The sequence below is a fragment of the Cibotium barometz genome, chromosome 29 (genome assembly GCF_041138505.1).
Source record: "Cibotium barometz isolate CiBa-2024 chromosome 29, ASM4113850v1, whole genome shotgun sequence".
Classification (NCBI taxonomy): domain Eukaryota; kingdom Viridiplantae; phylum Streptophyta; class Polypodiopsida; order Cyatheales; family Cibotiaceae; genus Cibotium; species Cibotium barometz.
In genome coordinates this window covers 52,793,159-52,865,247 of record NC_141074.1, presented here as the reverse complement: position 1 = coordinate 52,865,247, position 72,089 = coordinate 52,793,159, and the positions used below count along the sequence as shown (strand labels likewise).

The 72,089-nt window shown below is 42.4% G+C and overlaps 1 protein-coding gene across 3 annotated transcripts; it reads left to right on the top strand.

The window, feature by feature from the left end:
- Positions 1-43,396: 43,396 nt before the first annotated feature.
- Positions 43,397-66,182, top strand: SAL1 (SAL1 phosphatase-like protein). 3 transcript variants are annotated; one of them, XM_086823458.1, is made up of 8 exons: positions 43,397-43,624; positions 63,831-63,902; positions 63,994-64,067; positions 64,212-64,417; positions 64,517-64,724; positions 65,020-65,118; positions 65,214-65,367; positions 65,617-66,182. In XM_086823458.1, exons 1-8 carry the CDS (start codon positions 43,414-43,416, stop codon positions 65,769-65,771), a joined length of 1,179 nt encoding a protein of 392 aa, XP_086679584.1. In that variant the 5' UTR covers positions 43,397-43,413; the 3' UTR covers positions 65,772-66,182. The 3 variants fall into 3 exon arrangements, with proteins under 3 accessions (XP_086679584.1, XP_086679586.1, XP_086679585.1); XM_086823459.1 differs by having other exon boundaries at positions 43,492-43,624; positions 63,827-63,902; XM_086823460.1 differs by lacking the exon at positions 65,214-65,367 and having other exon boundaries at positions 65,617-65,841.
- The last annotated feature ends 5,907 nt before the right edge of the window (positions 66,183-72,089 follow it).

Here is a 72,089-nt window from a genome sequence, read left to right as displayed (position 1 = left end):
ACAGGCAGCCATACATGGAAGTACGCCAGAGATGCAGTTTACAGGTTTTAGGCCAGACATTGGACACCTCAAAGTGTTTGGATGCATATCTTATGTACATGTGCCTGACGATGAGAGAAGGAGGAAGTTGGATCCTAAGGTAGAAAAGTGTGTGTTTGTTGGATATGCACAGGATCGTAAGGCATACAAATGTTACAATCCACAAACTAGGCAAGTGGTTATCTCACGAGATGTGGTGTTTGATGAGCTTGCTAGTTGGTACAAAGCAAAGGATGAGGGTGTCATTGATTCTCTTGAAGCTGATGTGCATGTGAACTTGCCACAAGCAAGTTCTAGTTCTGCTTCTATGTCTGGTGGGCCAGCAGAGTCAGAGAGTAGAACTGTATGTCCATGGTCAGGACGCTTGAGGCATGAGAGTGTGAGCACTTGGAGTAGTGCTATGGATAAAGGGAAAAAGAAAGTCGAAGGAATTGGAATTACAAGTTATGAGTCGTCAAGTTCAGAGAGTTTGGATGAGGAGCTTGGCATACCTGTTTTACGCACACCTGGTGCAAGATAGGATAGATATGTGCCACCACATGCTAGAGTGACAGGTGTTCAGAGTGATCTGCATGCATTGCAGAGATCCCAAAGGGTCAGATATCCAGTTTTGACAGGTTGACATATCATGATTTTGCTATGCATTATGCATATATGACCTCTTTGGTGAAGCATGTGGAACCTACATACTATACAAAAGCTATTGGAAATCATGTATGGGAGAAAGCAATGGATGTTGATATGGATGCATTGGTTCATAATGACACATGGGATTTGGTTGCATTACCACAAGACAAAAATGTTATTGGTTGTAAATGGGTTTACAAAGTGAAATGCAAGTCAGATGGTTCCATTGAGCGACATAAAGCAAGATTGGTAGCGAAGGGTTATGCACAAACCCAAGGCTTGGACTATGATGAAACATTTAGTCCAGTGGCAAAGATGGGAACAGTGAGAGCAGTCATTGCTATGGCTGCAGCAAATGGTTGGGAAATGCATCAAATGGATGTGAAAAATGCATTTCTAAATGGTGATCTACAAGAAGAAGTGTATATGGCACAGCCAGAAGGATATGTACACCCAAAGTATCCCACTCATGTATGCAGATTGAAGAAAGCTTTATATGGTTTGAAGTAAGCACCTCATGCTTGGAGTGATAAGATGAGCAGATATCTTATCTCCCTTGGATTTCAGGTTTCTACAGAAGATTCTTCACTCTATGTGAAGAAAACAGATCATGGCATTGTTTTACTTGTCATCTATGTGGATGACTTGATTATCACAGGAGATCATAGTACAGATGTGATGCATGTCAAGAAAGCATTGAGTGGGCAGTTTGACATGAAAGACTTGGGTGAACTGAGATACTTTCTTGGAATTGAAGTGATCAAAGACCATGCAGGTACATGGTTAGTGCAACGCCAATATGCATTGGATATGTTAGCAAAATATGGGATGACAAGGTGTAAGCCAATGAGTACACCTTTGGAGCAGAATGTGAAGTTACGGGCTGATTTTGGTGAAGAGTTGGATGATCCATCTATGTACAGAAAGATGGTTGGCTCATTTACATGACTATCACACACCCGGATTTGAGTTATGTTGTGGGGCTAGTAAGTCAATTTATGCAAAGCCCCAGAAAACTTCATTTGGATGCAGTGAGACGCATTATGCGTGTAAAGACCACTGCACATTATGGTCTTCTTTATGAGCATGGTAAAGGCTTGGATATACATGGCTACACAGATGCGGATTGGGCAGGTAGCTCATATGACAGGAGGTCTACTAGTGGTTATGCCTTTACACTTGGAAGTGCCATGGTGAGTTGGAGTAGCAAGAAGCAACCTACTTTTGCTTTATCCAGTACAGAGGCTAAATATAGAGGTGCAGCCATTGCTACTTGTGAAAGAATATGGTTAAAGAATCTCTTGGCTAATCTGGGTGAGCCTATTTGATGGCAAAGTTGTCATTCATTGTGACAACATGAGCAGTATATAGTTGGGCTAAGAATCCAATGTTTCATGCGCGGACCAAACACATAGAGGTCCATTATCACTTTGTCAGAGAGAAGGTGCTAGATGGTACAGTGGATCTACAGTATGTGAAGACTGAAGAGCAAGTGGCTGATATCTTTACAAAGCCACTTAGCAGGGAGAAGTTTGAGTACTTTCGTACTATGTTGGGAGTACGTGGGATGAGCTTGAGGGGGAGTGTTGAGAGCTTTGATATCCCAAGCTCATCTACATCTTCATCTATGGCAATACATCATGAGCTTGAGAGGGACTGTTGAGATTCAAGCTCGATGTCAGTGTGTGCCAGCTGTGCTATGTGCTGGCATGTTAGGTAGCAGCATGTGTGAGAAATAAATGACCGCGTCCAGCTGGTCATAGTGTGTGGACATTAGCTAGGGTTAGATGTGTGTGGACACGGCTCATAGTGTGACTAGTGTATTATGGATTATGGCTTTATGCATTGTGTGAGAAGGGAGATGGCTTCCCTCTATGGTTAGGGTTTGCAATATACATTAGGGTTTGCTCCTGTGTATGTGTCTCCTCTCCCTCTACCTGTTTTTCAACAATCACTACGACCATCCCAATCCCCATTGTGCGTACAAGGCACCTATTTTTTGTACTGCATATATTGTAAATCCTTTGGTCATGATACTACAAAGTGTCCCAATTCATCAACAATTGACTCAAAACCACCATCTCTCGTGCATCTCCAAAGGGTAGAAACCACTCAAGAAGCAGTTAATCGAACACTTCAATGTTTCTATTGTCACATGGACCTCACAAACTGAACAGTTTGGAATAATTCCATGCCCATAGTTAATCATTGACACTTTGCAACCCAAGTGTCACATGTTCCAAGATTCCCAAGGCGAGTTGCTCCAATGCAACTTGTCTCACAAAATACAACTCTTAACATCTTTAGTGTACAAAATGAGCAATTGTCCATGGTACCCTTGAATGTGCTTACACACTTACAAGACAAGGCACGAGAGACAGTAAAAAAGAATGCAAAAGATAACACTTAAAAATGGGTAGAAGAACATGCCTTAAATCATAAACCAAAAGAGAAAACAAAACCTTCTAAACCCAAGAAAAACAAAAGCGTTGAAATGGTCATGTGCTTCCACTGCCCCAACATACTTCAACCACTGGGTTGAATCGTCTAGGAAGACGTATCGTTCTAGCCCGAGGAATCCCTCATGCCTATGAGTTCTATGGGAGCATGTACCCCTTAATGGCTTTACTCTAATAGTATGTTTAAGCTCTTGGGTGGCGACATTGTGGGCAGGTATGCTGAACTAAGCATGTATAGACATGTAATCTCCTGCCCGCGTCTACTATAGCAAACCTTGTACCAGTGTGTCTAGGCAAAATTTCTAGGGTAGCAAAGATATCCATCCAGCTCTCAAAGTCTTCCGACTTTGGAAGAGGCACACACTCCTCACTATCCTTCTCATCTTCAAGTGTCTTATGGCATGTCTGACATAGATGGACTATAGTGGATTGCATTGTTGTGACAGAGTCCTCTACAAAGGGGTGTACCTTCCACGTGCATAGATTGATCTTGAATGTTTGATCTTTTCTCCGAATTTATATGTGGTCAGTATCCCAATCATGAATCATTTTTTATTCTCTCATGAATGGTCTGCCAATGATGCAATCGTAAGAGACTGGCTGACGTCCAAAATTCATTACCATGAAGGTGTGACAATAAGTACTCCCCAAGATGTTAATTTTAAGATTCCTTTTAGTAGACCAATGGGTCTAGTTATGGGTCCATCAACAAGTTTTACCAACAATGTGGTGTCATCCAAGGCAGGTGCTGCCCATTTTTTCCAACATTGTTTTGTGACAATGCTCACTCCTGCTCCTCCATCCAAGATTGCTATAACTTGGAGGCCATCGAAGGTTATTGGTAAAGCCGCATTGAGTTCATTTCCTTCCAAGTACTGTCCAAGTTTGTTCACTCGAACCGTAGGGGTTCCAGTTACCTTATGGGGTATAAGAAAATCACCTTCCTTGGATTCATTAGAGCTGTTAGGATCCATAGTCTTGTGCATGTCTGCTGCCTCAAGGCCTCCTTCCACCCAATCCTTCAGATTATTCCATAACTTGGGCTACTTTGGAGTAAGGTGCCGATAGGGATTTGGAACTCAGAAGAGAGGAAGCAAGAGAGATATGCAATGTCTCTCTTAGAGCGGGGGTTATTCCACTAGGAAGGTTGGTTTGGCTTTGTCTTAAGCTCTTTTGAGTGTATGGGATTGGAACATGGATTTATGTGCTTGCTCCCCTAAGATGGTCATCCACCAGGTTCCTAAGATATTGGCCACCATGTTTCCGTGCTGGGGGTAGCTCTGCTACAGTCTACAGTGGAAGTTGCTGCTTCCATTAGCCTTTTTGGGGGTGGCTAGGGAGCTCTCCAGGATACACCTGAGCCTCTTCAGCAAGTCATAGGTTTGAGTCTGATGGGCACGGCTCAAGATAGGCAGTGGGAATCTCATCTTCCATCTCCGCTTGGCACTCCCTGACCAACTCTTGGGCTGCCAAGAGTCTCTCCTTTTCCTCCATAGGGTTATGATACTCAGTGAGACTTTTTGGTAGTTGGCATTTGTTGATAGGTTCTCTGACTTGGGCATCAGAGCGTAGCAAATACTTCTCTTCAAATGAAGAAGTTGATGCATAAGTTGTCGTGCCATCTTTTGAACTTATTTTAATAACCACCCGGCTTTCACCTTTGCCGATCTTTGTGGTTTTCTTTCTTGAGCACCTAGTTGCTTGTGCTTGTTCATGGGCTCTTACTTGACCTTGGTTTTGCCAAGTTGATGCCTCCATTGCAGCATGAGTAGCGGCCCTTTTCATATTTTACAATCTTGTTATACAACCTCGAGAGAGACTGCTTGGATGAAGCCATCTCTAACACTCAGCAGGTTAAGGCTGGTGCTAGGATTAATTTCGTGAGCCTTTCCCATCACGAAAGGCTCACAAAGTTAATCCTAGAACTAGCCTTAACCTTATACATGTGATCAATACCACACCCTACACACAATGGGGTCAAGACGGGAGAACCCGCAGAGGTACTCGCCAGCCCTTTTCCTATTGTGACACTCAACCACTCGGTGAGGTCCTATGCATTCATAGCATTGTATAGGCGGTCATTTAGACATCTGATTCATGTCTTTGGCCTGTGGCATTGGGGCTGCTAAGTACACAGGGTACATTTGATCTCCCTCCCATAATGTAGTGACTTAAGATTTGAGAGGGCGAGCTTGTGGGCTCTTGGGCTCCCATCTTCAAAGATTTCCGTCAAGGTTAGCTAACAAACTGTGCAACTCTTGGCAGTGGGGGTTAAGGTGGAAGAACCAAGGGTGGTAAGGGCATTTTGGGTACCCTCTTTGGGCCACAAGTTGAGGTGTGTTATGAAGCGCATGTGTTGGCAGAGCCAGCGATTGCCTGGGGTTGGCAGGCAACACCTGAGGTAGGGCTCGAGCCAAAGCATCTTTTTAATGATAGCAATTGGAAACTTCATAATTTCCCCATTTTACACAATATGTATAGTAGAGGCTAGGACGACGAGGTCTCAAATTTGGACACTCCATGTGCCGATATTGTTAGCTCGACAAACCGGGCACCATACAAGATCCCTCTTTGGATAAAGATGGGGTTGACCTCCCCGATCCTGACCTTGGCCGGTTCTCCATTATTAGGTCATTTGCTGCATTAATGCAGTGGGGCCAATTTCTCTACATGTTGTCTTGATGTGACTCCTTGCCTTTTCCATCAGGCTTTGTGCTGGTAGTCTTGAAGGAAGCTTCTAATATGCCTTCATGGAGTTCTCGGGAACATGTTCCCTTGAAATTGTCCTCGAAATCCATAGCACTCCTACAGCATTGGTCAAAGGAGGTATGGCCCAAGGGATACAATGAGTTGTGTAAGGGCACATCATCAAGACCCTCTAGAAATCTCCCTATTAATCTTTCGTCACACAGAGAACTTGTCTCTGGCACTGCAACTTGAGCGGAGATATCTAACTCTAATGATGTAGTCTCTGATGGTTTCTCCTTCCTTCTGTCTGACATTATGCAGCTGCTCCATTGGGCTCCATCAGGTGCCTTGGCGAGAATATCCTACCTTTTCGGCCTCTTTCAAGGCTTCAAAGTTGGCCTTGTCCTCAGCTTTTAAGGACCTGAACCATTGGCCTACTTTGCCACCGAAGGCAGCACTCACCATGACTTGATCCTCTACATGGCTGAAGGCTTCGCAAATTTAGTTAAACATCTCAAGGTGTGGGATGGGATCTCCAATCCCATCAAACTTAGTGAGATAAGTTTTGAGATGTTAGCGGGTTTGTTCCACTCTAATCTTGGTGTAGGTGCAGGTTGTACTGGCATTAGGGATGTGATACCTGCAGCCACCCCCCTCCCTATTTCCATGGCTAATCTCAACATTTTTGGTGTCAACCCTACCATGGATGGAGCAGGAGTAGTTTAAGGAAGGGTTGGTGGAGGAGCGGGGACAGGAGAATAATATGCCGTTGGAGGCCCCTCTCTCATAGGTGGGTTTAAATGTGCCCCTTGTGGTCCTATGTGGTATCAAGGGCAGACTCCTTGTGGTGCGTACTGCTAATATACATGTAGACTAGGTTGATGGGAAGGGCCTGGGTAGACCCTTTCCCTTTGGTGCGATGTTTCTGGTCCTTGAGATGATGGACCTAGCCCCCTAGGTTTTGTACCTGTCTTTGGGCCCTATACAGATCAGCTATACCTGAAACAAGCATGGCTCTCTAGACTGGTGGTTCAGTCTAGGTCTATTGGCTTTCACTTTGCCCTACTTCTGCTTTAGGATCTAGAGATGTAGTGGCCTCACATTCTTGTGGTTGGTCCATACCTCTCACCTTAGGTTATAGTTCTTCCGATTGTGTATTTCCTAGGATAAAATCATGGAGCCTTGAAGCAAGGCTTCTCTCCGAATGTGTGGGCGAGGTAGAAGCTTGTCCTTGGACACAAATGGTCTATCCATGCACTAAAGTCCAGGCTCTCTTGTCTTGAGGTCAGGAGTTCCTCGTCCCATGCTTGGGTGGTCTTCGCTTTCACTGGTACTGTCAAAGATAAGCACCATTTGACTCCACTCACTATTGACCGATGGGTCTAACCTTATATAAGCAAAGGATCTTCAGGAGAGTTCACTTCATCAAAAAGAGCGTTACTTTGTACCAATCTACCTGATCATAGGTGCATGGAAATATGCAACTACTATGTAGAACCCCTCTGTGAATAGACTGATCTTTTTGGGAGAAATGGTACGGTCGTACGCTTTCAAGGGAATAGGCATACGATTTCAAAATGAGAAGGGAACAGGCGTATGCTTCTCAGGGAAATATGGTACGGACATTTGCTTTCAGAAGGGCACAGGCTTGTGCTTTCAAAATGAAGGAACGGACGTTTGCTCAAGAATGGAAAGTAACGGGCACTCCAAGTTGGGTCAAGAATGGAATGGGCATGGCGAACATGCCACAGACATTCGCTTCAAAGGCTGAATGGAACAAGCATTCACTTCCAAAATCAAGAGACAAAAAGAAAGTCACGGGTGTGGCATGTTCAGAACAGCCGTGGCACTTTTGGAACGGCTGTGGCACTGTCAGATTTGGGAATTTTTAACACCCCCATAAGGCTACAGGTCTAACAGCCCCCATAATATTCATTGACAATTCAGTTACACCCACTTGATTGAATGCAATTAAATGCACTTTATGCACAATTTAATGCAAATATTCTAACTTTAATGCAACTGCCACATTCATGCAGGAAATCTTACTAGATTTGGTCAGCTGAGGAAGGGAGCGGGCATGGCAGATGTGCCATGACCGTGGCTTGTAAAGCAGACGGTCATTCGTTTCTCAAAGCAACCAATAGAGTGCAGTTTTTGCTTGTTTTTCCCTCAATTTCCTATTGATTCATGTGTTTTTTGACTATTTTTTGTGTTTTTGATTCAATAAAGAGCTATCGCTAGTCTCTAGCTATCTATTGGTGCCTGTAATGCATAATTAAAACTTACTAATTGAGATTAAATTATAGATTAAACTAAGATGCAAACTTGAAGAAGAAGAAAAAAGAATAGAAAATCAAGGTTTTGCATGAATGTTAAGGGCAATGTGAGAGCACCTACTTGCTTCTCCCACTCTTGGTGAAGATTTGAAAGCTCTAATGCTCGATTAACCTCCAATACTCCGAGTAATCACCATCAAAAAATAAAAACCACACAAAATCAAATAACCAACCGGTGGATTTGCACTCCAACTGAGCTAATATCAAAGACACTAGCAAATGAATAGAGTGGAGGAGCCTAAGCCAAATGCATTCCCCAACAGCAGCGCCAAAGATATTAAAGATAACATGCTACCTTGCACACATGAGGGAAAGAGAAGAAAAGAGAGATATATGAAAGGGTTGAGTTCGGAGAGTTACACTTAGCCAACCCTAAGAGGGATAACTCCTCGATGTGAAGCCGCTAGGGGCTCACTCCACCTCTTCTTGTGTCACTTAAGAAGAGATGCAATGGCTAGGTAGAGAGAAAGAAGGAGGGATCTATGGAGAGCTCAACCTCTACCTCATTCAACTAGCATGCAATTGGGACTTGGTAGATAGCAAAAAGAGCGTAGAGAAGAAGAGAGAAGTGAGCATTACCATCCCTACTTATATACACCAACAATCCAACATGCAAGCAAGTAAGAACACAAGCTAACATGCATGCACAAGCTCAAATGAGAGAGAGAGAGAGAGAGAGAGAGAAGAGGCAAGCTCAAATGAGACAAATGGGATTGTCCCTTTTCATATTCCATAAAATGACTTATATACAAGAGCTCATAGTTACAATGGCTAGCTTCCCATTTGCAATTGGGGTCCCAAATCTAGTCTTCCTAGTCTCTCTAGCTCTATGTACAACTTTTCCTCATGACATCATTACACAAGGCATAAGATCGGTCATCCCCCATGTCTCTCATACAATAACTGCATTGTGCGGTTACAAAAGATAGATTACAAAGAGTGTAGCCACACAAAAGGTAATGTTAACCACAGTGGTTAACACTTGTCAAGTACAAGGTAGAGTAAATGGGTGCTACGCATGTGAGGAAGCTTGGTTATACATGCTACTTGGAGATTTGGGGCTACATGTGAACAAGCAGGTTGTCATCTTAGTAAGAATATGGTTGTCCTTCATCTTGCCAACTCTAGTACTTATGTTGGGCTTTTACTTATTTTTTGTAGCCATATTTTGAGAGCAAGAAGAAGAAGAATATTTCAACCTTCCATCTTTGTGTGTGTGTTACCCATTGCTATAAGTGAGTGTGTGTGTGCTTGCAAGAGCTCAAGCTCTCTCTCCTCCCCCAATCGTTTTAAGACCTTGGGCTTATGCATTCTTGATTGGGGATAGATGTCTAGTAAGAGTCAAATAGAATCTTCATTACTTAGCAAAAGAATGCGAGAGAAATTTTGAAGGCATTGGCATGGGTGAGTGCAAATCTATGGCTACACCCATGGAGGTTAATGTGAAGCTATGTATGGAAGATGCTTCTCCACTTGTGGATATGAAGGTGTATAAGAAGTTGGTGGGGAGTTTCACCTTTTTTGTGCAATACACATGTTTATGGTTACACCCATGGAGGTTGATGCAAAGCTTTCTGTGGAAGATGCTTCTCCACTTGTGGATATGAAGGAGTATATAAGGTTGGTGGGGAGTTTGATCTTTTTATGCAATACATAGCCTGACATTAGCTTTGCAGTTGGTTTCCTTGGCAAGCTCTCAAATCAATGCCAGAGAATGACTAGGAAGGCTAGGATATGGGTGTTGAAATTAGGTATGGCATCACTTAAAAATCTTGACTTGGATTTTGTGACTCACATTGGGCAAGAGTTTCTAGTTATTCTTTCTCATTGGGTGTACAATTACTAGATCAATAAGAAATAGAATTACATCCTAGATGTGTCCTTTGGTGGACGACCTATGTGATAGGGTGTGACCCTTCACTACTGGCCCTTCAATGATTAAGAGTAATTAAGGATAATTAAGGGTAATTAAAAGAGATTAAGTCACAATCGTGACATTATCGCCTATTTGAAATAAGATCCAGGGTTATATAAGTGATTAGTGTTGACTAAATAACTCTTGAAGTAATTATGGTGGTGACTGTTGTAGATCTTCATCACTTTGCCAAGTTGAATCCAAATCATCCAAGTCTTTCCATTATACCAAGAATTCTGTAATAATTTTTTGTCGAGTTTCTTTTTGTACCAAGAATTCTGTAATAATTTTTATACCAAGAATTCTGTAATAATTTTTTGTCGAGTTTCTTTTTGTTAAACATCTAGAATCTTCTCTGGACTCAAAATTATGTGTTCATCTTCAATCTCTATAACATAATCTAAAATGTTTGGAATAGCAGAATCTCCTTGTACAAACTTCTTCATCCATGATATGTGAAAAGTCGGATGATTTTTTCCACATAAAGGTGGCAACTCTAACTTATAACTCAAAGGAGAGTTCTTCTTAATAATCCAAAAAGGACCATAGTAACATGGTCTTAACTTCAAAGAAACTAATTTCACTATTTTATATCGATCAGGAGTGACAATCAAAAGAATCATATCACCCTCTTGAAATTCATCATGTTGGTTAGATATTTGTTGATATTTTTCTGGCACTCGAATCATTTATCTCAAACTTGAATAAGAATTTCTTACATTTCTTGAACTAATTGATCTGCTAATGGCACCTTGGGTTAAAGAACAAAGTTGGATGGCATAATTGGTGTATGACCATAAGCGGCTTGAAAAAGACTCATACCTGTATGACCATAAGCGGCTTGAAAAAGACTCATACCTGTATGATGAAAATTATTGTAAGAAAATCCTGTCAATGGTAAATAATCTTCCTAAGATGCTAAATGATAATATCTGAGCATCTCTTCAAGAATTTCATTAACTCTGTCGGTTTGGTCATCTTTCTGTGGATGATATGCTGAATTGAATAATAAATTTGTGCCAAGTGACTTGAAAAGTAAAGCCTAGAAATGTCCTATAAACTTAGGATCTCAATCTGAAATAATTAACTTTGGAAATTCATGCATCTTGAAAATATAATGAAGAAATAAGGAAGCGATATCTAGAGCTTAAGCTATCTTCTTGCAAGGTATAAAATGTGCCATTTGGAAAATCTGTCAACCACCACCATTATCTGTTAATTACCTTTCGAAGAACAAGGTAAAGATATAGTGAAATCCATACTGATACTTTCCCATCATTCATTTGGTAAAGGAAGTGGTTGAAGAAGACCAGTTGGAGCTTGTCTACTAACTTTCATTTGTTGACAAGAGAAGCATGTTGTAACAAAATTTACAACATCTTGATTCATATAGTGAAATCCATACTGATACTTTCCCATCATTCATTTGGTAAAGGAAGTGGTTGAAGAAGACCAGTTGGAGCTTGTCTACTAACTTTCATTTGTTGACAAGAGAAGCATGTTGTAACAAAATTTACAACATCTTGATTCATTTAAGGCTAATAATAAGAAGCTATTAGTAATCGATAAGTGTTGTTGATACCAGGATGAGTTGCATAAGGAACCTCATGATGTTCCTTTACCAAGAGTTTACACACACTTGTGTTATGAGGGACACAAATGCGATCCTGATAATAAAGTAATCCTTCAATGAGAGAATATGTTTCATAAATCTTCAAATCAAAAGGACTAGAGTGTGGATCTATAATCACTCAAAAGGACTAGAGTGTGGATCTATAATCACTCAAAAAGCGATTGCAAAGTCTTGATCGTCTACATATTGATCTTTAAAAGTCGTAGGAATATGATTTAAACTATAGAAATAGCCATTAGTAAAGCCTAAGGCATTCTGCTAAGAGCATCGGCAACCACATTAGAAAGACCAAGAACATATTCAATAGCCATGTGAAAGTTTGCCAAATACTCCATCCATCTACCTTGTCATGCATTCATAAGTGGTTGAGTGAAAATATACTTCACGGAATGATGATTTGTCTTCACAACACAATGTGATCCCAAGAGATAATGTTTCCAAGCTCGATAAGAATGAACAATTGCCAATAGATCCTTATCATATACTAGATAACATGTTTGAATTGCTGGATGCTTATGACTATCAAAAGCAATGGCTCAGTCTTTTTGCATAAGAACTATGCCAGTTGTTTGCAATGTCATAAGCATCTGGCATGACTTCAAAAATAAGATTGGGGCCTGAAATTGCTATTATTAGGGTTATTGTCAAAGAAACCTTTAGCTTATCAAAGGTGTGAGATGCATCATCGAAAAGGAGGTGCTAACTTTAAAAACTCTGTTAATGGTGTGGTAATCTTGGAAAACTTATAAACCTTTGTATGATTAAAAAAATGGCAAGACCCAAGAATGATACGACATTATGAACACTCTGTGGTGTTGGCCAATCCTAAATAACTTGTATCTTCTTAGAATCAACAGAAACACCATCAACTGAAATAATGTGCCCAAGATACTCTAATGATATCAGTCTTGGAAAATTCACTTGGATTGATAAAAAGTGAATTTTCACATAATATCTAAAAACCTTGATGTAGATGCCTCTTATGCTCATCGATTGAAGCACTAAAAACCAAGATATCATCAAGATAAATTATCATGAACTTGTCTAGAAATGGGAAAAAAAGGATCATTTATGAGACTCATAAAAGTTACCGAGGCATTAGTTAACTCGAGAGGTATGACTAAATTCTCATAATGTCCATACTTCATGTAGAAGGAAATCTTTAGCCCATCAACTTCACGAATATGGAAGCAGAGCATATTTTGGAAGATGCGCTAGTTCTCTCCCCATGGTGGCAAAACATGCGAACCCAAATGGAGGCTATGCAAGCTCAACTTCAGTCGACATTGGCAACACTTACAACACAAATGAAATATCTTTAACGAGGATTCTCCCAACCAATCAGCTCACGTGCTTCAGTCAACACACCAGCTCTAGTTCTCGAGATGACATACCAATAGCTTATTTTAAAGTCCTTTATCATTTATCATCTACTTCAAGCAAATCATTTAAGAAATTGGACATAAAACCCCCTAAAGCATTCAAAGGCCAATGCAACAAACACATTTTAGATCAGTGGCTCTACCAGCTTCATCTGATTTTGAGAACTTCAACGTCTCCAACCAGAAGAAAGTGATTTTTGCCACCTCCTTACTCAAAGATACTACCTTTTTATGGTGGCACAATAGCAATTAACTGATGGTGGCACAATAGCAATTAACTGATGGTGGCAAGTCCATCATGACTTGGGATAAATTCAAGTGTGCCATCTATAAGAAATTTATAGCTACCCCACGAATGCGGATTTCCAAGCACAATCTTGTTTATGCCATTTGACCCAAACCAAATCTACATGCCTTTGTCAAGGGTCTTAATCCCAATGTTCATGTGGACATGCAAAAGTACAACTCTTCTGACCTTACCTTGGTAATTTCTTATGCAGAATGCATAGCAGACCTTACCAACACCTCTCAAGGACCTCCTCCTCAGGTAGGATGTCCACCCTTCTGAACTCCAAGTAAAAGTCCTCGCCCCTAAAAAAATACAATATAGTTTCCCTATAACTTTACTCCCGCGAAGAAAGCTCCTCAATCAGAGATCGTTTATCGATGCCTCCCGTAGAGCTCCCGACAAGGGTGTAGTCGCCAACACAAATAGGGAAGAGTAGATAAAGCTCTTACCCTCGTACCGCTTCATGTGCTTCTCTTGCTTGTAGCTCAGCCCTTAGAATGAACCAGGCTCTAATACCATGAAAAGATGCAAGGGAGAAGATATCTTGAGCTCTTATTAGCACACACACACTCACAAAACCCTAAAAGAGAACACACAAGGTGAGAGACTGAAAATCTTCTTCACTCAACACTCAACACACCATATACAAAGATAAGAGTACACACCATATGAAATGCTACTCAACCAAATACATAATACTAGGGTTCTCTATATGATCAATATTTGTATGAATGCACTTTTTAAATCTATCTTGCTGAAGGCTTTAGCTCCACGTGGATCATCTATCACATCATCAATCCTTAGCATTGGATAACGATGTTTTACAATAAGTTTATTTAAGGCTCTATAATCTATACACATTTGATAAGAGCCATATTTCTTCTTAAATAGCAAGCAAACGGTGAGAAACTAGGGCGAATGAGTCCTTTTTCTAGGTAGTCCTCAATCCCCTTTGACACCTCGTTCTCCTCGACCAAACTCATCTGGTATAGAGGTCTATTGGTCGTAGTTGCATCATGCACAAGCTCTATTCGATGCTCCACATTTTTGTGTGGAGGCAAAGAAGAGGGTAGGTTAGATTTGAAAACATCAAAAAAATCCATCAAAATTTTCTCTTGCAAAGATTTTGTGGTATTTTAAGTTGGAGTTCCACTTTCATGTGTGTCCTGAAACACTTAAAAATTTTTGAACCCAACCTAAAAAGAGAGAGTTACAAGATATTTTAAGCATTTTTGTAGTAGTAATTAATGCATTCTTAGGTAGATCTAGCTCTCCTTTGATGTGATGTTTCCTCCCCTCATACATTAATTGATAGACATGCTTTGCGAAGTCGATGAGAGGATTCTTCCATGCATGGCATTCTTTCCCTAGCACAACATCAAAATGTGCTAGTCAAGTAATATCAAAGTTGAGCTCCTCCAGGATCAAATGGTGATACCAAGGCCTACAAGCTATTGGTCCCAAACCTCTATTCCTTTGCCATCTACTAGCTCAACTATGTATTAATATGGTGATGGTTGAGTCTAACAAATAAAAAGTATTAAGGGCTATACTCTGCTCATCTGGTGTGACACAAAATTTTGAATAAACATATCCTTAAATTTCTCCCAAGTATTTGGGATTGCCTTGTCCTTTTGAATTTTCCTCCACCAAACAAATAAGCCATGTCCTGTAAACCATATGTAGCATGCTGGATTCTAATGCGCTCATCTATGAGATAACACATAAAGTAAAACATTGTTCCCACTTAGAAAGCCTCTGATCTACTACGTCAGCCATGTGAGAAGACGAAGTGCTAGTGTAGTTTGGTGGTTTCAAATCCTTTAGTGCAAGTTTTGTTTTAAATTCTTTTTTTGGTTTATCCTCACGAATACCCAAGTGATGGGTATCTAAAATCGGCTGAGGTACTACAGTGTTAACATAGTGTGGATATCACTCATAAATGATACCCATTCATAAAGGATACCCATTCATAAATTATGGGTATCTAAAGTCTAGTAAGGTGCTACAAGTGTTAACATAGTGTAGATATCATTCATAAATGAGTTTATTTGCTCCCGCAGATCATGCATTTGTTGGCAAAGAGGGGCATACTCTGATGATTGTGGGGTAGAGTGATCAAATTCCTTTTTTAAGCAATAATATGCAAGAAGCACCAAACAAACGACAAAAAAAAAAGAAAGAGAAGGGATAAGTGAGCCCCCTTATGAAAGGATGCAGGGGAGAAGAGAGAGGATGCAGGGGAGAAGAGAGCTTGAGCTCTTGCAAGCACACACACACAAAACCTTAAAAGAGAACACACACAGTGAGAGGCTGAAAATCTTCTTCTTCTTCACACACATTCAACACACCATATACAAAGATAAGAGTACACACAATATGAAAAGGTACTCAATCAAATACATACTAGGGTTCTCTATAGTGTGAACCCAACTAAATGAGCTGGCGCTATAACTATGCCAATGGCTGTCACACAGCTTGTCATCCCACTGGCCGCATATCACCCATGATCTCACCAACCATGCCAGTGGTGTAAGTGGGGTCATCAGTGTCCATCGCCTGAGAGCTCGATATCTCAACACTCCCCCTCGAGCTCAACTCCATCTCATGTACACCAAGCGAAGCCTTGAATCTGTGGAGCTTCTCTATACTACCCAATGCTTTGGTGAAGATGTTAGCGACCTGATCCTGTGTGCTGACATAAACAAGGTCAACGTCTCCTGTCAAAAACCTTCTCTCTGACAAAATGGTAGTTGACCTCTGTATGCTTCATGCGAGTATGAAAAACTGGGTTCCTAGCCAACTGTATACTGCTAATGTTGTCACAGAAAATGACAACTTGTCTATTCACTGATAGACCCAAATGTGAGAGTAGCTTTCTCAACCAAGCTACCTCACATGCTGCCATAGCAGCACCTCTATACTCGGCCTCTGCACTAGATGGAGAAACCGTAGGCTGCTTCTTGCTACTCCAAGTCACAGCAACACTCCCCAAAGAAAACATGAAGCCACTAGTAGATCTTCTATCCGAGATACTACCAGCCCAATCTGCATCTGTGTACCCATGTACACATATCTCTGTCCCAGTTTCATAAAATAGTCCACAATGCAAAGTAGACCTCACATACCTCAGTATGCGTCTCAATGCATCCAAATGTGGCTTCTGAGAAACCTGCATAAACTAACTCACCAACCCAATAACATAGCTCAAATCTAGCCTGGTGATCGTCATGTAGATCAAGCTTCCTACTATGCACCTATACATAGTAGGATCCTCCAAAATCTCTCCTAAATCTGCACTCAACTTGCCATTCTGATCCAATGGCACTGAGATAGGCTTACAACCTGTCATACCATACTTGGACAACATGTCCAAGCCATACTGTCTCTACAGTAATCTAATACCATGTGGTGACCTAATCACCTCAATGCCCAATAAATATCTAAGCTCCCCCAGATCCTTCATCTCAAACTTGTGTCTAAGCAAGATCTTTACATCAAAGATCTTTGCATCATGGTCCCCCCCGTAATGATCAGGTCATCTACATAGATGACATCAAGCACAACCCCTCTATCATTGTGCTTGTTGTCATCTACATAGATGACATCAAGCACAACCCCTCTATCATTGTGCTTGTTGTCATCTACATAGATGACAACAAGCACAACCCCTCTATCATTGTGTCTCACATACAGCGAGAAATCTGCATTGGCTACATGATGAAAGCCAATAGTGATAAGATATTCAAAAATCTTGTCAGACCATGCTCTTGGTGCTTGTTTTAAGCCATACAAGGCTTTCTTTAACGTGCAAACATGCTCAGCGAGGCTCACATCCTCATAAGCAGGTGGCTGTAACATATAGCCTCTTCCTGGAAATCCCCATACAAGAATGCATTCTTTATATCCATCTCATGTAAAGACCATTTCTTTGACGCAACCACTGCTATCACAACTCTCACTATTGCCATCTTGGAAACTGGGCTGAAAGTTTCCTCATAATCAATGCCATATGTCTGCGCATATGGCATTAATTAAAGAAAGCCAATACTAACAAGATATTCAGAAATCTTGTCAGACAATGCTCTTGGTGCTTGTTTTAAGCCATACAAGGCTTTCTTTAACGTGCAAACATGCTCGGCGTGGCTCACATCCTCATAACTAGGTGGCTGCAACATATACACCTCTTCCTGCAAATCCCCATGCAAGAATGCATTCTTTATATCCATCTGATGTAAAGACCATTTCTTTGACACAACCACTGCTATCACAACTCTCACTATTGCCATCTTGGAAACTAGACTGAAAGTTTTCTCATAATCAATGCCATATGTCTGCGCATATCCTTTGGCTACCAATCTAGCCTTGTACCTGCTTATGATTCCATCACTGTTATGTTTTACTTTGTACACCCACTTGCATCCAATGGCTTTCTTGCCTTCAGGCAATTTCACTAAATCCCAAGTCTCATTTCCATATAGTGCATCCATCTCCTCATCCATAGCTTTCTCAACATACATTTTTAATTACCTCATCAATGCATGTGGGCTCTACAACCTGCACAACTTTTGCCATGTATGCATAGTGATGTGCCACATAACCATCATAGGTAAACCTCTGCACAGGATTCTTCACTCTCCCAGATCTTCGCAGCTTTGCATTCATGGCTTCCATAGCCTTCTTTACACCAGGTGTTCTCATTAGCTGGTATCCCAAGATCCTCATCAAGGCTCATCTCTGAGCCACTAGACTCTCCATCAACATGAGAATGCCCTGCAGAAATGTCACGCATACTAAGGGGCTCAACCACTTTCTCTTTGCCTTTATGTGATGTACTAATCACATTTGCAGGACTGGTATTATGATGCAGTGTGCCACTCCATGGTCTATCAACTGAACCACTAGATAAGGACTCTCCCGGTCCACTCAAAGACTGTGATTGCTGACTTGCATTCTGTGCAACCACATTTCCACTCACATCAGCCCCAATAGCTTCTTTTTCAGTAGCATACCAGCTGCTCATCTCATAAAAAATAACGTCCCTGCTTACCCTCAACTCACATGTAGCAAGGTTATAACACATGTAGCAAGGTTATAACACATGTATCCCTTTTGCTCAAGGGAATACCCAATAAACACACATTTTTCAGCTTTTGGATCCAGCTTAGTTCTCAGCTCATCTGGCACATGCACATATGCAATGCATCCAAAGACTTTCAGATGAAACAAATCAGGTTTTCTGCTACTAGTAAACCTCTCCTCTGGAGTTACATCATGTATGGCTGCAGTTGGAGTCCTATTCATGATGTAAACTATTGTAGAAACAACCTTAGCCCAATAGCTATGCGGCATATTCTTCTCTCCCAAAGACTTTCAGATGAAACAAATCAGGTTTTCTGCTACTAGTAAACCTCTCCTCTGGAGTTACATCATGTATGGCTGCAGTTGGAGTCCTATTCATGATGTAAACTACTGTAGAAACAACCTTAGCCCAATAGCTATGCGGCATATTCTTCTCTCCCATCAATGCTTGCGCAATCTCAGCAATGTGCCTATTTTTCTGCTCAGAACCTCCATTTTGCTGTGGAGTGTATTTGTATGTAAACTGTCTCTGAATACCATTCTTCTGCAAAAATTCAGAGAACTCATTGGAGAAGTACTCTCCCCCTCCATTTGACCTTAGGCACTTTGCATGTTTCCCTATTTGCTTTTCAACCATAACTCTGAAATTTTGAAAATGAGTGAACACCTCACTCTTCTCCTTCATGAAGTATACCCACACTTTCCTTGTGTGGTCATCAATATATGTCACATAATACCTGTAGGACCAGCAGCAGCAGACATGGTCTTCGTAGGACCCCATACATCTGAATGCACAACATCTAGTGCATTTCTGCTCACATTTCTGTCACATGGAAATACATGCTTTGTTTGCTTTTGAAATTGGCATGCTTTACATATTTTTTGCATACCTTCAACTTTAAACTTTGGTAGCCCTGTCAGAATTCCTTTAGTCTGCATAGACTTCATTCTCTGCACATTCACATGTCCAATTCTTTTATGCCAAATGTCTGTGTGTGCAACAATTCCTGAACCATTTACAAACATCGCAGCACTCACTTCAGGCATGTTTACATTCAATGTAAACATTCTGCCCACTCTGTTGTCTTTTGCAACCAACCTGCACTTGTCTTTAAAGTCTTCAACATAACAACCATCAGGGTTAAATAGAACCTGCAAACCCTGCTCAATCATCTAGCCAACTGAAACCAGATTCTTTGTTATGTTCAGAACATGAAGTACATTTGCAAGGTACTTCACTTTGCCATCCTGCATAGACAATGGCACATCTCCAACATGGGCAATTGGATGAGCAGTGTCATCCCTTGTTTCCACAAAAACTGGTCTTTCAAGGTTTTTCATCTCCTTGAACCACTCCCCATGACTTGTCATGTGGTTCAAAGCACCTGAATCAACATACCATACATCTTCTTTATGTGCTGCTCTGCTCGAGGATGCATAGTTGTTTTGCTACAATTTTCCATTTTGCATGCGAGCTTGCTTCTTATAACAATCTGCCTGCACATGTCTAGGCTTACCACAATAAAAGCATCCACGTGTATCATTATACTGCCTTTGCCAATTTCCACGACCTCTTTGACTCCCGCTGCCTGCTGCTAGCCATAATTCTGAATACCTATTCGGCCACCTCCTTGGCCACGTCTGCGGCCTCCTCTACCTCGTCCTCTTCCTGAACTTGTGTAGAAGGCCTGTTACTCTGAACTGTTTTTGTTTTGTGAAGACTGTTGGTCTTCACCCAAGCTCTTCTCTTCTATAATCAACACAGACACCAAATCTGTGAAATTGGGAATGTTTTCTCGAGTCTGAATAGACGTCTTGAATGCCTTGTATTGTGGCCCGAGGCCATGTAGACAAACTTCCACCTTATCATCATCATCTACTGAAACACCAATAGATGCAAGGGATTCCACAATACCCTTGATCTTCAATGCAGTCATTCACAGACATACTCTTTTTCTCCACAGTATGAAGTTCATTCTTCAACTGTATCTTTCGTGCCTTGGTATTCATTTCATAGAGTTTTACCAAGGTGTCCCACACCTCCTTAGGGGACTTGGCATCCTGTATGTACCCAATCATGGTGTCTTGTATACTGATAGAGAGCCAATACGTAACTTTTCTAGCTCCTTGGTTCCAATCCTTGAACTCTTTCACATCTACAGCAGTCGGATTGATATCCGATATCTCCGATGCCTCTTCATGCTCACCTTTTATGTAGTCCCAGCAGTAATCCTTTCCTATCAAGAAATTTGTCAACCTGAACCTCCAAGCATGGAAGTTGTTCTTGTCAAGCTTCTCACAGCAACAATCTGGTTTATGCCATCATTTGACATCTTGCCAGACACACAAATTTACCAGAAACAGCACTCTTGTTTGTCCTGCACAAACTGCTGTATTTTCTGCACAGCGATACTGTACTACACTCAAATGTCAGAACCATTGACCTTAATGTCACAACCAGTGACCTCAATGTGCATACATACACCCAATGGTAACTGTTTGACCTCCTTGCAGCACACACAATGTCTGCACAACCAATATGTCTTCCTGCAGTTCTTAAACAGAGTTCTGTATAGAATCGATGACTTACCCACACTGCTCGAACTCGCCTGCTTTCTGAAAACGGAGGTCCTAACATGCCCGAAATGCGTCTTTGGCACAAAAAATACTGCCCTGTAGATTTACTCCCACGAAGAAAGCTCCTCAATCAGAGATCATTTGTCGGTGCCTCCCGTAGAGCTCCTGCGGACAATGGTGTAGTTGCCAACACAAATAGGGAAGAGTAGATGAAGCTCTTACCCTCGTACCGCTTCTTGTGCTTCTCTTGCTTGCAGTTCAACCCTTAGCATGAACCAGGCTCTGATACCATGAAAGGATGTAGGGGAGAAGAGAGCTTGAGCTCTTGCAAGCACACACACACTCACAAAACCCTAAAAGAGAACACACACGGTGAGAGGTTGAAAATCTTCTTCTTCTTCACACACATTCAACACACCATATACAAAGATAAGAGTACACACAATATGAAAAGGTACTCAACCAAATACGTACTAGGGTTCTCTATAGTGTGAACCCAACTAAATGAGCTAGCGTTATAACTATGCCAGTCTCTAGAATGGCTGATACACAGCCTGTCATCCCACTGGCCGCATATCACCCATGATCTCACCAACAATGCCAGTGGTGTAAGTGTGGGGCCTATCCCCCAGGTGGGTCATTAGTGTCCACCGCCTCAGAGCTCGATATCTCAACACCCTAGTCATAAAGATGTCAAAGCCAATGTAGGTTGATATCGTGGGGAGACATACCACATGATCGAAAACATCACCACAACGAGAGATCTTCCCGAAAGCTGACTATGACAAGAGTTTTAAAAAAATGTCGCTTCGCGGACCAAAAAAATATTTAGATCTACCACAGTTATCTTTGCTGCATGGAGCGGTGAAAAATTGGCAAGATTGACTCTCCATAAATTCTCAAAAACTTGGAGAAAGTTTTGCGTTTGTGAATAGCTCCTTGAGATCTTTAAAGGGATTAGGCTTGAATTTTTTTTTAAATAAGCTTTAGGAAAACAAACATGTGGCCTTCTTTCTTTCTTTGTTGAGATAGTGAATGACGAGACGGGAAAACGGTGGTGGCCTCCTACACAGTAGCAATGAGAAAAAACATCCAATTGGTTATAAGCACCCTAGTGCTTGTGGTGCTTAGGCATGTCCCACATCCACACATAGACAGCCGTCAATAGGTCACAGTGTGCCAAACAAAAAATCTCCAACAGAAACAATGTCAACGGATGTCAATGGGGAGATCTGAAGCGATGAAATCAATGAACGAATTTGTAGAAAAAAAAACTGCTAGTATTGATCTCTTATTAAATATGCCTTGCAAGTTTAATTGTGTAGCATGATTTTCCCCATAGTCGAGAACAAAACACTGTGCTCTGATACCAAATGTCAAGCTCGCCTGCTTAAAAACCCTAGCTCTTTGAAAATTCAGCTTCATGCAAAAATGTGATGGACTTGGAGAAGATGATCCTCAAATTAGCAAAAGAAAACTTAGCCTGACATACCATGTTTAACCACCTAACCATTATATATACTAGTGACCTCAGGTGTCTAGTGTGTACCTTACCAACCACACACTATACTCATGTGCCCCTTGTGTCCTCACTGGTACCCCCATGCTACACATCATTGTGTATTTGGTCCACAACCGTCACCCACGAATGTTACCCCGGGTGTCTAGTGTGTACCTTGTCAGCCACACACCATACTCACGTGCCCCTTATGTTCCTCACTCTAGTACCCTTGTGCTACACATCATTGTGTCTTTTGCCTACTACCATCATCCACAAATGTTGCCCATTTACACTTATTAATATAAGTCGTGATGTTGTGCAATAATATGCTACCATTGGTTTTCCCACATAATGTTTGTGTGTCCCACACATTACTAGCATGTAGATCCTATGTATCGGTGTGTACACAATGGATCAATTCAACATCTCTGATAGAGGTAGCTATGGCTTAACTTTTCTTGTACCCACACATTACTAGCATGTAGATCCTATGTATCGGTGTGTACACAATGGATCAATTCCTCATCTCTGATAGAGGTAGCTATGGCTTAACTTTTCTTGTACTCTATTTGGATTTCAACATCTCTAACCATGTCAATGAGGTTAATCATACCTCCATTAATTATGGCCATTTGAGTGTGTCTTTGAGTTCTTCAATATCTACAATTAGTAATTCCTTGGTGTCCCTCAGGGCACTTCACATCTTTAAAAACCTAAAGAGATTTTCAAACCACCTTGCACACTATTGAATTGTTTATCCTAAAAAACATGCATATTTCTACCAATCTAAACATTCCACAAAAATGTAGATATGATAATGTTCCATACTCTAGCTGTGCATCCATTGGCTTCTTCGACCAAGATTTCTTTCCAATGAAGAAGACCACGAGGATGGGTAAGATAACACACTAATTTAAAAGTCTCAAATTTTTTTTGATTATAGGACATGAAATGAAGAGGTGGGGAATAGATTCCAAGAAGTTGCTACACCTTGAGGAGATATGAGTTCCTATTCCAAGTTTTCTTGCACGAACATTGGTCAAGAGGGCCTGATACAATCCCCTTTCTACTTTTGTAGAATACCCTTCATCATCTCAATTCCCCTAATGCTCGTAGTCCTTCACTCCATTCTACCTACCATCTTTTCTTGTTGTCCGTCATTGTCTTCTGAACCCCCTTGATGGGTCCTCTCTTTAGTCTTATCAGGTCATGTCATAGTCGCATCTTGTTGGCAGCCTTTATGTTAGTGTTGATGCATTCTAGGTCCTTTTCTTCTCCGTCTCTGAAAGAACTAGTGTGAATGGCAGCCCTAACCGTCTGTCCATCTCGAGCACATAATAGCATTCCACCTTCCATGTCTCAATCAATGAATTCTTAATTATCATTGAGTCATAGCGTATTTTGTTTTAAGTTTTTTTAATATCATCACTTATTATTTTCTATGATGGTAACTTGTGATGTATCCATTTCTTCAAGTTACAATCTAATGGTTCAAAGTAAAGAGCATATCAATAATTCTTTCTACAAATTACTTTGTGTGGTACAACCTCAATGATGGTGCCAACAAGAAAGGCCACTCTCTTGAGGAGAAGGGGCCAGTCATAAACAACCACAAGAACCTTTCCCAAGAAGGGGCAATGCACATAGAGGGAGGGAAGGGTGATACACACGAGGGGCACCATTCAGGAAAAGACGGGTTCACTTTATCCTAGAGCATGCTCAACTTCTAGAAAATCTGCCTCGTCTTGAGAGGAGAAAGAAAAAATGTTCTCTACTTTTTCAAAAAAATAATAGCAATTGGATGAAAGTATGAAGAAAATTCTTGCTCAAATTTACTTTTTCCTCTTCAATCCATTGATTAGAAGGGTTCATGTCGGATTCACTCAAAAACAAATTCCTAAACACTGGCATGAGGGGATCTTAACCAAAAAAACACATTTTTTGTGATGGTAGCATCCATTTCATTAAGTTCCTTTGCATTATAAGCTAATGGGTCAAATTGAAGAGTATGGCAATAGATTTTTCTATAAATTCTTATGTGTGGTACAACATTCATGATGGTAGTGTTCATGCCACATCTTTAAAGTTGGTAATATTCACATCATGGGTCATAGTCATGCATGTATACATTCTCTTGTGTGGTACAAGGCCAATGATGGTAATGTTCACACCACATTTTCATTAATGGTAATAATATTTACATAATGGTTTAGAGGCAAGCATCCATGCACTCATTTACCTTCCTCATTGTGTTATTGGAGCACTTAAGATTTTGCTTTCTATTCATTATACAATTCTTTATTTTTGTCAAAATTTTGTTGAGGCTAATAATTCTAATTAGTAGTAAAAATTGGGTGTATATATGCTTGATTCATTCACTGAAACCTAATAAAGACTTAGAAACTCAAAAATTACATGTTAACCTTAGAAAATTAAAAACCATAAAAAGTACATGTAAAGAACTATAAAAGTACATGTAAAGAACTATAAAATTACACTTAGTTTTTGTAATTATATGTGTATGCATGTTACCTTACTATACATGATAAATACCAATAGCATTATCTACCACAAACAAATGAAAATTTGACGTCATAAATCAAATCCTTAATTCACTAATTAACCTTATCCATACAAGTCATTTGATACATTGTATACTTGATTGAAGTTTTTATATTCAAAACTATCTATATGGTTTTTATAATCAAGGAAATTTTCCTTTTCTAGCCTTACTTCTACGGCTTCAAATAAAACATTTGTTCCTTCTTTTAAAATTCATTCCAAAAGGTGACGTTTTAGCAGAAAGGGGATGGGATGTTAGTTCTACACATACACAACCCATTTTTCCTACTTGTCTTGGTAGAACTAATCTAAACTCATCTTTGCCCTTTTTTAATTACCTAGTACGATAGGAAAATCCCCACTTATAAAAAATTGAAACTCTATTATCATCATAGGGGGCAATCTTTACTTATTTTTACATGAAGAAATATTAGTACTGTTTGGTAAAATAAAACAAACTAATTTATTGATATTAATATTTTATACTTTGGTAAAATTAAATAGACTACTTGGTAAGGGTAATGCTACAACTTGGTGATGGCCCACCACCCCCTTAGTGTGGTGTTGTACCATACCCTGGAGTATGGGATAGGATACCCCCCACACACACACGCACACACACACACACACATGTACATACAACACACAACACATGCATGTGCACGTGTGCACATACACACACATAAAAACGCTCATAAAGCCAAGAATATCAAAAAAAAATTCATTCTTAAAATTTTAAATAGATATACCATAGGTTTCCCTTCAATCTCTATCACCCATCTTAGTAAAGAAGACTCAATAAAAAGGTCGTTCGTTATATTGTCTAGATATCCTTATAAGTATATATATGCATGTATGTATTTTAATTTAAACATGGTTCTTTTCTATTAAAGTCTGACACTAAGAAATAATGGTTGAAAACATCCTATACTAGGGTATAGTTCTACGATATCACTTGAGTGCATAAGCTATAGTTTTAAACTAGGTCTATTTATGATCTTCCATTTACATGAGGTGTGTTATATGCTACTAAGTAACATTCAATGTAGCTATAGTTTTTAAACTAGGTCTATTTATGATCTTCCATTTACATGAGGTGTGTTATTTAGTAGCATTCAATGTAATTAAGTTATAGTGGGTGTATTAAATATTCATCATACAAGTATAAGAGATTATTTATGCTCTATTTATATTCTCTCACATACGTGTGAAATCTTTCTATGAAACTCTGGAAGTTTTCTTTGAAATGATAGCCCTAGTTGTACTAGAAGGTCCTATTTTTATGCAAAAGGTATTTATTTCCAAAGGTTGATGGATTGAAGTCAATAATTTTCTTCACCATTTTAATCCTTTACTTGTACAACACGCACCAGTGCCTTTTAGTATTTTGAGAGACCCATGTAGCCTCCAACAGAATGATTTTTTTCCTATTGTTACTTTTTAAGAACGTCTCCAAACTGTCCCCCCACCACACACTATGCATGCATGTGCACACATTCCCACGCCCCCACACCAACCACCCTTCAAAAGAAAAAATCCTTCCCTCATCCCTTCCTTTGGTCACCTTGATATCATCATACAACATGTTTATACTCGCTCATCTTTACATTGTCATCATTGGCTAGATAGATTACATCAAAGGAAACATCATTATCATGACTCCTACTTCCATAAACTCTCTCTCTCTCTCTCTCTCTCTCTCTCTCTCTCTCTCTCTCACACACACACACACACACACACACACATTGTTGACTATGTTTGTTGTACCTACAAATGGTATCGAAGGGTTGGTATAAAGTCTTCAATCAAACATTTTCAATTGTTACCTTCCTAGAAGGTTCCCTTGATTGTGTCAACTTCACATTGTCATCTATGGTGTGAATCATCAAAGGTTAGGTATAGTTTGTTCCTAGGTTAAAGGGCCAAGTGACAAGAAGTAGTCTACTTAAATAACTAGTTAGTAGTAGATACAAGTAGTTTCTCTCTCTCTCTCTCTCTCTCTCTCTCTCTCTCTCTCTCTCTCTCTCTCTCCCCTAGATCTCTGCCCTTGCTTGTTTGGAGCATTACTCTCAAGTAGCCAAATTAGAGAATTATTCTCAAGAAGCTTTGGCTATAGCTGATCCAAGCTACGCTGTTCCTCTTTCTGCTTATTTTGTAAAACGCCCTTCATCATCTCAATTCCCATCTTGTCACAATAGAATAAAGCTCGCAGTCCTTCGCTCCATTTTACATACCATCTTTTCCTGTTGTCCACCGTCATCTTCTCAACCCCCTTGATGGGCCCTCTCATCAGTCTTATCAGGTTATGTGTCGCAATTGTGAGCCTTGATGTTAGCGTTGCTGCATTCTAGGTCCTTTTCTTTTTCGTTTCACAAAGAGCTAGTGTGGATGGTGACCCTACCCATCCATCTCAAGCACATAACTATAGTATTCCACCTGTCCATATCTCAAGCACATAACTATAGTATTCCACCTGTCCATATCTCAAGCACATAACTATAGTATCCCACCTTTCCATGTCACAATCAACGAATGCTCAACTATTATTATTGTATGGTGTTTTGAGTGTTTCTAATCCCATCATTCTATGATGGTACTGTGATGTATCCATTTCTTCAAGTTACAAGCTAATGGTTCAAAGTAAAGAGCATATCAATAATTCTTTCAGCAAATTACTTTGTGTGGTACAACCTCAATGAACGGTGTCAGGAAAGGCCACTCTCTGGAGGAGAAGGGGCAAGTGATAAACAACCACAAGCACATTTCCTCTCGAGAAAGGCCAATCCCAATCATCAAGAGGAGAAGGGAAAGAGGGAGGGAGGGGAGGCAAGAAAGGGCGATGCCTACGGAGGGAGCGAGGGAGGGGTGATGCCCAAGGGGGCTCTTGGGGGGGGTCCTCAACCATCATATGAATCCACCTCTTATGGAGTTGGTAATGTCAACTGGTGGTTGTGTCTGCTAGTCTACTTCTTTGTTGAAGGATAGTGTGGATGAAGCCTTCTCCTTCACCTAATGAGGTTGTTCCTTGAACACCCACGATAATTATCTTCTTTGCCTCTGGTTTGTATATTTAGTAACCCTTTGACTCTATAAGGTACCCTAAGAAGATACACTTTTTGCTGTTGGAATCCATTTTGGATGAGTCTAGAACATGCACAAGACAGTTACATCCAAGATAATTCACTTTTTGCTCTTGGAATCCCACTTGGTTTTGGATGAGTCTGGAACATGCACAAAAAACAGTCACATCCAAACATCCTAAAATATACAACTGAGGGTTTCTTTCCTAAATAAGCTTCTTGAGGTGTCATGCCCTTCACTGCCTCTGTGTATGCATTTCTACTACAAGCTGATTCTTAAGGTTTTGAATCCTTATCTAATTCCTCATCTCATACTCGCTCTTTAAGACTTGCAATGCATCAGAAGCTATGTAGTATGTTGAATCAGGGTCTCATCTCACTAAATCATTGATGCTAGTGACAATGGCACATAGCGTGTTTGCATTTCTTCACCTCCACGCTAAAGCGAGAGAAAGATCTGGCAATATGGTCTGTAGTGGATTTGCTGTAGGACCCAACTTTGCATCAACCCCTATTGCGCTTTCCCACAACTCATCTAAATCAAGAATATTCCTAAATCTTGAACTTCAAGAGATTATAATTTGTTCCATCTAACTTTCCATCACCAAAAGGTGGAGAGAGCGGGCATGAGCGGTTGTGTTACTTGTAGGTTGGGATTATAGGTTGGGCCATCTCTCCAAATATACCTTCAAATAGTAAACTGCCAAAAAACAAACTTTGCCTCTGATACCATGTAGGAATACACAATCGAAAGCTACATTAACACAATATAAAGCACTGAATTACAAAAAGAAATGGAGAGTAAACAATATTACTACTTACAAAAACTTGATTACAAATTGATGGCATCCACCCACCCGTGTATTTCACGCAAGGAGCTTTGATGACAATCTAGATAGATTATGGATGGAGGATGTCTTTCTTAGAAGAGTGCTTGAACATAATGAACTTGATGATGAACTATGGCTACCAAACTAGTCTGGACTTTATATATAGTACCCAAAGTAGGCATTAACGTAGGTCGGCCACATCAGTCAATGGTCCAAAATGACCAACTGACCATATTATATCCAATGCCCATAGCCTCTAAGATTGTCTAGACCCTTAAACATTTCCCACAACTTCAGAACAATGTGTCCTTGATTTGCTATATACTAGCACTCACTAATGCAGTCACATAGCCCACACAAGGATGCATCTTACTGAGCAGAGTGCCAAGTCTACATTAGCCATCTCCTAACCATATGGCCACATTTGGCCCCACCATCCATAGTGTCTGAAATGAGAACTATTAGGCACTTGAATGCTCCACCACAATGGCAACTCCTCATAAAGGGGGCCTTAAACAATAGAGCACATCCGTCGCACCCATAGAAACAACACGAGGGTGGAGTGTGTGAAAACCAGCCCAAAAAGGCTTTTTATTAGACATTTATTGTTTTGTGCTGCTAGGGCCGATGGCCTTTCTCAGCCCAAAGCCCAACCACATATATAAAGAGCGCTTCATAATTCAACAAAACAACGATATAATCAATAAAACCAACATCAACCAACGCTCTACCACTATAGCAACTACCTAAATCATCAACACATTGATCACCATCGTTTATCATTAGCAATAGTCGTCGGCTCCAACCCGTGCACATAGTAGCGGCTACATGTAGTCACATCATTGACACTCCTCTAGCAACGTTTCTGCCCAGTACTCTACCCTTCGGTAGCACACATCTGCTCCCAGTTTTGGTCCTGATCTTGCAGTAGCACTACATTCGCAGCCCTCTCTACATCTTCACGAAGTTCCACTGCTGTCCCCGATACGAACCTTCATCATCGATTGAGCCTCTTGCTTCAACTTTGTCTTTGCTTCTTTGTCGGTATACTACTCAGAGTCACCTCACATCAGAGGGCCTCTTGTACTGGATTACCTTCAGTAGTATACATACTTTCATTCATCATTTTCATGCTGTGTTGATTTGCTCTGATCACTCGCACATCTGGTCCTTTTGTCCTTTTGTTCTCACATGGTATCAAAGCTGTCGTGAGCAAAGGGATTGAAGACCTTGAGAGACCTCGAGAGCACACATCATGGATCGTCTACCCGTGATTCCGGAGGACCAGCCTTTCTCACCAGAAGTTGATTCTCCTTATTTAGATCTAGACCACACAGAGGATGGGACTTCCTACTCATTGGAGAGCCCCGTTCGAGATCTTACATTGGGAGACAGCCAACCTATCTACACCTACTCACCCTCTACACCACAACCTTCCTCTCCAAGCTTATCAAACTTTGATTCCAGAGGGGGATACATGCCTACAACCAGTGTGCTAGTACTGAACCCCGGTATCCAGCCTCATCTTGAGAGCCTTGCTTCTGCTGCGATTACTGAACAAGTTGCCTTACTTTTGTCACACAGACTATTAGTTTAAACCTATGCCTAACCTGTATGAGTGTGAGTGCCAACTCTTGCGCTTCACTCAGTTGCATGACCAATTTCACCCTAAGAAGCCATCTTCTTCCTCCTCTAACCAAGAGGGGGCCCTTGTTTCCAATACCGCCTCTACCCCCACAAAGGGCAGCAAGGGAAGGGGAATAGCAACCTAGGTAATCAAGGAAAACCCCAAGGCAACAACAACGATCTCAAAAACCCTACCTTGACACCCACTCCCTACTAGTAGAATATTCCAAAAAAGAATAGATACTACACTCATTGCCAAATGTCTAGACATGTTGATGTGAGTGTGGCTTCAAAGTCAAGGAAAATGGAGGTCCCAACCCTAATGCCAATAACTCGAATCGCCCAAAACAACCAAGGTGGTGGCAATGCCCCAAATTAATGGTCGAGAGGTTGTAATACTCCAGCACCTACTTTGCCCCACCAGGGAACCACAACAACAAGGTACTGGTATGAATTGGCCTAGATCTTCTCAATGGCAAACCAGTGGTTAGCTAGCTCTAGGTCCACCCCCCAAATTAGCATCTTTTGTTACCCCGAAAGGAATGTCTGATTGGTCATCACTTACACCACATCCCACCCCCTCGGCCAATGTTGCTTAGGCCACATTTGAGTTACACTCTGGCCACTCTTCTGAAAGGAAGAAGCAACATCGGGCTAGACAAGGCAGTAAGCGTATGGAAGCTTTTGCCCTCGTTTAGATCTATCAGTTACCTGATGATCAATCTATGCCAATCATCGAAGCTCACCTAACTCTTCCATGTGGCCATTCGGTCACTTGGATAGTTGACAATGGAGCTACACACCATATGGCACGCAATGCTGTCATTTTCATCTCTTAGTGCCCTACTAAGGGTGAATTTCGATGTGGCAACAATACCCTGATGCCCATCAAATATGGTAGAACCGTCTTATTTGACACAAACACAAGCCCCAACCAAGTAACTTTGGACAATGTCATTTTCATCTCTTAGTGCCCTACTAAGGGTGAATTTCGATGTGGCAACAATACCCTGATGCCCATCAAATATGGTAGAACCGTCTTATTTGACACAAACACAAGCCCCAACCAAGTAACTTTGGACAATGTCTATCTTGTTCCTAAATTGGGCCTCAACTTACTTTCTGTATACCAGTCGCTGACCCAACTCGATCATGGAGTGTACTTCAACAAGCAAGTTGTCAAGGTGTTTGATGAGACTATCGGTCTTGTTATTGCCCGAGGTCAAGCATAGAAGGATGGCTTATACCAGATGTATACTTTTTTATCTAAGCCATCTTTCGAGGGTTCTGAGTTTCATTGGGTTCACGTCTATTTGACCAGAGCTCCTTCGGACACTAAACGACTATGGCACTATCGCTATGGTCACCTGCCCTATGACACGCTCTATGAGTTGTCTAGCGACCAGTTGGTTGAAGGCATACCCTGCCTCTCAAACTGACCAAGGATGTCTACTAGCCATGTCAAATGGGTGAGCAACATCGTTCACCATTCCCACATCATGCTACTCATCATGCTCAATGTTATATGCACATTATGTGTGCATATACTAGGAGGCTAACCCACATTAGGCTTGTGAGCATGGGAGCATGGGAACAAGCTCTAGTGGATCATGGGTTAGGACTAACCTTAAGGGTTAAGGTTAGGGTCAGGCATCCAAGGGTCACACATGGGAAATGGAGAGTCAAGAGTCACTTGAGGACCCTCCTATATAATAGGGACATGGGGCACACTCAAAGGGGGCTTGAGGCTTGGGGGTTTGGGAGACCAAGGCTATGTTATCTTGAGGCTTAGGCTATGGTCTCTTGATGTTAGCTTGAGGCTAGGTTATGTTATGCTCTCTTGTGTAGAGGATCATAACTACTCACCTACCATTTCACACTATAGCTACATGCTATTGAATTGGAGTTATACCTCTTGATGGTATGGAACATCAAGGTAAAGGTATGATGTATTTCATTATAATTCATGTGTGCATCTCTTGGGCTCGGGGGTGGTTGGGTGGATGAGTTTATGCCTGATTTATGCATGTTTATGCATAACAATTATCTAGAGAGATCTTAGGGTTTTAACAGTGGTATCAGAGCAATCTCTAGTTAATTGTTGTTGATTCTTCTTTTTTGTTGTAATTTTTGGGTTTTTTTAAGTAACTTTTAATATTTACTAATAAAAATGTTATTTTGTTGATTTATGTTGATGATTTGCACGTGGATCGTCGATATGGCAATTGGAACGCATGTTACTACTATTCAATGGCCGAATCGACGTTATGGGGGAATTATGTGAGTTTAATGCTATTTTTCTTATTTTTTGTGGTTTAAAATAAGCATTAATAGAAACTTTTACAAAAATAACACATATTTTATTGTGGATATTTTTGGTAGAATGGATTCCCTAAATTTTTAAAATTTCTAAGAATTTTTTTCTAAAATTTTAATTTTTTTAAAGCATTTGTATGGTTAAAAATATATTTTTTATACATTTTTGCGGATTTTTCCACGGGTATGCTATTAAATTTCTGCCGATTTTCTGCTGAAATGCAAGTAGGGGTAGCATGTTGATGCATGGGAATGCTCTCTTGTGTGCGTGGGACCCTCATCATCTCTTAAATTTGAATTTTTCTTCTATTTTCCTCCCGCCCGTGTGAATACCTCTTATATGGCATAATTTGCTTAAAACTTTAATCATAATTAGTATTTGATTATGATTAAGTTTTTTTTAATTAAATGCTAATCCATCTGTCTCTTAAGAGAGAAGGAGTGCGTGAGAAAGAGAGATGGAATGGAGAAGTTGGAGAGGAGAGAGGGGAGAGGAGAGAGTATTCTCCCTCTCTCTCATTTCTGCGGCTGCGCGCACGCAGCTGCCAGGCGAAAATCGCCCCTCCCCCCCCCTTAGAAAATTTTTGTAAAAGCTTTGTATTAAAGCTTTTAAAATAAAAGCTTTATTTTTTTTTAAAAAGTTAAAAAGTCTAAAAAAAAGAGATTTCTTTTTTATAAAAAAAACTTTTGAAAGCCTTTCAAAAAAGCTTGAAAAAGGGATAAGAGATTTGGAAAAATTTTACTTCTCTAAGATATTTTATTTTCCCTTTGGAAATTTATTTTTTTCTTGGAATCTCTTGGCTTTCCGCATTCCCGGGAAACCTTTTGGCTTTCCGAATTCCGGAAAATCTTTTGACCTTTGGATTCCGGAAACTTTTGACCTTTCACATTCCGACTTTTTTGTCTTTTCATTTTCCCGAAACTGTTGGCTTTTCGTATTTCGGGAAAACCGTTGGGATTCTGAAATTTTTTGACCGTTTGTATTCTAAATGCGTTCGGAGTAAATTAAAAAAATTTTAAAAATTATTAAAAATTAGTGAAAAATTAGACAAATGTTATTTTAAATTTCTGAAAAATGTGGGATTGGTGTTTGGCATGTGGTGTGTTCATTCGGGCGCCCGCGACCATTCAAATTCCTTTAAAAATATATTTTTTGACACAAAAATTTAAAAAATCCATTAAAATTATAAATTTTCATTGGATTTGAGAATTGTCGAGCAGAATTGGAAATTTCGTGAACAATGAAATTCTCAGGAAAAATTAGGAACTTCCTAGAAATTATTTTTAGAAATCCTAAAATTTGATATTTTTAAAATATCAATGGTATTTTGGCAAATCTAAATTGCTAAAATTTTTCTAGAAAAATATAGGTTTGGAATGCCATAAGATAAGTTTGGTGGAATTCAAAATTATCGTATTTTGAGACCCTATAAAATTAGAGAAAATTTGGAAAAAATCATGATAATTCTTTTTCTCGAGAATTCAATATTTTCGAGGGTTATTTAATCTTGAAGTATGTTTTCTCGTGCTGACCTTAGATTGATACGGGTTATTTGCATATTATTATTACGATTGTACCTTGTATTAATAGTTATTTCTGTTTGGATTAATTCTAAACGATGTTTTCATGATTTTTTACCATTATTTAGCCATTCTTTTTGGACGTGTTCCTTAATTTCCTTTGATGGCTATCATCTGCGTTCAAAGTGTGTTTCACCTTTGACACTTTTCCATGATAATTTATTTTGCACTTGTTTAAGTGTGGTTTAAGTGCTTAATTTCTTAAGTGTGGTTTGTGCTTAATTTCTTAAGCCTAAGACAAATTCTATCATGAGTTAGTTGATCAGTTTGTTTTGGTGGATTTTATCGGATGTTTTCCAAGTTTTATATGGACTCATCAGGTTCTGCCTAGATCACTTGTGTCTAGGGGTTTTTTATTGAGTACTACACATGTGTTTCACTTGCTTACTTTGGAGTTTTGCTTGAACGACACCACGTTCATATACTCCGGATTGATGAGTTGGCCACCAATTTTAATGCTTCTTTTGGCATGATTAATGTCTATTAGATGGTATGCATTGATTTTTATGATCAACTATGGTTTTCATGGATTCGAGGAGCTTCTATGCTTTTTTCCATGGTTTTATAAGGATCTTTTGATCTTTTGGATAATTTCATGTGCTTTGAGGGTAGCATTTGCCTTCGTTTTTTGTACATAATTTTGGAGTATATTGCTTGTACTTCTGTACGTATTCCAACTTAGATACCTAGTTGCTTATATATCTAGGTGAATTGTTATTTTTTTACCCTAACTTTATTGAGTTTATTGGGTAGTTATCATTAGAAAGGCGCCAATAATTCAAAATTCTTTTCTAATGATGTACTAGAAAAGAGCTATTCCTTGATGTAGTCTCAGGAATATAGAGACAGGTTTTAGTATGTGAAAGTCTAGGATAAGGTGGTATCATGGTGGTATGGGACGCTAGTGATCCCTCACATATATTATCTTATGGGATAATTTGGGCTCAAGATTGTTGCTTTCCTTACATCACTTAGCATGTTAACCTCAACATTCAAAGACAATCTCATTTTCTAAATTCACTAGAAGTTATAGTGTGGGAATTCTGTAGATAAACTTCTTTTATCTATAGCCTGCATGTATTGATGAGTGTAATCTTGTCGACATTTTCACTTGTTGAAATCTCTTTCTTTAGAGTTCAACGAGTTTATCTTGTTGTGTTCAGATTAAGGAAATTTGGATTTTTTCTTTGTTGGTATTTCTTTCTCTAGTTCCGTACTTTAGGTGATTTATACAGTTAACCTGATGGTTTACGGATGAAAATATGTGACTCTCGAGACGCTGATAACTCTCTATGTTGATATGGGTAACTCGGGACATCAATTATTCCATGTGCAGATGTGGGTATGTTGGGGCGCCGATGAATCCCTGGTTCTTGTTGTTATAATGCCATGTTTTCCTACTTTATTCCGAATGGTTTACAACAAGGAAACTACTTTGAGTATGAATTCCTATGATTATCCGCGCTCTGATGGGGGGCAAACAGAGCACATGAATCAGATTGTAGAGGATATGCTTCGTGCATATGTCTCTGGAAAAGCATCAAATTGGAAAAATTTTATTCCAATGATGGAATTTGCCTATAATAGTTCTAAACATACGGCTATTGGTTTTAGTCCATTCATGCTTATGTATGGGTATTAATCCAGGGCACCTATTGATGTCGGTCTTAAGGACATCGAGCTTGAGGCATTGAGAGATTTCTTGCGTGATACGTAGGAAATGCTGACTGAAGCTCGGGATTCTATCAGCACGGTTCTATACTGATAGAGGACGCTCAATTTGGTCTTTTGAACCAGGAGCATTGGTTTATTTAAAAGTTCTTAAAGATTTTCAGACTTTGTCAAAAGGAAAATGCTCGAATTTATCTTTTAGATATTGTGGTCCATTTTGATTTATACATCGGATTGGCACAGTTGCGTATGAACTAAAACTACCTCCAATTGTTAGAGTTCATCCAGTCTTTCATATCAATAGATTGAAAGGAAAACTGGGAGGTGAGGATAACACAGTTACTTCTCAAGAACTCGTTGAAGTCAAATAATTATCCTATGTTCCACATGAACCTGATAAGGTACTTGAATTCAAGGAAAAAAAACTTTGTAGTTGACTAATCCCTGAGGTTAAAATTAGGTGAAAAGATAGAGAAATAGAGGATTCGACTTGGGAGTCGGTTGATATTGTTCAGTGTAGTTCTCCTTCTTTTCATTGCAAGAGTGCAATGTTTTGAGAGAGGGAAAGTATGTTATATGCACATTACTAGGAGGCTAGCCCACATTAGGCTTGTGAGCATGGGAGCATGGGAACAAGCTCTAGTGGAGCATGGGTTAGGACTAACCTTAAGGGTTAAGGTTAGGGTCAGGCATCCAAGGGACACACATGGGAAATGGAGAGTCAAGAGTCACTTGAGGGCCCTCCTATATAATAGGGGCATGGGGCACACTCAAAGGGGGCTTAAGGCTTGGGGGCTTGGGGGGCCAAGGCTATGTTATCTTGAGGCTTAGGCTATGGTCTCTTGATGTTAGCTTGAGACTAGGTTATGTTATGCTCTCTTCTGTAGAGGATCATAACTACTCACTTACCATTTCACACTATAGCTACATGCTATTGGATTAGAGTTATAGTTCTTGATGGTATGGGACATCAAGGTAAAGGTATGATGTATTTCATTATAATTAATGTGTGCATCCCTTAGGCTCGGGGTTGGTCGGGTGGATGAGTTTATGCCTGATTTATGCATATGTTTATGCATAACAATTATCTATAGAGATCTTAGGATTTTAACACTCAAGGTATCCTCAAGCTGATTCACTTCGACTTGAGCATGTAATCCCCAACCCCCTCCTTGAACAGGTCTCTCTACTACATGCTGATTGTAGATGACTATTCGAGGTACATGTGGGTGTATTTTCTAAAGCATAAATCAGATACTTTCTAATACTTTACCACTTGGGTTTGGTTAGTCACTAACCAAATGGGCATTTCGATTGGGATTGCTCGCAGTGACAATGGTTACCATTTGGTTAGTCACTAACCAAATGAGCATCTCGATTGGGATTGCTCGCAGTGACAATGGTGGTGAGTTAATCTCCCATCAATTTGTCGAGTTCTTGCAAGAGTAGGGCATTCAACGCTAGCTCACCTCCACCAACACTTCTTCACAAAATGGAGTGATCGAGTGCAAGAACTGAACCGTTATGGATATGGCATGCTCCATGCTCTTTACAGGTAGAGTTGCGTGAGTGCCTTTGGTCAAAATCGGTCAACATTATGGTGTGCCTTCTGAACCATTGCCCCATGGTCGTTGTCCCTCACAGGACCTATTGGAGGCATTTTATGGAGAGAAACCGATTGTTTCTCATTTATGTGTCTTTGGGTGTTGTGCTTACACCCACACTCCGAATGACACGAGGGGCAAGTTAGAGCCAAGGAGCGAGTTAGCGCATTTTTGTGGGCTACTCTTCTAAGTCAAAAGCTTACAAAGTTTTTGATCCAAGATCGAACAAAGTCTTCATTCATCGAATTCAAGCATGCTTTCCAGCGATACCCTCTTGGACAGTCCTTGTCGGTTTGCCAGGCTCACTCCTCATGCCTCTATGTTTTCAACAGACTATGTGTCACATAGGCTATGGAACAAGAACTTGAAAGCATTGACCATAATGGCATGCGATCCCTTGTGGATCACCCTTGTCATAAGAAGGTTATTGGAACCAAATGGATTTTTCGCACCAAATTTTAAGCCAATGGGACCTTGGACAAGTACAAAGCCCGACTTGTAGTGCAAGGATTTTGCCAAAAATAAGACATTGACTTCGACGAGACCTTTGTACCTATAGCTCAAATGACGACCATCCGTCTCTTACTCAATCTAGCCACACACCACAAATGGCCAGTCTACTAGATGGATGTCAAGAGTGCCTTCCTAAATGGCATTCTCGAGGAGGAAGTCTATGTTGACCAACCTCCGGGCTTCCCGCTCCCTGAGCATGAGGACAAAGCCTTCCACCTGCATAAAGCTCTTTACGGGCTTAAGCAAGCCCCTCAAGCATGATATCATCACATCAACAATTTTTTACACAACGAAGGTTTTCAACCATCCCATTGAGATCCCAATATCTATATCCACACAGATCAAGGGATGGTGTGCTACCTAGTGTTGTATGTCGATGATCTTACTATCTCTAGTTCAAATCAAGCCAAAGTGGCTGATATCATGGCACAACTGAGACAAACGTTTGAGATGATTGATCTCAATCTTCTCTCATATTTCCTTGGCATGGAGGTGGTCCAACATCCTGATGGTATCTTTGTGTCACAACAAAAGTTTTGTCTTTAACTAATCGCTTCCTATTGTCTTGATGGTGCTATTCTTATAGCCACCCCACTGGATCCAACCATCAAACTTACAAAGGAAGAGGACTCATTGCCACATGAAGAGCGAGCCTACTGACAAGTGGTGTGGAAACTTATATGGCTCAATAACTGTAGACCTGACATTTCCTATTGTACGTCCATCTTTAGTCAGTATTTCAATGTTCCTAAAGGAGCCACATTGGAGTTTAGCGATGAGGGTTGTTCGCTATCTAGCAGGTACCTATATGTTCAGGCTTACTTCAGTCGTGGGTTCACCTTGCGTGGTTACATGGACTCTAATTGGGCCGGTGATATTGATTCCTAGCGTTCCCATGGTGGTTATTTGTACTCACTTGGATCTGTCCCTTTCTCTTGGTCTAGCAAGAAGAAGGACACCCTTGCAGGTTCTTCAGCTAAGGCCGAGTACCGGGCCCTTTATGACGCTAATCCACTAGAGCCCAAACCCAAAAGACTCTACCAAAGATGAAGAGCACATGACCTTTACCCTCAACAACGAACCTTGCCTAATTACTTCATCATGTTCCTCTTCACCCAATTACCATCTTCCTCATCTTCTTTCATGGTCCCCTTTTTTGGCCTGAGAGGGGGTGTGTGAAAACCAGCCCAAAAAGGCATTTAACTAGCCCAAAAAGGCATTTTATTATGACATTTATTGTCTTGTGCTACTAGCCGACAACCCTTCTCTAGGCCTATAGCAGCACCACATATATAAATAGTGCTTCATAATTCAGCAAAACAACGATATAATAAACAAAACCAACATCAACACCGGTGCTCTACCACTACAGTAGTCGCCTGAATCATCAACACATTGATCACCATCATTTATCATCAGCAGTAGCCATCGGCTCCACCCCCTGCACACAACAGTAGCCCGGGTACATACAGCCACATCATCGACACTCCTGTAGATAGCAGCGTTTCTGCCCCTGTTGCTACAGCCACATCAACAGTATATACCCTTGGGCAACACACATCTGTGCCCAGTTCTGCTTAGCACCCTGATCTTGCAACATTGCATTCACAGCCCTCTACATCTTCACGGAGTGCCACCATTGTCCTAGATGCGATCTTTCGTCATCGACCGAGCCTCTTGCTTCGAATTCATCTTTGCTTTTGTCTACTACTCAGAGTCACCTCACATCGAGGGCCTCTTGTACCGGATTACATTCAGCAGTATACATACTTTCATTCATCATTTTCATGCTATGCTGATTTGCTCAGATCCCTCGCACATCTAGTCCTTTCGTCCTTTTGCCCTCACATGGAGTATTGAGAAAATGATTTTCCAATACACCTCACTGTGTCAAGGATAAATCTAGGCACATTAGCTCTAATTTCTCATGCTAGATATAGGTTCCTAAGGGCAGAGACAAATAAAGCATTAGTATACACACAAAATAAAACAACATAGAACTTGGAATAAAAAGCCCAATCATCCTCTCAAAAGTTGGCTTCTGTCTTGGAAAGCTCCTTTTCTTCAGTAACATTTGCATTGTTCTTTCCACAAATACCTCATCTACTTGTTCTATAAAAATCGTCTACTGTAGAGCAAGCTACTTATGAGTCCTCGGGCTCTAAGTTCCCTAGTGAGTGCCATTCGGCATGGGGGGACTTCTGCATGGCAAACAAAGAGATAGGGGGAGAAGATGCTCTACAACTTCCCATAACAAATTGTATCAAGTGGAGTATGAATAATCTTAGCATTTTTACCTTTGGTAGCCTAACATCCTTGCAAAAAAAAGCATGAAAATAGAAAAAACCACGTGGCATGTAAAATTATCAAAATAACTCTTTAAAATGAAATTATCAAAATAGCTCCCTAAAAATAGCTCAAAAAGCTCACACATATAGAGAGAGAGAGAGAAATAGACGTTCAGAGACCTCTGCTGCTAGCCTGCTCCCCCCATTGTCGCCTCCCACCATTATCCTAGGGTCTCAACTTGCCCGCCACCACCTCCTGGCACCGCTTCTGGAAGAGGAGCAAGCTTGTGGTGATCTACTATAGTCTTGCACTTGAGAATATGCTCTCCGGCTTCTACAATCGGCTATTTGAAGAGCTTGCATGGAGAGCTGGAGATCGTAGGTAGCCCGACTCTGGGCGTCGGACAAGGCAACGTAGGCTGTGTGGATTTTCAAGAAAAGCTTGGTGTTGGTCTCTTTGTTTTTCATGGCCACCACATCTGGGTGATAGAGGTGGGCCAGCCGTCTATAGAAGTGCCTCCCACTGTTGTCCCAAGGTCTTAGCTTGCCCGCGGAAAAGCTTAGTGTGTTGGTCTCTTTGTTTTCCATGGCCACCACATCTGGGTGATAGAGGCGGGCCAGCCGTTTGTAGGAGGCCTTGATTTCTACCTCGGTGGCCGTTTGGGGGATCTCCAGAACCTGGTAGAGTGTGGCCCTTGTAGAGACGATCTGGGTGTCCTTACTGCTCGTTTGGCAGATGGAAGTGAAGGGAGTTTAGGGGGATGTAGCAGACCTGCCGGTAGAGAGAGGATAGAGAGTCATTGGAAGTGTGCGACCAAGAGCTTGACAGAGAAGACGGAACATTGCACTCCTCTGTGCTTCTTTTATATGTACCATCATCATGTATGTGTGCCTTAGATAAGATTTCCAGGCCGCTGACCTGAACTTTCGGCTGTCTCATCGTGGATGAAAATATAGAAAATCGTAGTTTTGGGTTTTTCAATCGCAAGCAACAAACCAAGAGCCGAAAAAGACGGTACTCCAAGCCTCTAGCTCTCTAAAAATAGCTTAAAAAGCTCACACATATAGAGGGGGAGACAGGCGCCATCTGTACAGGCTTGTCGTGGGTTGTTTCGAAGGCTAGCTTTTTGAGCTGAGCTATCAAGGGGGATTGCGTCACACTTTGGTGCATCACGGCCCTTCTCTTATTTATCCGAGATAGTGGACTTCCGTGCTATTGTCTTTGTAATACACTCTGTAAGTCTCGTAGTAGACATAGTGGAGGTAACGTTCGTACAAACTTGTAATGCAAAATTTACTCTGCTTGCATGGAGTCGCCATCATGGACTGAGTACACATGGTGCATGCTAGGTGTGTCGTAGGTTGTGAGTAATGGCATTTATAAGAGCATTCAACACAGGGCTGTGTGGTGAACACCAGTAAGAGGTGTGTCTTCATCGTCGCTTTTTATGACTTTTGCACCGAGAGGCTATTGTGAAGCCGTCTCCACAGCTTGACATCTTGCGTTTATGCACAAGATGTCTTGGTGCATAAATGCAAGCATGTACTCTCTCTCTCTCTCTCTCTTTGTTCTCTCTCTCTCTCTCACACACACACACACACACATGCACACACACACCATCAAAACCAGGTACACTCCATGCTCCGAAGCTTATTGTTTTCTTTTTAATTCTTTTACTGTGTTTTGTGTGAGTGATTGGGTAGCATACTTCGTGTAGTGTAGAACATATTTGAAATGCTTGAATGAACATGAATTTGAAAGCATAATGCTAGACCGACATCCGCAATCGATGAGCTTGAAGCATGTTCTTATGTTTGATGGGGATTCAAAAGTACCTCGCAAATTAGAAAATTACAAATTCATTACCACATTTGAGTTTTGTATCATGAATCAATACGTAAGATTAATGGTCGCCTTCAACACTGAAGGTGTTTTGGTCCACTTTCGATATCGAAGGTGCTATTTGGGAAATGGGGGAAAGGCACATTCTTCTATGTTTATGAAATTTCGGGGAGGGCTGTGCCAACTCACCTCCATACTTTATGTATGTTTTTTTAAAAAACTTCACTCACATAAACGAGCATGAAAATCTTATGACTTGATGAATGACATGAAACTCAAATTTAAATGTGGTAATGAATTTGAAATTATCTACCTTGGGATATAATTTGAAATCTTTGTTGATGTCCATGGATTCCTCACTTCGAACATAATCATAAGCTTGATGTTTTTTTTTTCAATAAAAGGCATTTTCATTACTGAAAAAAGACAATACAGGTTACAAGAGTCGGAGAATTAGCTATGGCCAAGCTCCTGATACATGGAATCATGGGGGATTACAGATTACCAAAGTACTGAGTTACAAGATGACTTCCTATAGGTTACATACCGGGATTCATGGGGGATTACAGATTACCTAAGAACTGAGTTACAAGATGGCTTCCTATAGGTACTGGAGCTTTAGAACATAGGAGAGATCAATCTTGACGAGTTGCTCTCTCTTTTCTTGTAGCTGTAGTAGCTTCAACTTCGCCTGAATGTTCATGGCCGACCTTTCAATCTGGAATAAGCTTGATGTTCATGCTTGTACAAGTGCAAGCAATCAAGAGGATAAAGGTGCCCAAGCATTTGAGATTTTAAGTATACATATATATTTATAGATATAATATAATAGAATAATTTATATACATATATATTTATAGATATAATATATATGAGATTAAGCATTTGAGATTTTAAGTATATATATATATTTATAGATATAATATAATAGAATAATTTATATATACATAAATCTACGAATCCGTGCGATGCAAAATGCAGTTCACAGTAGTGCCCCATCGGATTGCGAGGATCTGTCTGCACGTTGCACCACCAACGCTTGGCCGCGCCTCGCTCTCTTCATCTTCTTCTTGGAGGGACGCTTCGCCGTCTTCAACTCTGACCATGTCCCTCCCACCTTACGAGAACGAGCTCCGCCTGGCCGTCGGAGCTGCTCGTCTTGCCGCTCGGCTTTGTCAGGTAGGTTAACAGATCCACCATAAATGTCTTTCCCTCCGCCCCTCCCGCCCCCTCCCCGCCCAAATAATGCATCTGCCACCACGATGTTGCCTAAGTGCATATTTCTCCCAATATCAATTTTTGTTTTCAATAATGCATCTGCTACCACAAAATACTCTCAACATACTCTTTCAACAAAAGAAGTGCGTTGCAATTTACCTTGTTTTATTATGCTGCTAAATTTGCTGATAAATTCAATTCCATCCAATTTGGCATTGTGGCCAAGGCCTGGATCTATCTCCATAACAACAATGCCTCCAAGTCTTTAGAGCATGGATCAGTTCTTAGAGCTCCTTGTCAAAGGTGTAGTTTTTTCCTTTGACTTTATCTTGGAGAGAGAGTGGCTGTTCCCACTGGGAATGTAAGGAGCAGCGAAGCCGTGACCCATATTTCAGGGAATGGCCACTGGTGAAGGTGACATACTGAAACAGCTGGAATTCTGCATATCGATTTGAAAGTCAGCTTGATGTGGCTCTGCCATGTCAGATATCTCAGAACACCTGCAGCACTGCTGACTTGTAATGATCTTACACATAATATGAGGAAGAAACTCCGCAGATTGTATGGCCGAGGTACTGTTCCCCATGACCCTGGATCATGACAATCACAACAAAGGGCTTGGAGAACCTTTCCATGTAATTTAGGATGCCAGTAATCATGCCATTGTGTTAGGATTGAAGCAAGGGGGAGGTCTTAGAGAGGGGCTGCTTGATCTGAAAGCTCAGCCACATGCTCCTAGAGCAAGACCAATAATTGTTGGAGCTCTTAAGCGTCCTTGCATCTCGGCCACTTGAATATATCCTACATCTTGGCTAGCTCTAAGGCAACCCTTTCTGGATGGACCGAAGTTGTACCCTAAGTAAGGCACTTCCTCCAAGAAAATTAAGGATTTCTTCTTGTTGATACACATCAATTTTTCCTTAAAAGCTCTAATATCTACTCAGGATGCTGCCCATGATCTTCTCTAGTACTAAAAAACTAGATTATCATCTTATCGAAGAATGCTAAAGGCATCACTCAAAGCTCATAATACCCTTTCTCAATGGGGAATGCAGTTCTTTGAATACCTTTCGAACTTGCAATATCCAACCTTGAGGTTGATTTGGAAAAGATGAATTTGTAAGCTTGGATGTGCACCAGCCATAGTTATCAAAATATCCTTAGTAATGAAAATGGCAACTCCTTAAAACGCTTTAAAAATAAGAGAAAATGTATGTAGGAGTTAGGCTTTATTAGTGCTATGCACACTAGGCATTAGTTTGATGGTTTTTAAACCTTATAGCCACTTGTAGCCATATTTATAGGGACACATGGCACACATTACTTGGACCCCTTTTGGGCCTTCGTTTTAGGGGTAAAACCTTTTGTTAATGGGTATTCTGACACAACCTCAGTTACGTGTGAGCTTCATCACCACCTCTCTCTCTCTCTCTCTCTCTCTCTCCTGTGTTGTGTTGGGGTAAAGGCATTATGCCCACCCTTATAGTGTGTACTAGCCTATAAGTTTTATAGTACATAGTACACTTAGTACTTTTAATGTACTAAGTGCACTATGTGTACTAGAGCAAATATACATGTGTGATAGGGGAGTCACACACTGATATACTTTGAGTTGACTTATCCCCACATGTCTCTCTCTCTCTCTCCCTTCTTCTCTGTGTATGTCTCCCACATGAAACCCTAACTCTCTCCCTACAAACAACTGGTATCAGAGCACGAAGGAAATTAGTTTGGCCGTTGTGCAGACAGGGTTTTATCCCACATCTTCACCCTGCTGCTGTTGCGTTCCCATGTTGCTACACCTTTAGCCTTCGAATCTCTCTGTGATCGCTTTGCTTACAGGTAGTAGCTTTCGCTTCATACACCATAACCTCCAGTGCAGGGCAGCGCGCAGCATTGAAGAGCCACAGGCAGGGCCGCAGCGTTCTTCCCCTTCTCTATCAACGAGCAGCAGCGCAAACGCCATAACGGGCAGCAGCAGCAAACTCGATGTCGTCTTCTCCTGTGCGCAAAGGCGGCTTGAGCTGCGATCTTGGTTGGGGAAGACACTGCAGACGGCTATAAGGAAGGCGGCTTGAGCTACGTTTGGTTGTGGAAAACACAGCAGTCGGGCCAGCATCAGCAGGTTCACTTCAGGACAGAGCGACGCTTTGGCTGCGATCCACGGTGGTTTGTGTAGGCGGCTGCAGCGAATCTGTGTGCATCAATTGTAAGGGTAAAGTCGCGAGGTACCGCCCACCTGCACGTATATACCATCCGTACCTGCACAGCAGCAGCAAATACGACGCCCCCTCCCTTTTTGCAACAGAAATCAAAATTTTTAGAGGTATTTGCTTCAATTTTGGGATTTGCATGTCCATTATCATCAATTGAGCAGGTACAGGTCCAAATGGCTCAGATTTTGAGCAAAATTGGCAACATTGGGTGACATTGGTCACATTCCGGGTCAATTTGCAAGAAATTGGGTGTTAACATTTGGGGCTTTTGATGTAATTGTGCCATTGGGCATTCATACATGCTGTATGATGTGAGCAATCTCACATTCTGGCCAAAATTGCAGGAAATTGGAGTGCAAATCAAAGGGCTTTTGTGCCAATTGGGTTGATTTGCATGCAGGCACTGGCATTTGATGCTTTGGGCAATGTGTTGATGCTTGCCAAGCACTCAATGTGCCATTAAATCAAGGGGCTTTTATGTATTGGATGTATGTGTGGCCAGGGGGAAGCATTGTGAAGACTCTGGATGCCTTCATGTGCATTAATGTACCATTCATGATCAGAAATTGATCTTGAATCAAGGGGCTTTTCAAGATTTTGTGCTTGTTGAGCTTGGCAAAGCAGCAGGGAAGACTTTTATGCCTTGAACCCTCAGTAATCCACTTGCAGTCAAGGGGCTTTTGCCCAATTTCTGTCCGGGACTGTTGCCATAGTTACCACGGAACATCGTTCCGCCTTCCTGGAACGCCGGAACGCCGTTCCGGGCGAAGGCACGTTCCCGGAACGTCTCGAAATTTATTTAAAAAAAAAAAAGTTTTGCTTGCAGAAATGTATGTTCATGTCTTGGGGGAGCAAATATTATGAAGCATATTTGGCTATCCGTATACAAAAAGTTACATTTTTTTGTGTCATATGCTGACATGTTATATGACGTGGCGTTCCGCGACGTTCCCGATCCGCTCCCGTTCCCGCTCCCGCTCCCATTCTAGCATCCGACGTTCTCGGAACGTTCCTGTTCCGCGGTAACTATGACTGTTGTATGCAGTGGTGGGGACTGTCAAGGTCTGATTTTCACTCATTTGGACAACCAGGAGAGCATTTATTGCTACTGTACTTGTTGGTACAGATTTGGTACAACTTTGTACAAGTTTTGGCATGACTCAAGATTGAAGAAGTCAATGTGTCACATGCAGGTGACAGTGAGGATGAAGTCCTATTCATGTCTTCACTTGATGCCCATTCAGGAGATGGTCATGGTATGCACTCATGGATCATTGATTCAGGTGCCTCCTTTCATGTCACAGGTTGCAGAGACTTGTTTGTCAGGTATACTGCTGGCAATGAAGGAGTAGTTTATTTGGGTGACAACCATTCATGCCAGATTCTTGGCAGAGGTGATGTGAGGCTTGTGTTTTCAGATGGCTCACAGCTTATGCTCCATGATGTCAGGCATGTGCCTGAGATCAAGAAGAACCTGATTTCTACTGGACAGCTTGATGATGCTGATTATGTTACCACATTTGGTAGAGGAAAGTGGAAGATTAGTAAGGGCTCACTGGTTGTTGCCAGAGGCTCTAAGGTGGACACTCTTTACTTCATGCATGCTGGTGTTTGTCACCATGCTAATGTAAATGCAACCAAGCTGCCGGAAATCTCTATGTGGCATAGCCGGTTGGGACACATGAGTGTCAAAGGAATGGAGCAATTGTCTCGTTTTGGTTACTTGCCTTCTCTAAAGTTCTCAAGTTTTCAGTTTTGTGAGCATTGTATATATGGCAGGCAACTCCAGTGCCCCCACAAGAAAGCTCTTGGACAGAAAGATGCTCGGTTAGAGCTTGTGCATACATATGTATGTGATATGCCTCAGCTTTCTTTGGGAGGGGCAAAATATTTTGTGTCCTTTATTGATGATGCCACACGCAAGGTGTGGGTTTATCCTCTTCGTTTGAAGAGTGATACATTCTCAGTGTTTGAGAAGTTTGTTGCTCATGTTGAGAATCAAATTGGCAAAACACTGAAGGCTATGCATTCCAACAATGGTGGAGAGTATATGTCCAAACAGTTTCAAGACTTTTGTGATGCTAAAGGCATCAAGAGGGAGCTCTCTACTTCTTATGATCCTCCACAAAACGGGACAGCAGAGAGGATGAACAGGACCATTCAGGAGAAGGTCCGTTCTGTGTTGTCACATGCTGCGTTACCTCATGGTTTTTGGGCTGAAGCTGTTATGACAGCCGTTCATCTTATAAACAGGTCACCTAACACGAGGCTTGGTGGGAAAGTGCCAGAGGAAGTATGGACAGGGAAGCCTCCGTCCTACAAGCACTTGAGAGTGTTTGGTTGCGTTGCGTACGTGCACATACGCAGGGAAATACGCACCAAACTTGATCCTAAGTCTCACAAATGCATATTCCTAGGATATGGTGACAGAGGTGAAATGGGGTATAGACTTTGGGATCCAGTGAATAGAAAGATTATACGCAGCAATGATGTCATTTTTTATGAAACATGCATGTATAAGGAGCCTGCAAGGCAACAGGAGCCTGGCAGAGTCATCTTTGATGATGATGGACATCATGGACAACAACCAAGGGCTGTAAATCAACCATTACAGCAACAAAACCAGCCCTTAAATGATGCTGAAAATGGCCCAAATGGATAGTCAGAGATGGCAGAAGATATCCCTATGGATATCCCACAGTTAGAGGAGATACCGGGCATGATCTTTCAACCTTATGGCATGGAACAGGAGCCACCAATAGGTGATATGCAGGCTGGACAGCAACCTGCAAATGATGGTCATTGGGTACGGAGGTCCACAAGACCCTCCAGACCCCCTGACAGGTTTGTTCCAGGGGTTGACTACTTGATGCTCACTGACTGTGGGGAGCCCTCTTGTTATAAGGAGGCTTTATAGAGGGCAGACAAGGCTCTTTGGGAGCCTGCTATGAAGTCAGATGGATTCTCTGCACAAAAATGGAACATGGAAGTTGGTGCATTTGCCTACAGGCAAGAAGGTTTTGCCATGCAAGTGGGTTTACAGGCTCAAAGTTGCACCTGATGCAAAGCCGAGATACAAAGCCAGGTTAGTGGCTAAGGGCTTCAAGCAGGAATATGTTGTGGACTTTGATGAGATCTTCTCTCCAGTGGTAAAAATGACCACACTTAGAGCTGTATTAGCTTTGGTTGCTCATGATGATCTGGATTTGATTCAGATGGATGTGAAGACTGCTTTTCTTCACGGTGATCTCCATGAGGAGATATATATGCAACAGCCAGAGGGTTATGCAGTGAATGGAAAGGAGAAGCTTGTATGCAAGCTGAAAAAGAGTCTTTATGGGCTCAAACAGGCACCAAGGGAATGGTATCATAAATTTGATACATTCATGAAATCCTAAGATTTCAGGAGAAGTAACATAGATCACTGCTTATACACCAAGAAAGCTTTGGATGGCAGTCTATTGATCCTCATCTTGTATGTTGATGATATGTTGATTGCCGGGAAATCTCGTAAAGAGATGGATGCCTTGAAGAAGAGGCTGCATCAGACCTTTGATATGAAGGATTTGGGTGATGCAAATCACATTTTGGGTATGCGGATACTTCGGGACAGAAATCAGTATGTGTTGTATTTGTCTCAGAAGGAATACATTGGCAAAGTTTTGCAGAGGTTCAATATGGAAGGGGGGAAGAAGACTAGTACTCCTTTGCCTCCATATGTGAAACTTAGTGCTATGGACAGCTCACAATCGGATAGTGACAGGGCTGATATGGCCAAGATTCCGTATGCTTCAGCTTGTGGCAGTCTCATGTATGCCATGGTTGCTACCAAGCCGGACATTGCATTTGCAGTGGGAGTGGTAACTAGATACATGGCCAAACCTGGCAAGAAGCATTGGGAAGCAGTGAAAGGTGTCATGAGATACCTGAAGGGCACACAGGATATGTGCATCTGCTTTGGCAAACATGATGCATTAGTGCATGGTTACACGGATTCGGATTATGCCGGTCATCCAAATAACCGGAAGTCTACTACCGGTTATGTGTTTACATTCACAAGAGGTGCTGTGTCATGGATATCCAGGATGTAGAAGTGCACTGCCTTATCTACTACAGAGGCCGAGTATATTGCAGCCACAGAGGCTTGCAAGGAGGCATTATGGCTATCTCGGTTAGTGGTTGATTTGGGTTATACAGGGGATATTCCATTGTTGCATTGTGACAGTCAAAGTGCCATCCAGTTGGCAAAGAACCCTGTCTTTCATGCAAAGACGAAGCATGTGGATGTGAAGTATCACTTCATCAGAGAGGTGATAGAGAACAAGCTGATTCAGCTTGTCAAGATTCATACGGATGACAACCCGGCTGATCTGTTGACAAAGAGTGTCACGTAGGCTGTAACGCCTGTGACCGACGGCAGACCGGATGGCCATGTCCGGGGTTCAGTGGGAGAGGACGCCCATGCGGAGTCGTGGGCGGCCATGCTAGTGTGGATGGCAGGCCACACACTATATAGCCTGGGGTATGAGGGGCAATCCTCATTCTTCCTCTATGGCTGGGTGGTGAGCCAAAGGCCGTCCCCTCCTGTGGTAACGCCCGTAGCGGCGTTACGGATATCTAACAAAGAGTTTGCCTCCAGAGCGGTTTGCTCATTGCAGACAGTTGATGGGCATTGGATGAGGCCAGTTTCAGCCTTGATATGGCCTTGTATATTATCATGTACATGCTGATTTTTTCTTTTCCTTCACTTAAGGGCATATTGCCTTTAAGTGGGAGGTTGTTGGGGTAAAGGCATTATGCCCACCCTTATAGTGTGTACTAGCCCATAAGTTTTATAGTACATAGTACACTTCATACTTTTAATGTACTAAGTGCACTATGTGTACTAGAGCAAATATACATGTGTGATAGGGGAGTCACACACTGATATACTTTGAGTTGACTTATCCCCACATGTCTCTCTCTCTCTCCCTTCTTCTCTGTGTATGTCTCCCACATGAAACCCTAACTCTCTCCCTACATGTTGCACTCCCGTTGTACTCAAGCTCTCCATTGGTCTAGACTCTAGAGCTGGTTGACAACCTGTACCTGTGGAGCTTTCTCCCATGCCTGGTCGACCCTACGATTGAAGTGTTTCTGAACCAAGCACGACTGTCAAGGCGGTGCTGTGGCTATCAAGCGTTGCACCTGGCACACGATTAATGCAGCTGCTGAGGTGGTGCAAAGCACACAAGACGATAATGCAATAAGCGGCGACGAGCTAGTGTCAGGGCTGCACAGTCAGTCAGAGGCGGTGCTGTAGCAGGTAGCGTGAAGCACAGCAGTGCACAGCACCTTCAGCAAGTTAGCAGGCGGTGTGACATGCAGCAGCTGGCAGCAGGCAGGCAGCGGCGGTGCTGCACAGGCAGCAGCGGGTGGAGCAGGCACTGCACTAGGCGGAACAGTGGCGTTGTACGACTGAGGTTGGTCCTGCTGGGGCTGTGGGTGGTGCAACCTATGGCAGTGGCGGAACAGAGCGCTGCTGGGTTGGCTGTGGCAGCATAGGGTGCTGCACTGGCCGGAGGTGGCAGACGCAGCAGTAAGTGGTGCTACAGTAACTGGTGGTGAAGGGAGGCTGCAGACAGGCTCCGACATCGACGGGATTTCCTGTGCATGAAAAGACAAATATCTAAGGTATACCATTTTGATACAATGCAGTTCTACATTCTTGCTATAGGTGTACATAGTTGCAGGCACAATACAGTGTTGGGATACATGCTCTAGTACTTGTGTTTGTATAGTGGAGCGTGGTTTTGCATGGTTGAGCAAGGATGGCTCAGGAATAGGATGTATTTGGGGGTGCTCACCTAGGAGGACAAGTTGGATGGAACCAACTACTTGTTATGGAGTTTTATGTTTCGGAACGTGTTGGTAGCCAAAGGGCCATGAGATATCATGTCTGGTGAAGACACATGCCCACCAACACTTCAACCTAGGAGGACAAGTTGGATGGAACCAACTACTCATTATGGAGTTTTATGTTTCGGAACGTGTTGGTAGCCAAAGGGCCATGAGATATCATGTCTGGTGAAGACACATGCCCACCAACACTTCAACCAGCTACACCTTGAAATGTTGCACAAAGGGTTGCAGTTGTTGATGACAGATGTACATGTTGTTGTCCCTTCTCCTTCTACGGAGGAACAAAGGAGATGGGATTCCCATGATGCATAGATGTTCTTGATAGCATTGTCTGTCAAGAGATCTATCATACCACATATACAGTCACATAGATCGGCAAAACAAGCATGGGACACACTACATAACATGTATCAAACAAGGAATGAGGCATGGGTTGCATATCTCAAGAGGCAGCTTGATATTCTTGAGATGCGTGAAGGAGATTCTATGATAGACCATCGTACCAAGGTCAAAGATTTGAGGGATTAACTGCTGAACATTTAACTGCTGAACATTGATGAAGTTAGACACAACCACTACAGAAATGCTTCTGCAAAGCAATGAAGGCTTCATCAAATTACTCTTGGAACAAAAAAGATTTCTAAGGCAACATATAGAGGCTAAAGAAGAAGAAGCGGCCAAAGAAAAAAAAGCTGAGGAGGAAGCTGAAAAAGCCAAGGAAGCAACTGAAAAGCCAAAAGAGCTCTCTGAATTGGAGAGATTGTTCCTCATCATGGAGCAACAAAGGCAAAAAGAAGACGCCAAAAAGGTGGAAGAACGATGGGCCAAAGAAGCTCGACATGAGAATGAATGAAGGGTTGAACGCAGGGCTGAAGAAGACCAAAGGCAGGCTGACCAAGCAACGTGAGAAAGGCTTGAACGTGACGCTATGCAACTCCAAAACCAACAGTTGATAGTCGCTATGCAAGCAAATACCTATCCTGGCACGCCAAGGAGCGAGTTCCTTCACCACCCCAACCACCACCGTCATATGAGCTCAACCAAATAAGTTTGGGCATATGCAATCAGAATGTATGTTGCTTTTATTGCAGCTACTTGTTGTGGCCATGCCCCCTCCACAAGCTGCTCTTGTGGCTTCAATGCAAACTCAAAAGGGGAAGAATGTTACTCTGTTATAGCTTGCAGGCTTGGATAAGGGGAAAACAAAAGTTGCCACAACAAGCTTTCATGTGGTAAATGTAAAAGTCTAAAGATAAAGGCAGACTTGATTCTGATGCATGGCATGCTAGCATATAGCATCTCGTGTTGGTGGCTTTTCTGGTGTCTATGGGGGCCATTTCCATGCTCTGGCACTCCATATGTTTTCCCATATTTTTCCCCTATTTTATGGGCCTTTGATGTGGGTTGCCCACCCTTTTTTTATGGTATTTTACCTATTTTCAGGTCGTGTAGGAGCCTAGGAGGCAGTCGGCCAACTCATATAGGAGTGTATATATATGCTGCCCTCTTCCTCACTTTTCATCGTTCTTGATCATTCTTTCTAGATCACTTTGGTGAGCACCTTCAGCCCTATGCCTATGGGCTAGTTGTATCCACTCTTTTCTTGAGGATTAGTGCAACAACATTTTGCTGTTTTCTCTCATCTCTCTCTTGGAGCTTCAACGGTTTTGTCATTCGTCTACATCTTTCCGCTGCCCTCTGACTTGGTATCAAAGCCCATAGATGTCTAGACTTGGAATTGCTGATTGGAGGCTGATTGGTGCTGATTTTCTGCATTTTCACGCAAACTCGGTGGTTGTCTAGTGGTTCAGGCCTGCATTTTCTTCTTCGGAGGGGCAGATCTGCATTTTCAGCGTTTTTTTCTCCTTTACTCTCTTTCTATCCCGCCCAACCTCCCTACAAGTGCAAAGAGCAGCTCTTGGGCTGTTTTGGTGGCTGCGTTTTTCAGAGTAGGTACAACATGGCACTCATTCAACCTCGGGCGGTTCAGATACCCACTCTTCCACTTTTCCTTCAAACGCCAAGTTTGATGACACAAACTATGACATCTGGAAAGTCATGGTGGAAGCAGTCTTGAAGACTTATGATCTTCTGGACTTCGTCACTCGACCAGTGCTCCGGCCCAACCTGGACACCGCAGAGGATGAAGATACAAGGGATGTTCTTACCCACAAAGTTGCTTTACGGGATTGGCTTAATGCCGGTGCTCAGTCATTCATTCTTTTGAACTCTCAACCATCAGTCATCGCTCACATCAAATGGGATACCCATGCACATGTTGCTTGGAAGAGATTCTCCGACATCTACGATCGGTGGTCCTTGATCAGGAGAGTAGATTTAGGGATTCTTCTTCAAAGAAAGGTAACTAGGCTTCCATTGGACAAAGATGGGGGGAGCCTAACAAAGGCAAAGGTGGGGCACCTCCTTCCAAGGACTCCAAGGATGCAAAGTCGAAGGGGACTTCAACTTCTAATTCTTCTGGCAACTAGAAGGTTTGTGATTATTGCTCAAAACAGGGGCATTTATGGTGACAATGCCGAAGTCACATATGCGGGATTTGGAAGGAAGTCAAATGACAAAGGGGCAAGCTCATCTGCCAAAGTTGTGGAGCAGTCAACTTTCGTCACCTTGTTTGATCTCTAGTCCAAGACTCCCCCTCCAATGGTTGAGCAAGCTTTTCCTTCTTGTTCCCACTCTTCTCAGTAGATTTTGGATAGCGGTGCCACACAACACATGATTAATCGACACAAGGATTGGCTTGATGAACTGCAGTAACACCACCGCAAAGTTGCCATTGGAGATAACTCTACTGTCCCTATCCTTGGCAAAGGGACAATGCCCCTCATTCCGGATGGCACGGAGGGAAGTACACCTCGAGATTTCATTTCCTTTCTGTACATGAGATTTGCAAATTGGGCACTAAGGTGGAATTTATGGAGGACTCTGTGATCATTCAAGACCCTCTCACTAACAAGATCATTTGGCAAGGCATCGAGGACCATGGCTCATGGCTGTTTATTCTCAAATAGGTATCCACACAGGCAATCTTTGGCATGCTAGATTTGGATATCTTCATTTGGAGGCCTTGCGGAAGGCTTTTCGGGAGCAGCTAGTGGATGGATTGCCAGATGTTGGCACACGTGAGGGCACTTGTCACTCTTGCCTCAAAGGGAAACGAACATTGGGCACCTTTCCAAAAGAAGGCTACATGGCGAGCTACGGCACCTTTGGAGGTAGTTCATGCAGATTTGTGCGGACCGATGCGCACTCCAGCTCTTCGTTCTGCCAGTTATGTTTTTCTTTTGGTTGATGATTTTAGCATGTATACTTGGGCCTATTTTCTCAAATCCAAAGATGAAACTTTCAATAGATTCCAAACATGGAGAACCTTGGTGGAGAAACAGTCAAGACACTTTATCTTGACATTACGAGTTGACAAAGGAGGCGAGTTTACTTCTAGTCATTTTAACCAGTATTGTGAGCTACACGGCATTCAATGGGAGTTTGCCAACATAGGTACTCCTTCAGAGAACGACGTGGTGGAGTGGAAGATTGAGATAGCTCGGACAATGTTGGAACATCGGAGTCTTCCTCAAAAGGTTTGGGTGGAGGCAGTTGCTACTGCTATTTTGCTATTTATATTCTCAATTGATCCCCTGCTATTGCTGTTCTAGGGCAGACTCCCTTTCAAGCCTACCTCAGAAGAAAACCCACGGTTTCTCACTTTTGGGTTTTTGGGTCAGATGCATTTTATTCATGTGTAACATCTAGTGGAAGTATTCGTGATTAAGGATCCTGTCACAGAAGTCTCACACCGCCTTTTGTGTCTTGAGTTTCGCGAGTTTAGCAATCCACTTTTATGACTTCAAACTCTAAGAGATTTAGAGAGAGAGATAGAAACTGTACACCAGATTGGGTCGCGAATTACCCACTGAAGAGCCCCCTATCCTGTTACCGGAATAGTATTTGCTTTTATTACTTTGAAGAGAATGACTTTGGACTGATGATAAGCCAAATTCAAGATCTCGGAGGACCAAGAGTCGGGCTGAACTGTACATGGCTGTAGAAGCACCAATAATGACCGATCTCGAGCCTATGCACTCTTTCCCAATGGAATGAGGGAAGGCTGCAAATCTGAGGCTGAGGTATGGACTGTTTGGGGACTGTTCTAGGCTATGTATGAATGCTGAAAATGAATGAATGTATGTGGGTTACCTTCACCGGAGTGCGGGAGCAAAACGATGATGATATGAATGCTGAAAATTGGTTCTATGCAGAAAACACAGGTCTTCTGATGGGCTGAATGCTGGGAACTGATGTGTTTTGTTGATGGAGGTTGAGTGCACATGCGTAGATGCTCCTAGCTGCTGAAGGATGAAACACTGGCTGAAAACGCTGATGGCTGAATTGCTCTATATGCTGAATGGTCAATTATTGATGCTACTTAAGCTGAAGGCTCCAACGCTTGATGCTTGATTGCTGAATTATGAGATGATGGAATGGTGCAAAAGCAAAGCTATTTATACTATCTATGGGTTGGTCGGCTGGCATTTAATGCTGGCCGACTATAGCATAAAGTGCTACACGACTTGTTTATCATGGATAATGGTATTAAATGCTGAAAAATATGGAAAAAATGTTAGATAAATGCTAATAAATATCCTAAAAATACCAAATACTATTTCAAGACTTCTACAATGGTCTATGTGCAATGGATGAATGATATGCAATATGTAGAGTGCTTTCTAATGCAAACCCTAAGGTTTCTACTGACTCTACATGCATGAATGATTCTCTCCAAGTGGGTTAAGGGACGTGACTGACTGACTGACTCACTATGGCTGAGGAATGACCTACGTAGCTCGTGCCTGACATATCCTAGACTGAGGATTATAATGGGGTCATGGCGTACGACAAATATTATCTTAAAGGGTACTAATATTGTACAATGCTGCATTGATGATGATGAGCCATCTTGTCACCATGCACTATAGTGCAGAGTGCATGTGACATTCCCTCTTGCTTAGCTTGGCGGCAGGTTCATGGCTTCCAAGTAGTCTGCCAATAACTGGGGATACTCTTGAAAGAACTCCTCGTCTAGCTAAAGGGCTTCATGGGTACCTTGGTCGGTCTCGGAACTTCGTGTAGAATTGACGTATTCTTCGACCGAAACCATGCTTCCAACGATGAAGAAGGATCTGTTCAGGCTCAATGACTTTTGCTTCGCCTACCACGTCTGGCTATTGTTCATATGAAACATCAATTACTTCTGGACCAACATATGGTTTTAGCCAAGAAACATGGAAAACATCATGCATCGTCCAACTGTTAGGCAACTTTAACTTCATGGAGACGTCACTTATCTTTTTAACTATTGGAAAAGGTCCAAAACTACGGAAAGAAAGCTTGGGATAACGTTTGTCCACTTGTTTCAATCTCTGTTTCTCATGATGCGCAGATAGACTCAATCCCCTTCCTTGAAGTGGACATCTTGTCTAGACTTATTTGCCTGTCTACTATAAGTTTCATGTGCTTTGGTCAAGTGGTCTTTAATTGACTCAATGACTTTGGAAAATACTTTCGTCGTTTTGTTAGTCTCAAGAGATAGAGACATCATTCTCGTTAAAAGAGAAGAGAAACGACGACCAAAGGTTGCCTCATACGGAGTCCGTCCGACACTGGATGAATGAGTATCGTTCAAGATGGCTTGGACCAAAGGAAGATAATGTTCCTATTTGGACTACTGGTCATGACAATATAACTTGAGAACATCAAAGGCCAATTGGTTATAGATTTCTGTCTGGCCGTTTGTCTGTGGATGGAATGCACTAGACAACTGTAACTTGGTTCCAAAGTTCTCGAATAATGCCCTCCAAAAATGTGAGGTGAACTTGGAATCCCTGTACAGTATCACATGAGTGGCATCAATCCCCGGCATAAACAACTGCCATGGACACCAATCCAATGTACATACATGATAAGAAAGCACGGGTGGACCAATTGGGTGGCCAAATGGTGACACCCGCCTTTCGCTTGCTTCTCCTCTTCCCGTACAGCCCAAAACAATCCTCCAATCAACACTACAAACAGCCCCCCTCTTGCTCACACAGTTTCCAAGATCTTCCAAGAGCCTAGAGCTTTGATACCATGTTAGAATATGCAGCGGAGATGAAGACAAGATCTGAAAACACCTAGAGCAAGTGCACAGCAGAAAAACGCAGAAATGAGAGAGAGAGAGAGAGAGAGAAGCGTGTAACTTTGCTATATACATCCCGGAATACAATGTATACTGTGTGGGGGGCAAGGGGCCATTTTATATGGCCCCAGGCAGCCAGTCGCCGTGCTGAAAAACAGCCGACAGCAAGCAGTGTTGCCCACGACCTGCTCTGGTGCAGTCGGCCAGCACATAAGCAGTCGGCCAGGCGCTGGACAGCAATCGGGAGAAAATCCACCAGTCGGCCAGGTACACAGAGGTAGCCGACAACCCTCCCACACTCAGAATGAAATGGAAAAAATAGGAAAAATATGGGAAGTGGGGAAAAATGGGAAAACACCTAAATCAGGCGCGCACACCCACAACAGAGGCCCTGGTGTAAATATACAGACATGAGATGACTGCTAACACTTTAGCCTTTTCCTCCGGGGTTTTCTTAGGCTTGGATTCCTTATCCTTCTTACCTCCTGAACTAGAGCTATTATTGCTGTCCTTCTTAGCATCTTTAGAAGATGCATTTCCTTTCCCTGTCTGTGCAGCAGATTGTTGCTGCTGGGGTTTGGTACTAGACTACGACGACTGCTTAGGCTTGCCTCTGTTCATCTTCATTTCTTCATTTTGAGCCAGAGTCAAAGCCCGGTCATATGTACTGGGTTCAAAGTTACAAACTGTGAATCGGAAATCAGGATCTAATCCACGAATGAATTGATCCATCTTGGCTTGCTGAGATAACCATAACTGTTGTGCTAAAGTTATAACCTTTCCGGAAAATTGAAGCACAGAAGACCTGTTCTGTTTGAGTCCATAGAACTCATCTGCCATGCTGGTCATATACTGGGGAGGGAGAAATCTGGTCTTTAGGTCATGGACAAATGTATCCCAGCTGAAAGCTGCGACACGTGTGGTCTGGTCTGTATGAAGACTAGACCAATGCTGCCCAAGTGACTGCCTCACCCGTAAGGTGGGGAGCCACTACGTGGACTCTTATCATGAGGGTCTATGATTCTAGCTAAAGGAAAATGAGCATTAAATTGATGAATGAATTGATTAACTGCTAAATGATCACGCTTACCATCATAGTTACTAAAATTTGGTTGAGTTCGAATGACAGTAGTTGATGTCGCGGGTTGCTGGGTTGCTGGCTGGTGGCACCTATGGCTGGGGAAACTGAAGAGAGGTACTGATACCTCAGATGTATGGCCTTCTTTTCCCTTTGGTGTTCGAGTAACATGCGTTCTCGATCGAGCTCTCATTGGTGCTCCCGAGCGGTGAGTTCAGCCTGACGTTAGTCTTCTTCGATCTTGCGTTGGGCAGCGGGCTTTCTCATTGTCTCGTCTATCTACTTTTTCTTGTTGCTTTCTTGCTTCAGCTTTAGCTTTTTCTTCTTTTCTTCTTGCTTCAGCTTCAGCTTTTTCTTCTCTCCATCGAAGCTCGTCTTCTCTTCTTTGTCGTTCCATCTGAAAGAAGAGGGCGATGTAGTCGGGGGTTGCTGGAGGAGGAGGAGGTCGTGCTGCTGTTGTCTCCAAGTGTTGTAGACGCTCCATAGGAAGCTAGTTCTGAGCTCTGAGTACAGCTATGGTATCTGCGGTAGGCGGAAGAGCAAGGTCTCCTTCGGGGGAGACGTCTTCCTGCTGATGTGTACTCTCCTTTGTAGACATGATGTTGGAGTCGGTGGTCGTGCCGGAATGCAATCTGACCATCCAAGGATGCCCTCACGCTAGGATGCGGTGTGTGTGGACAAGCTGAATCTGATACCAATGTAACATGCAGCGGAAGTATTCGTAATTAAGGATCCTGTCACACAAGTCTCACACCGCCTTCTGTATCCTGAATTTCGCGAGTTTAGCAATCCACTTTAATGACTTCAAACTTAAAGAGATTTAGAGAGAGAGAGAGAGAGAGAGAGAGAGAGAGAGAGATAGAAACTGTACACCAGATTGAGTCCCGAATTACCCACTGAAGGGCCCCCTATCCCTTTACTAGAATAGTATTTGCTTTTATTACTTTGAAGAGAATGACTTCGGACTGACGATAAGCCAAACATAAGATCTTGGAGGACCAAGAGTCGGGCTGAATTGTACACGGCTGTAGAAGCACCAATAATGACCGATCTCGAGCCTATGCACTGTTCCCAATGGAATGAGGGAAGGCTGCAAATCTGAGGTTGAGGTATGGACTGTTTGGGGACTGTTCTAGGCTATGTATGAATGCTGAAAATGAATGAATGTATGCGGGTTACCTTCACTAGAGTGCGGGAGCAAAACGATGATGATATGAATGCTGAAAACTGGTTCTATGCAGAAAACGCAGGTCTTCTGATGAGCTGAATGCTGGGAACTGATGTGTTTTGTTGATGGAGGCTGAGTGCACATGCGTAGATGCTCCTAGCTGCAGAAGGATGAAACGCTGGCTGAAAATGCTGATGGCTGAATTGCTCTATATGCTGAATGGTCAATCGTTGATGCTCCTTAGGCTGAAGGCTCCAATGCTATTTGCTGAATTATGAGATGATGGAATGGTGCAAAAGCAAAGCTATTTATACTATCTATGGGTTGGTCGGTTGGCATTTAATGCTGGCCGACCATAGCATAAAGTGCTACACGACTTGTTTATCATGGATAATGGTATTAAATGCTGAAAAATATGGGAAAAATGTTAGATAAATGCTAATAAATATCCTAAAAATACCAGATGCTATTTCAAGGCTTCTGCAATGGTCTATGTGCAATGGATGAATGATATGCAATATGCAGAGTGCTTTCTAATGCAAACCCTAAGGTTTCTACTGACTCTACATGCATGAATGATTCTCTCCAAGTGGGTTAAGGGACTTGACTGACTGACTGACTCACTATGGCTGAGCAATGACCTACTTAGCTCGTGCTTGACATATCTTGGACTGAGGATTACAATGGGGTCACGGTGTACGACAAATATCATCCTAAAGGATACTAATACTGTACAATGTTGCATTGTCACCATGCACTACAGTGCAGAGTGCATGTGACATCATATACCGGATGGTGACAGAGGGAAGTCGGAGGGAAGTCGGACGCTAAGTCCAAGCATCATATTTTTGTTGGTTACATCTCAGAATCTAAAGGCAATCGGCTCTACAATCTTGCAATCTCGAAGATCATTGTTAGCAGAGATGTGGTGGTTGATGAGACTTTATCTTCCATTGCAGAGGGAGCTTCTTCATCTTCAGGGGCTGATTCGACTCAGCCTGTTCTTGGTTTCTTGTTGGATCCTCCTATTCCCCTTCCTCGACTTGACCCGCCACGTCCTCGAGCACCTCGGGCGGAGGAATCATTCGACATTGATTAGGAGGAGGAGAGTTCTGTGGATGCTCCAGTGCAGGCTATATCTCAGGAGCAGGGTTCGACTAAATCGCCAATCTTATGGTAAATCACTGTTGGAATGTTGGACAGCTACCATGCTTGTGAAAAGAAGGTTTGTTGAAATTGCTGCCCAAAAAATAGCTCAGTGAAACTATATCGAATTGGCATCCCATCTCGTTAATGCTTGTCATATACAAATTGGTCACCATAAAGAGTGTCCTACATGCATGTTTACATCCAGCGCAGTATGGATTTGTCCCTGGAAGACAAATCACTGACAATATAGCAAATGCATACGTAGGCATTGAATATGCCAAGTATACGCAGCAGGATGTTCTCATCATGCAGGTAGACATAGCCAAGGCCTTTGACATAGTGCATTACGACTTTACAACTCATATAATGGACGGAATGGGCTTTCAGCCTCTTGGCGTCTTGGGAAATCTGTTCAGCAGGGTTGTCCACTTAGTGTGCTATTGTATGCCATCGCGACTCACCCAATGCTCCTCTACAAGGGCAAACTGACAAGATGGGCAGCTTCATGGTCTTTCCATGGTAGATGATACACAATTTGTGGCACAGGCATATGGTGATGACTCTTTCTATTTTCCCAAGAATATAGAGGCTGATGTAAGGGCTTTCATGAAAGCATTGTCTCTCTATGTTTTGGCGAATTTTGAAAAATCCAAGTTGCTCGCTTCGAAAAATTATAACCGGCATCAGATTTTGTGGACGGGTCGATGAGATAGTCAAGCATATGGGACCTGGGTTAACCCATTTATGTCGAAATCTCTTGCTTGCTGGAAAGCTGCATTGAAAAGAATTTGGAAGAGCAAATTGCCCCTCAGGCAACGACTGTTTCTATGGAGATGTGTGGTGGGGTTATTCCCAACGGGAACTCTTTTGGCATGGAGGCATATTGCGAGCATCTTGTAGGCAGCGCCCCCATCCTAGAGAGACAGGGCCTCACCTTTTTTGGTATTTCTTCCACTCTTAGGGTTTTCTTGGTTACTTGTCTGGACACCTTCGGGCTCGTTTTCTTTAGAGGCGTTTCGGGCGAATGTTTTGGCTTTTTGGTTGCCTCGCTCGTCCACTACCGGCTTATACAAACTTACTTGACTGGACTAGATTCTGGGCATTGTGGACTATCTACCATGCTCGGAATCAGCTGCTCTTCTCTGGAGATTTTGTTCAGCTCTTTGCTTACTTCCGGAGAGCCCTTATACAATTCCTCCAAGAATCTCATGAAATCAGAGGGCTCTCCTTTCAGCAAGTAGAAATGTTTTCCCACTGTTATTGAACTAAGTAGTAGCTGCCCCACTCTGGGACAACTATGAATGTACATTGTTTTTTCTAATGAGACAGTGGTTTCAATTTTACAAAAAAGGAAGCAGGTTCTCTCTAAAGGCACTTATGATGCTTGGGATGCAGTAGAGTATGACAAAAGAAGCACCGGTGTTCTTGTCTGTTACTCCTGTCTGTTATGTCCTGACTTGCTTTCTGGTCTGGGCCAACTGCAGTTTCCCTTGGAAGTGGAGCCGTGGACTGAGACTGGGTCTTGGAAGACCCCTGGTTTTCTGCCTTAATACCCCCAGTTGGGTTGGGTTTAGGCACCGGCCCTTGGGAAGTCCATGGTTGTGTTTGATCTCCATGTTTTGAGCAAGCTCCATGGCAATCGCCGGTGTTTGGGAACAAAGCCTTGTAGACATCCCACTGAATTTGTTGGTCCAAACCTTTCAATGCTGTGTTATCTGTTGATAATATCTAGGGTTTTCTGAACAGTAGAGACTTGAAGACTAAGGGAGGGCTCTTAGGCCAAATGATGCTTCCAGGAAGGCTGCAAAAGAATTCCAAGTTATTCACCTAGCTACTGTAAAGAAAGTTGTAGTATGGCATTTAGGATCCATGCTGTTTTTTCAGGTTTTGTATTTTTGAAAATTGGAATTAAGAGTACTAAGCCCTTTCTCTAGCAAACTTTAATCTCCTTACTTTAAAGTTTTTAACTTTCTGACTAGTCGAAGGGGCCACTAGTAGAGGCACTTACTCTTTTGACTGGTCAAAGGGTTACTTCTAAACTACTGACACTTGCGTACCTCACTACTTTCATAAATGACACAATATGGCATGCTGACATGGCAACTAACTGAAGTTTGAACACATGTGACACGACATGTTGGCTGTCATCTCAAAGCCCTTGATGAGCTCTGCCTAGTGACACTAATATGACATAGTAGTTGGCATTATCTCCAGCATGTTCAAGGACATGCCTTCTTCCAAAAAAGACAACTCTGCATATGCTATTCTCTTCTCGCTGTCTCTCTTTAACTCTTATCTCTTGGAACATAGAACTGTAGGCTCATATACGTACATACAAACATGCATGCATGCATACATAGCATGTGCGTGTGCATGCATCCACACACACACACACACACACACACAGGTAGATATAAACATCATGCTTTTTGACAGGTGGTTCTTTGTGATGTAGGCAGTTCAAAAGAAATTGTTGTCCAAGGAAACACAGGCCAAAGCTGACAAGTCTCCTGTCACTGTTGCTGATTATGGTGCATTTCTCTCAAGAACAGTATAAGGTTATGTTATTTAAGTTAATCGATAACAAATGAATACAATTTTAAGTTTGCAAGCTTTGGGCAGGTTCTCAAACTTTGGTCAGCTGGGCTTTGGAAAGGGAGACTTCTTCAGAAACATTCTCTATGGTAGCAGAAGAGGTTGGTAATTATTCAAGTTTAGAGGTCTGTGTTTACTTAGAGATCTAATAGTTTCTATTGTAAGGTGTGGGTTTTGTATACTTTTTTGGCGATGTTGCTTTTCAGACCTTTTTTATTCTTTGGGAAATCACTGTGAAAATGCAGGATGCAGACGATCTACGTGGAGAAGATGGGATGGGTATGCTTCTCCGCATCACAGATCTGGTCAATGAAGCAATCGCTGCTGACGGTGTCCCTAATGCTCCTAGATTAAGTAAAGAAGATGTTCTGGAAGCTATTGATAGGGGCAGATCTGAGGGCGGTCAAAGTGGGAGACACTGGGTTTTGGACCCCATTGATGGTACGAAAGGGTAGGTTTGATGATGAATTCCGTATACCCAAGAACTTGATTATGAGTTTCTCTCATAAGAGGATCGTATCTTATGTTGGTACACATTGCTTTGGAACAGTTTTGTAAGAGGAGACCAATATGCAGTGGCCCTGGCGCTCTTGGATGAGGGTGAAGTTGTACTGGGTGTGTTGGCATGCCCAAACTTGCCCTTGAAGGGGGTGTCTCTTCAAAACTCATCAGGAGCACCAATTGGCTGTTTGTTCAGTGCAAGGAAAGGTGCAGGTACAATGCTGCAGTCATTGGATGGCTCTTTTGCACCTCAAAGGGTACAATTTCCACTTCAAGTCTATCTTCCATTTCACCCTTACTGCATAACTCCTTGAGAAATACCCATGTGTAGGCCGGAGGTGTGGAGTTTCTTTACGCTCTTATATGCAAGCAACCTCAACTTTACACACTTATTTACTTCATACGTGTAGGTTTTCACACATAAAATCCCTCCCACCATCGTGCCTACACCGTCTGTCCAAGCAAGAAACCATATTGTGCAACCACTTGCTACATACGCATTAAATGAGTGTGAAACCCCGTTTGAATAAAGCTGAGAGTTTTATTTTGCAGGTTCATGTTAGTGATGTTGATGACCCTGCTTTGGCAACATTTTGTGAGTCGTTTGAGTCGGCCCATTCAATGCAGAACTTGACTGAACGTATTGCAAAGGTATGCTAAAACCTAATTTGGCACAGATTTATGTGAAAACTATATAGTGGCCGTTCTGAATTGTGATTGTTTTTTTTTTGGGGGGGGGTTCTCAGATTATGGGAGTTAGAGCCCCCCCAGTAAGAATAGATAGTCAGGCAAAGTATGGTGCTATGGCCAGAGGGGATGCAGCTATATATTTGCGATTTCCACATCCGGGCTATCGAGAGAAGATATGGGACCATGCTGCTGGTTGTATTGTGATAGAGGGTGTGTTTTCATCTTCTTCTTTTTTTTTTTTGGTTTTTTTTGGTGAAGTTCCATCGTTAGCTCTTCCTCTCTCTTAATCTGTTTCAATCACATCCACGTATATGCTTGCGTGTGTGCATGTTCATCAATCATTTGTGTGCCTGTGCATGTACTCGTGCTCTTTCTGTGTTTAGCTTTACACAGATGGCTTCTGCTATCTCTGTTATTTTAGGGAGAATTGATGATGAGCTCTTTTTTTGTTTAAATCAGAAGCTGGAGGTGTGGTCCTTGATGCAGCAGGAAAACGACTGGACTTTTCAAAAGGTAGATATCTGGATGTGGAACACGGCATCATGGCGACCAATCCAAAGCTAATACAGACGCTTGTGGCTGCAGTACAAGCTGCACTAGAGGCAGAGAAGTAAATCTGTTGATAATTACATTAATTTGCAACTGAAAACACAACTTTGGCAAATTGTCTTCTTGAGGGGGGGGGGCGGGGGGGGGGGGGGGGATGATGTGTTTTTAATACAACTCCTTCAATGAGGTAAGAATGGAGGGATCATTGCTAACTAATCAAAAGGTCAGAATTTTTGATACCAAGTAGGTACTTACTTGGTGGGCCACGGGCATTATGTTACAAACCTGGCTTTCAAATAACTGGTTAGACTTTGACCTTAGAACAGGCATAAAAAGGGGTCAGATAAATTGGGCTGTATGTGAATGTCTTTTGTTATGTTCTGGTTCTACTGTTAGGAAACATGATTTCAAAAGCAAGTGTTGCCAAGATGAACAGTGGGACACTTATAAACATAACTGTCCATTACCAAGACATAACGATCACACGTGCATCTTTGTCGCTGTCAGTAGTCACACAGGAAACATGACCGCCCCAAGTGTTGCCAAGGTGTTAAACAGTGGGACACTCATAAATACAATACAAGCTAACTGTCTGGGAGAAACGACCTTTATGAAGGTATAACTGTCACAGGTGCATCTTTTGTCACTGTCAGAAGTCAAACATGTGAAAACAAAGTCATAAGAGTAATCCCTTGTAACTTCGCATTCTTTGCGTCTCAGTTTTCTTGTTATGCCACGCGTCATTTCTTGTCTTGTCAACTTCCCGATGCCTTGACATAGCAAAAAGAGGTTACCATTTTTGTGCATATAATATATGCTCGTGTTGCGGGCGAGGTTCAAAAGACCGTCCATTTCTATATCTTAGATGATCGGCAAGACGACGTGCTTCTTGTACAGCATTGTTTTATGCTACACCATGGGTGGTTGCAAGAGAAAGGACTACCACTACGACATTGGGTTTGGTCCATGTTAGCAATCATCTCCTGGCCCTAGGTTACACTAGGGCCTTTGTTGTGGGTGTGCCCGCCCAGTTTTGGTGTTTCCCCATTTTACCTCACTCTCCATGTATTTTTTCCCATTTTTGTGGGTGTGGGAGGGCTGTCGGCTGATTCAGTTGCTGGCCGACTGGTTTGTTGCTACCTGACTTGTCATGGTGACCTGGCCGACTGCTGGTGACCTGGCCGACTATGCATTTTTGCTGGTCGTGAGCATATATGCTGTTGTTGGTTTGTTATGGACTGGCCGACCAGTAGCCTGGGGCCATTGTACATTGCGGGATTTTTTGGTGTGTATATAGCAGAGTTACATAGCTTGAACCCCCCTCCCCCCCCCTCCCTGCTGCTGCTGTTTCGCGTTGGTGTCATGGATTAATTTCCAGTCCATTGGCTGTGGGAAGTTCTGCAAAAAGGCATGGCCAAGACCGGAGTTAAAGAGGAACTCGTGAAGGTGGAGGACAAGCTCGGCACAATTATCAAAGAAAACAAGAAGATGGTCGACTCTTCCGTTACCGCAATCATAAACCACCTCTCCAAACTTGAGAAGGGATTTGACAAAATCCAAGAGCTCGAAGAGAGAACATCCAAGCAAGAGGCTGAGATTTCAGCCTTAAAGGAGGAACTAGTGGAGGCCAAATTGCATGCTAAAAGTCAAGCGGCTGAAATCTCAGCCCTCAAAAAGGAGTTGGAAGCCACTTCAAAAGGCAAGCTTGAGGATGGAAAATTTCAGCCCTTCTTTATTGAAGAGTTGAATACCATCAAGGAACAAATGAGGATCATTCGAGAGGAGGAGGAGCAACATAAAGAGAAGACATCTTCATGGGTGGAGGTGATCACAAAGACACAAAAGAAGATGGACAAGGCGGAGAAATGGATCGAGGTTGCAAAGAAGGGAAAGGTAAAGAATCGCCACCCATCCCCACTCCCACCATCATCAACATGACCCTTGATGAGGAGCAAAGGAGGAAGACCCGGGCCATACATGTACGAGTGTCTGGTCTAAAAGACCGTGATGATGCGGAAGGGGAAACCAAGGAGCTCTTCTCTATGATGGGCATTGAAGCCACGCACACAAAGTGGAAAAGAAGAGAGAAGGTAGTGGCGAATCTTCTAAGGAGAGAGCACTTATCATTCGTTTCCCCTCCATGAAAGCGAAGAAGGACTTCTTGAAGAGACGTCCTACACACTCAAGAAGACGGGAATATTTCTTGGAGATGACCTCACACTTTCGCAACTTGCCCACGTGAAAGAAGTTATGCCCAAGATAAGGGCAGCCCGAGAGAAAGGGAAAGTGGCCTTCTATGAAGATGGTAGAGTGGTGATTATGGAGAGGCGCTCTTCATGACGGCGCGAGACCTATGGGACTACACTCAAAGTTGCTACTTGGAATTGTAATGGATCTCTACGCCTTGATGTAGGGGCTTTTGAGGATAGTTTCACTGGGAGGGACATCATCTTCTACTGTGAGACGCATCAGGCTCCTGGACAGTCCATGCCACTTGTTAGTGGATAGCGATGGGAGACAGCTTGTAGACAGGAGACTCGTTCAAAGCAAAGAGGACGGGGCTCAGGAGGAGTGGCAGTATTGTTTAGAGAGGAGCTACAGCCACTGATACATATAGTCCGCAGAGATGAGCAGGCTAGGTACATGTGGGTTAGACTGAGGACAAAGGCAAGCAGATATCTCTACATTGCTATATGCTATTTTGCTCCTAGTACATCAGTGTATGCATCACCTAGCGGGCAGTCTCCCTTTTCTATTTTGGATGATGACATTTGGGAGTTCTCCAGGGATGCTGACATCATTCTCTTTGGGGACTTCAATGCCAGGACCGCCCATAACCAGACAGTATTTTATGATACCTCAGAGGAGATGTTGAGGGAGCTTGATGTTAGGGATATGGGCCTATCTAGACTCTCACAGGATGAGGAACATACAATGTATGGGCGGTATTTGATAGACATGGGGACTGCACATGGATTGGCCATCCTGAATGGCCTACAAAGATTCCCGACATCGGGCGGTTTCACTAGATTTCCACATCGGCATGGTGCTAGTACAATGGACTATGTTATGGCTCAGCCCAGTCTCATTCCCTCTTTTCAGGATTTTATGGTAGGCACTAGGCCGGTTGGAATAGCAGTGGATCATGCTATCTTGTCCTTCACTCTCACACTTCAGTTCAACACCGCTCCATTGGGACATGTCTCCACACCCACTCGTTATACCTTTACGAGGAAGACTGACACCGTGTACACGGATGAGATATACAGACGCTTATGTGCCGAGGAGCCGGGACGGCCATTAGATGAGCTCACTCAGATATTGATAGAGACGCTTCATGGTGCAGCATCAGAGGCATATCCCCATAGTCAGCCTACACGGAGACGATCTGGGAACATGCCCCAGAACAGTTGGTATGATGAGGAGTGCAGAGAGATGAGGATCAGATTACAGAGAGAGGTGCTCATGGGTGTTACCACTCACAGATAGTCAAGGATTACCTTCCGGCACCTAGTGCGACGGAAGAAGAGGGCTTATCTTGCTTAGTTAGAGAGGGATTTGTATCAGTTATCTATGAGTCAGGGACTCGGGCGAGGCATGGAGACTATTCCATGAGCATTCACCATCACCAGCCATTACCTCCACAGAGATTTGGGGTGAGTATGCAGCATCCCTGTACACAGCACCAGGACAGCCGCCCCTGCTAGACCCATCGGAGCCATGCCCAGAGACGTGCTTTCTTTATTGCTGAGATGGTAAGGAAAGCTATTGACAGGATGAGGACTGGGAGAGCATATGATCATGATGGTTTGGTAGCAGAGCACTTTATTCATGCCAGAGATATGCTTGCAGAGCTTATTGGTATGATGTTTAACCGAGCCATGTGTGAGGGTTTTCTTGAGACTTGGAATATGTCCACAAATGCCTATCTTCAAGTCAGGGGATCCCATGCTTCCTGGGAATTATCGTACCATCATGATTGGTCACACATTGGCTAGATTATATGCATCTATTCTTGAGCAGAAGCTGAGTAGATGGGCAGAGAGAGAGGGCATACGTGCATCAGGGCAGGTAGGGTTCAGGAGAGGTTTCTCCACTCTTAACCATATCTTGACACTCAGAGCTATTACTGAGGAGGGCAGATTATATGGCAAGAGGATTTATTGTTGCTTTGTGGATTTCCTCAAAGCTTTTGACACAGTACCGAGAGTCAGACTGATGCGCAAACTACAGAAGATGGGGGTACCCACAGAGCTGATTTGGGGAATCATGGCTTTATACAGGACAGTTGTGGGGCAGGTACGTACTACTTAGGGTATATCTGAGATGGTTCACTCCACTATTGGGGTGAAATAGGGCTGTCCCCTTTCTCCCACCTTATTTGGGATGTATGTGGATGAGGTTTCAAACTATGTAGAGTGGGAGGGTGACAGAGGAGCACAGCTAGCAGGGACATGGATTCCGCTGTTATTGTATGCTGATGATATTTTGCTGATCTCAGATTCTCGAGAGTGGATGCAGTGTCATTTGGATGCATTGCACACGTTTACACAGGAGAGTGGATTGTCTGTTAACCTTGGTAAAACCAAGGTGATGGTGTATAACACCACAGCACAGTGGGTTAGGAGGTCAGTACCCACCTTTACATATGGTCAGGAGACAATGGAGTATACAGATGCATATACTTACCTTGGTGTGGTTTTTAGTGGCCCACTATTTTCCTTGAGGAGAGCAGCGGAGACCAGTTGACCAGAGCTTATGCAACATTGGGGAGACTAGAGAGGACGTGTTCACAGGTTCAGTTTCAGGAACCTTGAACGAAGCTCTGGCTCTTTGACACTTTGGTCACTTCAGCCATGCTGTATGGGGAGTGGAGATATGGGGACCCTCAGTGGATCACCACAGCCGAGCTGGTAGCACTGATGGATGGAGATGTATGGAGAGGCCCTTGGTTTTCTATGATTTCCCGGATGATTAGGGCCAAGGCCTCCGTACCACATGATATTATCCGTGCAGAGATGGCTGCCCCCCCATTGGAAGTAGAGGCACTCACTCGATCAGTCTCCTTTATACATAGCACTTGGGCTCTCCCTAGAGACAGATATGCTCGCTTAGCCCTGGAGTCTTCACGACAGTTGGTATCACAGGGAGACGGATCATGTTGGTATGCACAGATGACAGCTTGGTTCCAACTGCATGGCTTTAGTATGGACAGGCTACCTCCATTCCAGTACTCCTTGGATGCACCCTCCCTCTCTCTCACATGGGCAGAGATTACCAGACTTATCAGGCGGGGCTTGACTCAGCTGGACACTAGGAGGACATGGATACAGTCGACACACGAGCTTGGTACGAAGATGGCTTTCTATAGAGATCATCTTCTCCAGCTCACGGAGGATGGGTTTGTGATTAGACCTAGCTACATGAATACTCATCTTTCTCATGGGGTACGGTGTGCTATTGGTCAGATGCGCACATCCTCACACCAGCTAGAGATTGAGACTGGCAGATTCAGAGGAGTACCAGCTGAGGCCAGGATTTGTCATTCAGCTGTGCCACATGGAGCCAGAGACAGAGTTACATTACATATGTCATTGTCCAGTATATTATGAGATACGAGGCCGTTTTCACTGCGTGTTCAGAGAGGGTTTCAGACCACTTTCTAGAGTCATGAGATACCAGGATCAGAGATACCTTGGATTATACTTGCTGGAGCTGCGTAGACATAGAGAGGGTCTCTTGAGAGGGAGGGGATCAGAGAGGGAGAGACACCTACAGAGGCTGATTACAGACTTCTTTCGACCAGAGATTGAGCAGTCAGGCTAGCAGGCATTGCAGCTAGCCCTAGAGTATAGCCGCACCAGAGGTACACTGATTGATCGGGCTATAGAGTTGGGGCGGTCCAGGCGTCCCAAGATGAGAGGCCCATCTCGACACCGGCGGAGATTACAATAGAGGATTAGGACCATACTAGCACGGCATGGGAGACGTCCAGTCAGAGTACTCACCATGGAGGACATTGAGGATATCCGCCATCGATCGATGAGAGACATCTTTGGATAGTGATGTGTATGATGCTTACCTTTGTTGCTGAAGTTTTCCTCCCAGATGTTACCATTAGGAGCTCCTAGTACCTTACTTTTCCTCATAGTTGTTTTAGTTTTAGTTAGTTGTTTAGTTGTTTTTAGCTTTTCTTACACAGACATTGTATCAGATCCACCAATTGTTGTAACCTTTTTGGTCTCATAGGTCATTTTGGCCTTCTGAAGACGTTAATATATCATTTCATTTCATTTCTCTCTCTCTCTCTCTCTCTCTCTCTCTCTCTCTCTCTCATCTACGTTTTGCTCTCTACAGTAGTTGTCTTCATTTCCGCTGTGCAT

Excerpts from the sequence above, each read along its gene's own strand:
- SAL1 (XM_086823458.1), top strand. The coding sequence starts at position 43,414 with ATGCAAAATGCAGTTCACAGTAGTGCCCCATCGGATTGCGAGGATCTG. Across the intron at positions 64,725-65,019 it reads GCTCTTTTGCACCTCAAAGG|GTTCATGTTAGTGATGTTGA; the intron begins GTACAATTTCCA and ends TTTATTTTGCAG. Across the intron at positions 65,119-65,213 it reads TGACTGAACGTATTGCAAAG|ATTATGGGAGTTAGAGCCCC; the intron begins GTATGCTAAAAC and ends GGGGGTTCTCAG.